Source organism: Ascaphus truei, chromosome 12, assembly GCF_040206685.1.
Source record: "Ascaphus truei isolate aAscTru1 chromosome 12, aAscTru1.hap1, whole genome shotgun sequence".
Taxonomy (NCBI): Eukaryota; Metazoa; Chordata; class Amphibia; order Anura; family Ascaphidae; genus Ascaphus; species Ascaphus truei.
Window position 1 is genome coordinate 38,131,881 of NC_134494.1, and position 72,089 is coordinate 38,203,969.

At 45.7% G+C, this 72,089-nt stretch overlaps 2 protein-coding genes across 2 annotated transcripts; one reads left to right on the plus strand and one right to left on the minus strand.

Annotated features, from left to right (window-relative positions):
- Positions 1 to 350: 350 nt before the first annotated feature.
- LOC142464140 (solute carrier family 13 member 1-like) lies at positions 351 to 31,522 on the minus strand. The gene is made up of 16 exons (XM_075567360.1): positions 30,978 to 31,522; positions 27,666 to 27,794; positions 23,546 to 23,682; positions 20,958 to 21,133; positions 19,637 to 19,673; positions 19,302 to 19,347; positions 18,039 to 18,077; positions 15,857 to 16,005; positions 13,833 to 13,952; positions 12,658 to 12,756; positions 11,394 to 11,495; positions 9,597 to 9,697; positions 8,036 to 8,163; positions 6,270 to 6,431; positions 3,212 to 3,349; positions 351 to 1,483 (listed from the first exon to the last, which is right to left on the minus strand). The coding sequence occupies exons 1-16, from the start codon at positions 31,074 to 31,076 to the stop codon at positions 1,340 to 1,342; spliced, it is 1,806 nt and encodes a 601-aa protein (XP_075423475.1). The 5' UTR covers positions 31,077 to 31,522; the 3' UTR covers positions 351 to 1,339.
- Positions 31,523 to 47,935: 16,413 nt separating this feature from the next.
- Positions 47,936 to 63,877, plus strand: PRRG4 (proline rich and Gla domain 4). The gene is made up of 6 exons (XM_075567361.1): positions 47,936 to 48,309; positions 50,997 to 51,115; positions 52,884 to 53,047; positions 55,701 to 55,749; positions 56,393 to 56,519; positions 62,345 to 63,877. The coding sequence occupies exons 1-6, from the start codon at positions 48,110 to 48,112 to the stop codon at positions 62,583 to 62,585; spliced, it is 900 nt and encodes a 299-aa protein (XP_075423476.1). The 5' UTR covers positions 47,936 to 48,109; the 3' UTR covers positions 62,586 to 63,877.
- The last annotated feature ends 8,212 nt before the right edge of the window (positions 63,878 to 72,089 follow it).

The window sequence follows — 72,089 nt, forward strand, 5'->3', positions numbered from 1 at the left end:
TATCATCTATTTATTTTTTGATTATATATATATATATATATATATATATATATATATATATATATATATATATATATATATATATATATATTAAACTTTGGATTTTCCCCTCCCCTTTTTTCTGGGGTTCCCCTAATTTGACGAAAGGTTGGTTAAGAATTACTACAAGGCCAAATATAATGTATTAGGAGAGTAGTTTGCAGTCTCTCTATTTGATACCTTCTGATGAGACATCCATGGTCTTCAAAGCTCACATATAATATCCATATATAAAATTCATGTTTGTTCAACGGCATAAAAAAAATAAAAAAATAACCCGTTATGAATAATGTTAGAAGAATAGGACAATGTTAGGATTATAATAAAAATACAATCATTGCATTTCTTTTATTCAAAATGAATACTAAATGCTAGGAGCTGCTCTCTCTCTCTCCATGGTAATAAGATACATATTTTACAGTACCTCCCCCACCCCCCCAAAAAAACCATGAGCCTTGTGTGCAATTTACCTGTGATAATGCAATTATTATGTCCTCCTACAGTGCAAACAAAGCATTGCCCAGCACATGCCAAAAGAACATAAAATGGATATGGTTTCTGACTGCTTGTCACAGGTAACTATCAATTCCAGTTCTACAGAGAATAAAGCGCTTCTAATTAGGATAACAGCATCAAATGTATCATGCTGGTGCTCTCTGGGTAATTCCAGGTACTCTGAAGCATCCATTCAAGTTAAAGGGTTTTTTCACAATCGGCCACTTCCGAGTACATTGAAGTTACCCCCAAAGAGGAGTATTGTTACTCCCAGTAATTCAGTTGGTTGCCTGGTACAACACGGTGTTAACCTGTTCCCTGCCGAAGGGGACTGAAAAATACACAGCTGCCGGTGAGACCTGCACTGCACAACTGCGTGGGGCCAAGGAGCAGACAGCAGGTTAAAGAACAAAAGATATAGATTTCTTTTCTCGAACATGTTCTATAGCACTAAAGCTACGTCAGGAACTAAGGGTAACCCTTTCAGCGATCGATTGCTTCGCCTCTGCTACAAAAAGGAGTTAACCGCTTCACTGCCAGAGACCTGCAAACGCACTGCTTCACCAAGCATCACAGGCCGTTCCGGCACCAGAGGGGTTAACGGACTAGTCTCCGTTAATATTTCATAAATATACTGGCAATGCAAATGTGCGACATAAAAACCGATCCATGTGCTGCACGGTTTCCCCCCCCACACAGGTCCGGTGAGCTGAAATATTCCTTTGTGAAACTCATTCTGTCTGCAAGCAAACAGCTCGGAACGACCCGATCCTTCTCCGTAAGAGGCGCGGCCGGAAAGTGTCCCTTACGGTGCCGCTACGGATGATACGTTTTTATGCGACGCCCAGGCCGGGAAGCTGTCCAGATCAAACATGGGTATTCCCCACGTATAAAGTCCAAACCACAGAGCCATCATACTGATCAGGTTTGTCCCCAGGCCTGCTTTTATCTGCAATTATAGAGGGGGGGGGGGGGGGAAGCAACATAAATAACCAAAAGCAACATATAGAACAATTTTGTGTCTCAGGTCTACTCAGTGCTGGAAATGTAGCGATACTTTGTCTCACTCCAAAAAAAGCCAAACATTTACGTGTAGATTTTTGAGCGGTTTAATAAGGTTTCAACACTATGCTGTGAAAATAGTTCAACGTTCTAGTGGCTGTATTGGTCCCCTGCAGAAAAGCTTTTATCGGATCAACGTTTGAGTTCGTCCTAGATGAAATTATAGCGTACAGAGCTTTCAAACCGCTATAGTTTACGGACAGTATACTTGATGAACCCTGGAAGGTTTTCAAAGCTTTGTAAACTATAATTTAACTTCATATAAGTCTATGAAGAACGGTCTGCTAATAAGTATCCCAAGCTCCATCTAATCTGCAGTGAAAATAGTTAGGGGAACGTTTTATCTCAAAGCAAAACATGTTAACACCAATGTGAACAAACAATAGTGATGTATCGAGTATGTTCCATGTGCATGTAGCAAGTCTTGCCACACACCGACACGTTTTACGATCATTAATCTCTCAGAAGTCTGACAATCCTACAGGTAAATGGACAACCGCTTTTGCTTTTTGCTCGTAAAGTCATTATGATACCAACGTTACACAAACAGATACATGTTGAAAACATTAAGCCTTTCTATGGATGAGATTATACTGTGTGCTTGAGCGCGTGCGCGCGCCTGACGCTCACGCGATCTCTGCACATACTGTTTCAGGCGATGGGGGGGTGGAGGCGTGGCTTTGACGTTGCGAAGCTGGTTCGCCGTGATTGGCTGAACCGCTCACATGACACCGCCGTCGCTTGAAAAGACACATTGGGGGTTATGCACAAAGCAGTGATGTGTTTAAGTCAGATAAGTTCCTTTATTTCTCAATATTGCGTGCAGCGCGATTCACAAAGCAGTGATAACACTGCAGTATTGCGCTTAAAAGGCTTTTTATCATCAAAACACAGCTTTGCTAAAAAAAATTGCGCCATAAAGCATTTATCTCACTTAAAAACACTTATCACTGCTTTGTGTATAACCCCCATTGTCTTTTTAAAACGCTCTGTCATGAGTGTGCACTAGGTGCAGCCTCTAAGGCAGCGGTGCGCAAAGTGGGGGGCGCGAGATTACCGGCGGGGGGCGCGGGGTTTACAGAGGCCCCGCGCACTTCCCGAAGGCACTTAAATTAAGTGCCGGGGGAGCTGCAGGGCCTCGGTAAACCTACTTACCTTGATTCAGCCGGCATCTGGAGACGTGTCGCCATGGCAACGCGGCGTCAAATGATGTCCAGACGCCGCAAATCGAGGTGAGGAGGGAGAGGTTCGTGCGGAGAGGAGGACACCCGGCAGGGGGGCGCAGGGAAAAAAGTTTGCGCCCCCCTGCTCTAAGGGATCCTGCAATTTGTATTTGGCGTGTGCGTGCTCACAAGCGCCATCGCACACAGTATAAGCTCAGCCTTAAGGAGCCGGTAGTGATAAGAATATGTTTGTTTTTCACAGACCACACAAGTAAAACTTTCCCTTTAAAGCCTCTGGGAAACGGGGCTGTCCCTGTGAAGAAGTGACACGGCGGGTTTGTCAGAGTAAGTAGTGGTACCGAGTGTTGATAAATAAAGGTGGCATTGCCTAACGAAGCTTGTAACAGGCGAGATGTGGGTCGTTCAATGCGCGCGGGCCGCACGCTACCTACCATGTCTGGGACAGTGAGGTGTCCGTATGAAAACACGATGGCATTCGGAGGGTTTGCAACCGGCAGAAGAAAAGCACAGGAGGCACTTATTGTCGCTGGGATGATGACAAGAAGCGGGTTCACTCCTATTCCTTCAGCCTGTCATCAGAAGCAAAAGGTACCGAGTCACTTAAACTTCATTAACAAATGTCAACACCTTTACTCTAATGGTTGGAGAAACCATGATATCAATAGAAAGAAAATCCATGAATATAGGTAATACACATACACACAGATAGGAAGGAAGCAGGCCCACCCACCTTTCCTTGGCAAAGGCTCCATAGAGAGCTGAGAAGTTAATATGTTCAGTTAAATTATTTTTTTCTTTACTACAAGACCTGGTGAGCCTGCTTCTTCCCTATCTGTGCTTATTTTTGTTGCAGTATGCACCCAGGCAGTTATTCACACACACACACACACACACACACACACACACACACACACACACACACACACACACACACACACACAATTTAATATAGAATATATACTATACATACAAATTCTATAAATACAAGCAGATAACGCTGTAGCATATGATAGAACGGAAATAGCCATGGTATTGTTAAAGGTCCCATCAACAAACAACACCGAGCTGGTTACTGTCAGACTAGGAATGGTATGCTCTGTTGTGGAATGTTCAGGTGGCCGCCATAACATATGACAGTAAGATTAATCCAGGTTGGCCGAGTGCCAGAATGGCTGGTCATCTTCATTACATCATCAACTGCTCAGAACAGTGATGATACAATATAAAGGGTGGAGTGACAGGTGGGAATTGTATAATAAGTATGGGAGATTGTCACTGACGGTAGGGGGTAGCTTTGGATGTTTTGAACAAAGGTTAAGCCCGCCATTACCCCTACCTGTCAATAATACATTTGTGTATATATATATATATATATATATATATATATATATATATGTATATATATATATATATATATATATATATATATATATATATGTATATGTATATGTATGATATGATATATATAGATGACTACACACAGAGATTTCTCTCCCACGTATGGTTGCTTTTTTTAATCCTGTAAATGCATTTCCTTTGGGCTGCAGTTTTTTAATAAATGTACTCTTTTGTTTAAACAGTTACGTGCTATGGAGCTTGCGTATCTGTTTGTTTTTTGTTCTTAGATTCGTAGTGGTTGGCTATACCACTTTTATCTGAAGCTACAAAGATGCTCCCTGGATCATCAATTGGGACCTTTATCTCTCTGGATTTTTCAAGTGGAACATTTATTTTGGACTTTGTTTTTTCACTATCACTTTATGGTTTTATGGTTTGAAATTATATGTAATTAAAAGTGTGTTGACTTTTATTAGGATTTTTATTGATTCATATAATTTATTATCATTATTCTATATATATATTGTCACTATTATCCACCTGAGCGCTACTTAATTTTGTGTTGGGCTTTGATAGAGATATATATATATATATATATATATATATATATAAAAATAAATAAATAAATATATATATATATATATATATATATATATATATATATATATATATATATATATATATATATATATATATATATATATATATATATATATATATATAGCAACTGTAAATATTACTGTATGCTCATTTGCATGTCTTAGACAGGTCTGCAACCCTGTCTTTCCCCATTATCACCCAGCATACAGCGCTTCCACTGCAGCAAGGGATTCTGGGAAATGACATGCAAATGAGCACTCAGTGCCACCTTTTGTCTCAAGCTCGTATTACACAAGCAAATCCTCAAGCCAATGCATGCTGTTTTAAACACAGCTTTTAGACAGAGGCTGGGATGAGATGCAAAGCCATTAAACCCACTCACAGACATGTTTCAACCTTGATGGGTATCATCAATGTGAGGTTGGTTGTAATGGCTAAAATGGTTTTGAGACTATAGACTAGGTAATCTGGGAAATGACATGCAAATGAGCACTCAGTGCCACCTTTTGTCTCAAACTCGTATTACACAAGCAAATCCTCAATCCATGTCATTTCCCAGAATCCCTTGCTGCAGTGGAAGCGCTGTATGCTGGGCGATAATGGGGAAAGACAGGGTTGCAGACCTGTCTAAGACATGCAAATGAGCATACAGTAATATTTTCAGTTGCTTTATGCTTTACTGTGGAGAGATTTTGTCACTTTTTTTACCCACCATAACCTTAATAAATAAATATATATATATATATATATATATATATATATATATATATATATATATATATATATATATATATATATATATATATATATATATATATATATATATATATTTCCAGCACATCAGGGAACAGGGGTTAAGTTTGTGTTCAGGATGAAATGTTCCAAGTTTCATGCAACTTTTTTCATGTAACAGAACCTATGTTGCATTTAACCCACCAATCAGGGGGCCACGTAACATTGGAGGCGCCTGCCTGCCATTGACCTTCCGTATGTGTATCCATGATGTCACCATGGGGTATAAAAGGGGGGGGGGGTTGGGGAGTGGTCCCTGTTAGTTCCAGATTCAGGCATGAGTTCCTTAGGTTACTGAGTTCCTGAGTTCCTGTTAAAGGTTCTGATAGCAGTTCCCGTTAGACACTGCACGGGAGCAGAATGGGGAACACTTCCTAATGGTGGTCCCCGCACCTAGGTGTGTAGGGTGTTCCCAGTTACCCCCGTTGGGGGTGTGTGTGTGTTTTATGTGTTGGACAAGTTGTGGATACCATTTTCCAATAAATGAATTTTTATTAACTCTGTAGTTCTGTCTGGTGATTTGATCCCTGCTGTGTTCGTCCTGGTCTCCCGTGACCGTCACCACATTAAGTAATATCCTCCACCTCCAGGCGAGCCAGACCTCAAACACTCCCAGGTGCTTGGTTACTAGTGGGTGCGCTTTGTTATGATCTAGGAAAGTTTGGACTACAATATAAACAACTGCAGCACTCCTCAGAGGGCATTTGAGTACAGATAACCAACCTGTTACCAAATGTGATGGCGACAGTATACACTTACCAGCGAAGAGAGAATGGGTTGGAATATTGTGATGGTAGCTGGGTTGCTCGCTACTTCTGTTACAGTTGTTACCATTAAACAGACAATTAGTACAATGATCCACACTGGCAGGCTGCTTAGCGGTTCCATTTTATGTCCCACCCATGTAGAAAGTCCAGATACCTGCAACAGTAACAGTTTGTATTACATAGTAGTCTGACCAGATACATTGTTACAGACCCATATTAATGTCATTACTGCTGTATGCTAGCAAAACTACCATTTTTGGGCCCCTCTGCAAACAGTTTTTTAAGGCTCTCCACTGGCACTCTCTTCCCCCGTCTAATTCTCCCCCACCCCCTCCTTTCTAACCCTCTCCCCACGCCTCCTCTCTAACTCTCTCAATTGCTCCCCTCCTCTCTAACTCTCCCCCCTCCTCTCACACTCAATTCCCCCTCCTCACACTCGATCCTCCCGTTTCATTAAATTCCTCCCCCTATACCTTGCCTTGTGGGCTATGTGGGATGGGGGCAAGGCCGTGGGTCCCACGTCAATGGGAAGCTGGGTTCTCGTGGCCCAACTTCTGGTGCCGACCGGGACACTGGTACACCAGAAGGCCCGGAAGGGGGGGCGGGGGAGGGGAGATGTGGCATGAGAGCCTCACTGCAGAGGCCCTGGCAGCCCGACACAGAGGTTGAGTTCGACCTCTGGCCGCTCTCAACTTCCAGTGCCAGCCAGCAGGGCTACCCTTTGCTCTCGGGCCCCCGGCATGGCAGGGTTTTGCAGTAATGTAGTAACGCCTCTGGGGTACATTTATTAACCCCATTGAGCTTAAGTGACATTATGATGTGGAAATGTCATATATCAAACTTCAAAGGCTCACCGTTCTGCTAGACACCACATAGGTGCGTTTCCAACATCTGCAGAATAAACCCATGCGACCCTTTGCCAAAAGCTCACGTACAAGAATGTGAATAATTTTTATGTTGGTCCAAAATAAAGTAATACCATCTGCCAATAATCCAATTTCTTCATTGCTAATGTGATTACCACATGACTGACTTTGTAATCTGGACATCCCAATAAATGTGGTAAATCTATAAAGACATATAGGGCCTTAGCAAGCTCAAACCCCAAATCCACTACACTGTATATTATATTTTGTGTTATTTGGAGTGCTCCTGGGTTTGTGACAAAATGTATACAAGTGACAAAAAGGCCCCACTGCTGCAGCCAATAACAACTTATTTAGTACATTAATATGCATTTTATCTATATTCATTCTTCATAAATATGGGTCTCCTACTAAATAAATAAAAATGCCCTCCTACTGTTTCTGTACGTTCCTCCTACATACCAATTAGATTGTAAGCTCCTCGGAGCAGGGACTCCTCTTCCTAAATGTTACTTTTATGTCTGAAGCACTTATTCCCATGGCCTGTTATTTATATTATATTATTTGTTATTTATATGATTAGCACGTGTATTACTGCTGTGAAGCGCTATGTACATTAATGGCGCTATACAAATAAAGACATACAATACAATAGGTCATTTAGTTCAATACAACAAATATTTGAAGCCTGGTTAAATCTATAAAGACCGCTATCCAGGGCAAAGTTTCATTGACCCAGTATGATGATACAGGAAGTCAGTATGATCATACAGGAAGTCAGTATGATCATACAGGAAGTCAGTATGATCATACAGGAAGTCAGTATGATCATACAGGAAGTCAATCACAGGAAAAAGGGGATAAAAAACTGTGTAGATAAAAGATAACTTACTTGACATCCCTTGGCAAGAGCAAAGCCTCCTCCAACCAAGATGACAATATGCCACGGTATACATTCTTCAAATTCTTTCCATGTGATCATTGGTGTATATTCTGTAACTGGGTAAGCTCTGGACTTTTCTAAAAGTTTTAAAATCATATAAAAAAAAAAAAAAAAAAAGCACGTGAAACATGTTACCCGCACGTCACAAAACGTTAAGGGGCTCATTCACAAAGCAGTGATAAGTGGTTTTAAGTGCAATAAACGCCCTTACAGCGCGATACTGCATAATCTGCTAGTCACAAAGCAGTGATAACGGCGCAGTAGCGCGCTATAATGGCTTTTTATCAGCCATAAACAGTCAGTGAAAAAAAAGTCGTACGATAGGCCCAAAAATGGCAAAGCCGCAGTTTTTTTGCCAGTAACTGCTATTCACAAAGCAGTGATAACTTTATCGTACTATAAAAGATCGCCATCTCTTTTCACCAGCAAAAGTCTGGCGAAAAAAAGATGGAGACATTCATAAAAGCATTATTTTTTTCTGCACAGCATTAATAAAAGAGACCGGCAGGGGTCTCCGGGTGGGCCACGCGGGTGTCCACGGGTGGTTACTGCGGATGTCCGGGGGTCCTCGGGTGGTCCCCGCGGTGGTCTTTTAAATCTCCTGCGTCACGTGACCGGGGGATTTAAATCCTGTACTGGGATACCGACACCCCATAACGGGGCCTGTATCTCGGGAAGTAGGGGGTCCCCGAGGCTGAAACCAATGCGGTTCAGCTCAGGAGACCCCCTGCTCAAGTACACTATTATTAAAATCAATATTTTTAGTGCACGATCGCCTGTAAGAGCCGTGCATGGAGACGCAGCGTCTACATGCACAGCTCTTACAGGCTGCATTTTTTTCTATCAGCTATCGTGCTACAGAATTTATAGCGCGATAGCACTGATACAAAAAACAGGTCGCGCGATAGTGCATTTTTTAAATCAGATTTTAAAAAATGGCCATCACTTCCTGGTGAATCCCGCTTTCGACTTCATGTCTTATAGCATGATAAAAAAATGCAGTGTCGGACGCAAAAGCACTGATTTTATCACTGCTTTGTGACTAGGCCCCTGAGAATGACTTGTTTACTTCCCCATAATACATTCAATGAAAAAAGCTTGCTGCTATTAATAGTACTGTTACTTCCGTGTAAAACATATTTTTGAAGATACGGTATGGGTTTTTGTTTACTGTTTAATCCAAGAAGATTAGCTTTATTGTAATTCGTACAGCAACGCCAATATAAAAGGCATGTGTTGCTATTCTAGTCTTAAAAATACATTCAAGTAGATGAGAAATTACAGAATACTGTGCATTGCAATCTCGTCAGTGGGAAACCATGGTCTACTCTTATCCCGGATTTCAAATGTACCACATGATTTGGATTTACAAAAAATTCATTGCAAGTTCAGTCTTCAGAGGATTCTCATGCTGAGAAAGCATGCGATTGTTGGCTGTCAAATACTGGTCCAACCCCACCTTAGAACGCGCTCTATCCATGAGCTCAGAATACACTGCCCTGTAACGTACCCTTCCATCTACAGCAAAACCAGCGCGGCTTCCGTCCAGGAATAATAAATAATAAAAATCCAAAGAGGATGGCAGAGGTAGCATCAGATTTGTAACCTTTCCTGTTGATATATACAAAAAAAATTAAAAAAAATTAGATGAGTAGAAAGCGAAGTTAATGCTGTATGCTCACAAAAATGTATCTGGACTCTTCGTTGTGGAAAAGTAGAATTACTACAACAACGACTGACTCCAATGCTTTGTTTATTCTCGGTGTTAATAGTGTCATTATTTTATGATGGATAATTTTTGTATATTAGCTGCCGTAATATATCAAAATGATCTAAGTACAACCCATGAGTTTCACATTAAGTCATTCATTGCTTTGCCAACATCTGGCCAGACCTGAAATTCTAGTTCTTTAGGCTGAGCTTCAGATTGCAAATCCTGCCTCCCTAGAAGCCATTAGGTTTAAAGCCGGCATCAGGCATGCACAGAATAATTGCCAGGGATTTCTAAATAACATAATGGCCAGTTACTCAATTCCATCCCCCTTCTCTGCGGCAGTGGCCAAGAATTCATTGTTTCCTAGCACAATGGGTAATAATTGCGGCTTAGTGCTAGTGTGCTGGGTGTGCCGTCCCTAAGCAGGTTAAAAGTGAAGTATATTAATAATCAGGTATAATAACCACATGTGCAGAATATCTGGTTTGAACAGTTGGACACGCAGGTTTTATGCATACCTCTGTAGTAAGATAATTAGCCTTCCAGCATAGGAAAACGCAAGTTAACCAAATGGTGTGTGGGAATCGGACTACGGTATATTGTTTCCTTGTTAGAAATGCTTTTGGGCCACCGTCCATCAATGGGTGTGTGTGTGTGTGTGTGTGTGTGTGTGTGTGTGTGTGTGTGTGTGTGTGTGTGTGTGTGTGTGTGTGTGTGTATACTCTCCATGGTGGAGAAGGAAGCTAAAGCACATTGTTGTAAAATGCACAACGTTGTCACACAGTAATCATCTCAAAAAGATTATTTGACAGCAAACATTTGGTTACACAGCCTGAGAAATCAAAATGTAAAATTATAATATCAAAATTGTCCGTTACAATGTTTAAAAAAAAGAAAAAAAAAAGGCAGCTGTTTGTGCGAACGTTTGCGGCTGTTAAAGAAGCTTTTTTCAGATGAATAAAGTGCGACTTATGAGCATTTGCAATGGTGTTCTCTGTCGCTTCCTTCTCTATTGAAAAAGGTGACACTGTGTGCTCATTTGCATGTCATTACCCAGAATCCCTGGCTGCAGTGGAAGCATTGTATGCCAAGAGATAATGGTGAAAGGCAGGGTGGCAGACTTGTCATAGACGTGATTGTGCTCACACCGGGGGATTTTCTATTTGCGGCCCTCTATTGATGCTATACATGGAGAGACGGGGGCCGTGCATCTGCATGCTAAATAGCACAGAAAACGGTAAAGCTATTTGGTCAGACTGGAAAAGCACTTTTTAAAGCCGCGCAGTGAACATGTAGAGTGCAGCTCTTTTCCTGGAGTCCGTACACTGCACGGTGAAACAGTTAAACTGCTAATGTAACGGCTAATCTGAGACAGACCAAGGACCGAGGAGAAACAGCAATGGAAATGATGGGGTGCCAAGCAGGCGACATTCATCTAAAAGGAGCGGGGGGAAAAAAAATCAAAGAACAGACGCAGAAAACGGTCAATGTAAAAATGAAGGAAGGTGCATTCGTGTGGAACGTGAGCAGACGCGGCTTGTAAACTAAAGCAAAAAGGCCAACTTAAAATGTACCGAGCACATGTTAACTCACTGTCCAAACAGGGAATCCCAACCTGGGATAAATCCCGGGTCCCGGGTAAACCACGACAAGGCCATTAGAAAGAAGATTCCCAGTGTCACCGCCTCCTGGTAGCTGTCGTTGAAAAGAAAATGACACGTATTAGAACATATACAATTTCCGTTCCAGTTTGTGTCTTTTCTATTCCAGTTCCCCCCCCGAGTTTAATAAAGTGTTTTTTTAAATATGGGAGAGAGAGACTGTCGGAACCTTCCTGCTTTTGGACGCTTCTTGTGCAGTCTCTTGAACCCTCAACCTGTGAATTAGTTTGACCTGTGTATAATGTGTTACATGGCCATGTTTCTACTCTAATTCAAACCCAATACATGTGAAGTGGGACTAGTGATTAGTACAGGCAGAGCATTGCTATGCCTAAAACGCTATTTTTGTATAGAGTAACAGTAATGCCCCAAATGAAAATACCCTTCGTTTCACCATTGCCCCTTATTCACTCTAGATTGTAATATCTCAGGAGCAAGGCCCTCGTTCCCTTCTGTATCTGTCTGTGCTTGTTGGTCCTTCTGTTTACGTCATTTACATAACTGCGTACCGCACTGCGGAATATGCTGGCGCTTTACGAATAAACGATAATAATACGCTGTTGGTTGCAGTTTGTGGCAGTAGGGCTCTAGTCTAGAGTCAGCAGATGTAATTACTAGGGGCGCCAGGATGAGGCGCTCTGGGTAGAAACTTTAGAAGGTATTTAATCTGTGATAGTGTGGATGTTTTAATTAGATTGTAAGCTCTCTAGGCCGGGATTCCTTTTCATATTGTAGGCTTTTATGTTTGATGCAACAAATGTGTCATAACTCTCCATAGTATCCACACCGTGAAACGCTACAGTACAGGAATACAAATCTATACATGTGAAATACATTCTGACATTCTGTACGCGTTTCTAGTTCTGTTTGCTAGTTTTGATCAGAGAGCAGAATTTTACCAAATGTCGTAACAGCTGTCCGTGAATAGGGTTACTGGCTCTGCACTTCATTAACCCAGGCTGTGCTGAAAAGCTGTGTAATGCGGCAGGCTGTGTTAAAATGGACATGAAGCTAAAGGTGACACTGGGTGTTCATTTGCATGTCATTACCCAGAATCCCTGGCTGCAGTAGCAGCACTGTATGCTGAGATAATTGGGAAAGGCCGGGTTGCAGACCTGTCCGAGACGTGAATTTGCTCACAAGTGCTATTTTTATTTGCTGTACACCACATGTTTATGAGGTTATTGCAGACACACCTCAGAGGTCCCAGTTTGTCATATTCTTGTTTCAAAATCTTCCTGGAATCGTCATCATTTGGACACTTCGATTTCCTGCAGCACTGCATTTCCTTCCAACTGCAAATAGAAAATAGATTCATTTCAAACTGTTCAGTTAACTCCGTTGCTTCCGAGTGTTTATTTAACCGATCTGCGTTTTAATCGGGGCGGCAACGGGTCCTGAGAAATAAACGTTGAACTGAATCGGGGCGTCGGACAGAGCTGGTCGTGTTCCCCAAACATCCCGGATCCCGATTCATTTGTAGGGTTGATCACCAGGCAAAACCCTTGCACCCTGCAAACAAGAACGCCTGCGCGGCCCGAGCTCGCTTGGCAACCAGTACAAAGTTGTAACGTTACCGTGGCGGCCATGCTTGGAGTTTTGTTGGGTCACACCGGCACAAAAAAAACCGTCATACAAATATCTTGGGAACTGGGAGCTCTCCAGAAGGCGAGGGACCCCAGATTAGCTCCGAGGGACCCCAAAAGGTGAGGGACCCCAGAAGGCGAGAGACCCCAGATTAGCTCCGCGGGACCCCAGAAGGCGAGTGACCCCAGATTAGCTCCAAGGGACCCCAGAAGGTGAGGGACCCCAGAAGGCGAGGGACCCCAGAAGACGAGGGACCCCAGATTAGCTCCGAGGGACCCCAGAAGGCGAGGGACCCCAGATTAGCTCCGAGGGACCCCAGAAGGCGAGGGACCCCAGATTAGCTCAGAGGGACCCCAGAAAGTGAGGGACCCCAGATTAGCTCTGAGGGACCCTTGGTTCAAGTTAAATAAAAAAAAATAAAAAAACTTTTTTGGGGGAGGGATTGTAACTTAAAATTATTGAGCCCGTTCAAAAAAGTTTAGTAACCACCCTAACAGCAAATAAGTTAAAGAAAAATACTGTGCTATTTATGATGGTAATATATATTTCAGACACCTGTGGATAATTTGCATAGTTTAATGTACATATAAAATGTTGCTGGAAACTTTAAAAAAAAAAAAAAAAAAAAACCCTGTGCTTAGGAGGTATTTTACACTTTGATTTAATATTCCCCCCAAAATATGTATTCAGCATAAATAGTGAGCAGCTGCACTCGACAAATCCCCTTATTTATGAGAGGAGACCCCTTCGTAACCAGTTGAAACTGTTTAGATATCAGACGTACCTAAATCCCAGGAAAAGCCAGTTAATCCACATCCAGGAAAAGATTAAGATGATAAAGGCAATGGGGAACGAGAAGGCAATCCAAGATCCAAAATTCACAAACTGACAGCCAGGATAGCGACTTGAAGAAAATGTAAAGAGAAAAAAACACAGGGAGAAAAAAAATCAGGATATTTATAAATCAACATATGTTTGAAATATCCAGAGAGGTCAATGCAATGTGCAGAGAAAGATATGGCTTCTAGAACTCTGAAGCACTAAATACTTCACCAAAACGCGAATCCGCTGAAAGAGACGCAGCACTGCAGAACTGATGTTCAAAAGAATATATTGTAGTCCAAATATATTGTAGTCCAAATATATTGTAGTCCAAATGAAAAACAATGTTTCGGTCCACCGTGTGACTTCATCAGGGTATGGGTGTGTGGGAACGTACCACATTGCAGGGGTGCACACACTTTTTTTTGTTTGCGCCTCCCCCCCCCTTACCTTTCCTCCAGCATCGGTGGCGCCATTTGACTCTGCGTTGTCATGGTGACGCGTCGCCAGAGAGAAGTTCACGCATCCCTGCCATGGTGGTCCGAAATAATGCTTTTTTTTTCCGTTTCGGACTACAATATATTCTTTCGAACATCAGTTCTGCGTCTCTTTCATCAGGCTCGTGTTTGGCGAAGTATTCACCATGTTTTAATATAGATGAGTGCCCTTGCCTAGTTCTTTATTTATCAATAGACTGCCTATTAACTTCTTTTTTTTTAATATTTAGATATTGAATAAGATGGATATTAGACCATCTTTAAAAAATGAATCCTGATGAGATTTTATTTAACATTGCACAGCCTCTAGTTTCACCGCTCAGCTGACCTGAAGTGGTCTGACCTCCAGGACCCCCCCGCCCCCCAGGTTAGTCTCGATCCAGCAGCCAACAGAAATCATCAGGACAAGAGGTCGCGACTTTCTGTGACCCGGTCACAAAAAAAAAAAAAACCCTCAAATATCTTGGGGAACAGAGGTTCCTGGAGGTCGCGAGGCTACGGACCAATTCCAGTGCAACCCCTGGTTCAGCTACAGGAGACAACACTGTAGTTACTGCATCAGGGGGTCCGGCACGCCACCGGCCTAATGACACAGTAGCGATCACGAGCTCCAGAGGGGCCGGGGTACACTGCTGCCGCGGCCAGTCCAGTACTCCAAAGGGTTAACTATCCGCAATGACTGGTGTCCATATTTATTGTCATTTTTTTGGGGTGTTTATCTTAACCTCATGTTTAATTGTGACCTCCTCAAACCATGTATATGGTCCCTGTGAAAAAAAGGGAAACATTATAGGGTTTCCTAACGCCTCGGCAACGCAACACCGATCTGCAAAGCCCGCGATGGGCCCCCACCCATCTCGCTCCCCTCCTAGGTTGCGGGTGGGCGGGGTTGACAGGTACACCTTGTATTCCCTTCCCAACTATTCTCTGGCGTCTTGATCTGGGGGTCCGTCTCCCGCCTCCCTTTGGGTTGGGTTGTCGGTGCTGCGCCCCAATCGTGGACGATAAAGACACAGGAATAAGAGCCAGGTATCACCCCCCCCCCCTTTCCTACACACAGTGAGGAAATCATTGCCCCCTTTTTGCTATGGAATGAGCCCCCCAGCTGTCCCTTACGAAAACAGCGTGTATGGTACATCCTGCGGCATTTCTTGGGGGAGCGTTCCAAAGCTCGGCTTCGACCAGGGGAGGCCAACTCCAGTCTTCAAGGGTCATTGTAGGTTTTGAGGATATCCCTGCTTCAGCACAGGTGGCTCAATCAGAGGCTCAGTCGAAGACTGCAGCACCTGTGCTGAAGCAGGGATATCCAGAAAGCCTGACCTGGCTTCGACCATTTAACAGATCTTAAGTAATGTACGAATGCTAAACAGAATACGTAACATGACTAAGTGCTTTCAGCAAACCGCAACTCAACAAGGGACGTTTACGGGCCCCAGAGATCACAAATATACCGGCTCAAGCCACCCTCCGTCAAACGCCATACACTTACGTCTCAAACTGTTCGATAAATATGAGATTAGTAGACGTGCCAGTCAGCGTAGCCATGCCGCCGATGGTTGAGGAATAAGCGATGCCCAGTGAAAACGCTTTGCACATCATGTGATCACGTGTCGTCGTGTAGAACCGCCCAGACTTGGCCTGCGAAAGCGACAAAGCACAACCCTCGGAGCACTGAATTCTGTGGTACAGCAGCAATGCAGCAATGCAGCAATGCAGCAATGCAGCCGTACAACCCCGTGCATGCTGAATGCCGAGCATCTATCCCAGCCTTGTCGTACCGGCACAAACCCAGATGTTTACAGATAACCCAGTGCAGTGCCGTCTTAACACATGGGCACGCTGGGCAGGTACCCGGGGGCCCCACGAGCATAGGGGCCCCACGCTAATCTATGCACAGACCAGAATTTAACACTAATTTTCCGATCAACCGCCTCAACATTCAAATCTCCCGCTAACTCGGTAGAAGGAGAAAAATGACGACTTGCAGCGGAGAGTTGGCGGGGCCCAGTGCACTGCTTTGCCCGGGGGCCTATAATGCTGTTAAGACGGCCCTGACCCGGTGAGATAAAACATCTGTTCCTGGACCCTCACAAATCCCAAACTCAGCAAAGTGTTCTCCGCATCTCATCTTCCTCAGAACAAATAAGAATGCGGATTATGGAGAGTGATGGCAGAGCTGTGGGACATTTGTGTTTACAACAGACAGACCGTAGGGTCCACATTGTTTTATTAACCCCGTCACTGCCGCCTGGGGAAGCAAAGTGGGGGTTTGCACTCTGTTAGTTATTAGATTTGTTAGTTATTAGATATGATTAATGGCTTTTCCATACTCCAAAAAGCACATTGCCAAATTTAATGGAATATACTAACGCAGGGGTGCGCAAACTGGGGGGCGCGAGATTCTCGGCAGGGGGGCGGAGGGGGAGGGCAAGGCGGTTACAGAGGCCCCACGCGGTTCCCGAAGGCATTTAAATTAAATGCCGAGGGAGCGGCGCAGGCCTCTGTAACTTCACTTACCTTGGCTCAGGCGGCTTCTGGTGATGCGACGTCAAATGGCGCCGCAGGGGTCATCTGACGCCGCTTTGACATGGCAAAGTGACATCAGAACGCTGGAGCCAAGGTAAGGCGGTGGGCGGCGCGAGGGGGAGAGCCAGCAGAGGGGCGCAGGGGGGAAATATTGCACCCCTGTACTAACATACTACAATCATAGAGTATGTAAAGCAGGAGTCCATGCTGGTTGGCATTTAAAAAATTTTTTTATTGTACTTGATTCGGACATAACTGCCCGTCGGTCATAATATGGTGGCCGGGTCAGGGCTCGACAGCCAATAGAAAAGCTGCAACTTCATCAGGAGTTGATGTCAGAGCTTTCAATTGGTTACCCTGTTTTTTATCCAGGGGCCATAATTGTAAAAAAAATAAAAAAATGTGGGTGTCAAAACTGGCACAAAAAAAACAAACTAAGGAATATCTAGGGAACTGATGCGTTGAGAGAGCTCGTCTTGCCATTTCCAACGCCGTTTTGATTTAAAAAATCGGATGCTCCATTCAGGAAATATAAGGGTTTGAAATATTGTCCGGGAGGTTAAAATGGAGGGTTCGCAGAGCCGACTGCAGTCTCAAGGTTACCATGGTAACTTCAGAACCTAGAGCAGGGGAGGCTCAACTCTAGTCGTCGAGGGCCACCAACAGGTCAGGTTTTCAGGATATCCCGGCTACAGCACAGGTGGCTCAATCAGTCTTCGACTGAGCCACTGATTGAGCCTACTATGCTGAAGCAGGGATATCCTAAAACCTGACCTGTTGGTGGCCCTCGATGCCTAGAGTTGACCACTACTGACCTAGAGATTAAGAAAAGCACAATATTTTTATTTTTTTTAAACTAACATGAGTGCAACTCGTACAGGCTTCCGCTGGGATTGTTGCTTTAATTATATAAGAAAGTTGCAAAGGTTCAGCGGCAGCTTCCTAGAGAATTGCTAACGCTAGCTACATTGAAAAGATCCGCCCAACGTATTTCTTTACAATCAGTATTTCTCAGTAAATGAAAACTGTCGGATGATTGAACACGGAAGTGTTATGTGGGGCGGTCTGTGGCGGTGAAGTTGCGGTGATATTCTGATACAATGCCACCCCATTATTTGTCAGGAAAATAAATGTATCACCGTCACCTGTTTCGAATGTCTCCGGCTTTCAAACGTGGGCTCCTCCTGAAAATAAAGACGTTCGGTTTTGTTAAAATTCACTATTTTCATGTGACGCAGCCTCCAACTAAAGAAATCCGCTTGTAGCTCATGACGTGCAATAATGAAAACATGGGGGGTTTTTTTGCCTTTAAAAAAGAAACATTTCCACTGTTGGGCTGCGGCCAGGCTGGAGCGAACCGCTCACGCTCGGCGCGATTAGAGTGCTAACTGAAGGCCCTCGTCCATGGTGAGGGTGCGTGCGCGTGCGCTTGCTCCTTGGCGAGACAGCCAAATTTGATTTGGCTGCTCACCGTTGAGGCAGCTCTGTGAAGTCATGGTCACGCCCCCGACACGCCCAACTAGCTGGCCAGAAATCGCCCAGCCGCGCAGAGCGCATGACGTCGCAGCGCTCGAGCGATAGTGCGCCCGCTCCCAGCCTGGCCGCAGCCTAATTCTCTCGTTACTTTTGGTGCGCTTGTGCATGAAACAAATTTGCTGTCACTTACTTGAATGTATAATATTATTTTTTTTAATTCTCCTTAAAAAATTTGAAGTGATGACAATTTTAGGAGTGTTTGGATTTTGTGTGTATTTTTGGACGGTTGCACTTATAGCAGTCACAAAAATGTTACAGGAGCTATCCATGCAATATCCTACGTGTGTTTTATTAAATCAGTTCTCTAGTATTAGATAATAATTACTACCTTTTTTTAGTTTCTAATTCAACTCTGACTACCATTTGACTCCCCAGCAGTGCAAGATATTTGCAACACTTTTCTGTTTGTGATTATTTGTTGCCAATATTCCCAGCAGTTTGAGCTGCAAACTGTAACAATAGATAATGTTACCTTAGTCATATAAGAATACACTGTAGCTGCTGAGTTACACTGACTGAAGGATTAATTTGAAACGGAAAAGCAGCCATTTAGTGAACCCTGGGAAGCAGAATCTTTGCAGATCGATCACAGGAGAACGAAATCGACCGGCAGCTTAGGTAATTTGTTTTCAATAAAGGTAATCAAAGGCTGCATCTATTAAAATTGTTTAATTATTTGGATTGCCTCTTTAATAGCCGTTGTTAATCACTATTTAAGTGTCTTGGGGTATATCACTTTCACACCAAGTCTCTTTCTGTTATTCTTGAAATCAGTCCTCACTGAGGACAGGGAAGCCGGGATACTTCGAAATAAACTGAATCGCCACCCAAACACAGCCCAATATTATTGTTATTTTTTGTTCCATACAAACCTCATTTTCTTCTGTGCTCACGATACCATTATCCAAGATGTTAATGCTGAAAAAGAAATACAATTCAGATTCCAATATTTGAACCTGCCCAATATAGTTTATCTTCCCTCTCCAATAATCTCTCTTCTTTTGCAAGGTAATCCCTGCAGACTACAAAGGATAAAAAAAAACAGCATTTGGATAAGGTTTCGATTTTCCCGTGTTTTAGGAGCATTGAGCCTCCAAACTTGGGCGTCTTACACCGATAGGAAAAAAAATGGAAGTACAATGGTCCAATATCTGAGAAAATAAAATGATGTTGATGTCCCTAGCAATATACGAATATTAGCTTTTACCTTTCTGGGAAAGATGTTAAATTGATCTTTGTAGTGTCTGTAAAACAAAAACAACAACAACAAAAAATCACATTCATTGAGAAGATGAAATCAATTCACCATAAGTTACATTGCACGAGAGCATATAATGCAAGGATTTGAATGTACTTTCATGAAATATGTGGTTACTCATTAATCGCCGATGTCTTCCATGCTAGCACAATATTCTTGCTGCTTTCGACATTTAATCCGCACTCTCATTGAATAACTCAGTGTGTCGTTTAGAACGCGTTGTGTTTGGTGAAGGACGGTCCAGCTGATCAGTCAGACATTGTATCAGAGTACATGAAAGGAGAGATTTATTTAATGATACAGTGAGGTCTCATGGATAAGCAGCATCCATCTCCAGAAATACAGCCAATTCATCATGCAGTATTATCTTAATCCTTTGCGGTTTACAGATTTAACGGGGGAAATAAACAGGTTTATGCTTCCAAGGCAGCGGCGGGCATCTCCAGTGCTCAAGGGCCAGGTTTTCAGGATATCCCTGCTTCAGCACAGGTGGCTCAATCAGTGGCTCAGTCAAAGACTGCACCACCTGTTCTGAAGCAGGGATATCCTTACAACCTGACCTGCTGGTGGCCCTTGTGGACTGGAGTTGGCCGCCCCTGTTCTAATGGATATTGTGTTGGTTTCAAACAAGCGACTTTTTTGTGGAAGAGAACAGCTCTGTACAGTTTGGGCAAGACACAATCTCATCTACATCCATCAACAGCGTTAACCTCTCTGCTGCCAGATCGGCTTACGCTGGGATAAATGAAAGAGGGTCCCTCTGCTTTGCCGAATATTCCTTTCTGTAAATGGCTGTGCATTGATGTTCTGTGCGCGTTTGCCTCTTTGATTCACTTGGCTATCACAGCGGCCTTGATGCCAGCACCGCAGATCGACTGCAATATCAATGTTGGCAGCCAGAATACGACTGTGGTGACCGCCAATCATTGCAGGACTTGTACCCCAAAGCAGTTGATGATGGGAGTTCCCTGCCATTTTAAATCATTCCTCTTGTTCTTTCAACACATGAAGTATTGTCCAGTCTGCTCCCTCCCCCCCCCCCCCCCAAAAAAAATATTATATCATGTTGTGCTTGTTCCCATTTACAGGGATTGGAGGTGGAAAGAATAAGAAATGAACAAGCTGGAGGAGGGGGGTTTAAAGAACATTTAGAAATGCATCCGTCACCATTTTTCAAGCTTACCAAGTCAGAAACCACGAACAGAAGCGATATCTCGCTACAGCAGAAACAGATGAACTCTTATGAGCAAAGGTTCTTGTGGTTACTTACCTTCCTTTTTGGGTGGCGTGTTTGCTTTAGTGTTGGTTAAGGCTCTTTCTTCAGGTGTAGCGCTGTTAAGCTGACGCAGCACTGCATCCACAATAGGCATCACCATGGCTGCGGTAGACGTGTTACTTAACCACATGGACAGCAGGGAAGTGCAGCTCATAAACCCCAACAAAAGCCTGAAAAGCCACAGTAGCAGAGTTTATTAGTGTCTGTCTGCTAGAGATCACGGTAATGTAAGGGTTCTATCGGTATACCAAGATGGCCGATGGACCAGGTCACTATCATGCCCCAACTAAAATGGCTGCTGGCAGGAAGTCAGCCGCTCTCTGGTCCTCAATTACCAGCAGATGCTCCCAGGCTTTAAATAGCATGCATGAAAGATTGCAGATCAGAATTAAAATTGAATACAGAGACCTACAAGCTGTTATATGCAGAATACTAGTATCACAATCATCATTTATCAACAACATGTTCCTTTGGGTTTCCAATTTAGGGTTTGGATACCAACATGGACATTTTATACTTCCATCACTATGGTCTTGTTTCTGTTCCGGTGTAGCACCTGTTCCCCCTGCCACTGAAGATCGGGCCACTATATGGGTTTTTCCCCGGTGCTGTTGTTCACCTGTTTGGTACAGGAGGTCTGAGTTGCTCCGTGGTTGTTGTGTGGGAGCAGCAACAGGGCAGGCTTTCTCTTTCTCATAGGGCAGCACCTCCATCCCATGTGGATCCTGCTAAAAGCAGGAGGATCCCCACAAGCAACTCTACTTCCCAATAACCACACATCATAGTTTGTTGTGCAGACAGCATGGCAGCATCTCCATTCCCTAGAGCAGACCCCCAGGGGCTTGAGGCCCCAAGAGTCCCTCCTAATCTCCTTTACCCTTTTGCAGGGAAAAGGGGTATCACACCATACCATACAGCTTACTCATAGCACACCTCAATTTGGTGGAGTGTCAGCTTTTATACCCGGGGGAAGGGCTTGTAACCCCGCCTCATAACAGGGCAGAGCTAGGTACTGGCAGGCATCACACCATAAACATGTGACCCAGTCAGTACCCTCCCCAGGCATGACACTCCAACTGCTGGTTCAGGCCTGCCCCTTGATAAGGCAACATAGTACCCATCGAGGCTGCAACTGCAGGCTAGGCCCTTCACAGGAGTTTAACCCCAACACTACCTGTTCCTATCAGGACTTAGTGTTGAGGCCAGTGAAAGGCTATAGCCAGGGGCACTTGGCATCACCGGTTTAAAAGCTCAGGCTGCAAATCCATATTGCTCATCATGCACGAAATAACATTTAACAGAAGCCAGACACCGGGGGTTGGACCAGATTGTACATGATACAGCTAGTGTAAGAACCACACAGTAAAACACTGGAACGCTGGCCTGTCCTGTTTGTTACGCACTTTACAGTAGGATTTCGCCTGTTTTATGTAACAAAAATAAAACAGCCAGATAAATTCATCACAGGGCAGAACGGTTCACATCTGGTTCATTATATCACTTTATAAACTAACTATAATCAGTCTGAAACCTGATCCCTGCAGCGCTGCATAGCTGGCTGTTTGAGATTTAAACGTATTTGCCATTCAAAGTATTACCACCCCCAACAATTACAGGATAAAAGTATTCAGCACTTTATTCACTATTTATTCTTATTTTTCTTCTATGATGCCAATAATCACTCATTTAAAGGGGGCCGTTCAACATAGCTGGTAAAAAAATGAATTCACTAACCCAGGGGCTCTCAACTCCAGTCCTCGGGACCCACCAACAGGTCCGGCTTTCATGATATCCCTGCTTCAGCAGAGGTTGCTGAATCAGTGGCTCATTCGAAAAGCCTAGCTTCAGCACAGGTGGCTCATCGACTGAGCCACCTGTGCTGGGACACCCTGTAAACCTGACCTCTTAGGAGGGGTGGGTGAGGGTGGGGGGGTTGTTCTTGATGACAGGTGTTGAGAATTCATGCACCAACCAATACGTATTATCGCAACATGCTCCCATATTAACTGACATGGAATTGAATAGTGGTCTCCGTGGGACTGTGGCGTGGTAACCCTACATCAGATGTGAGAGTCTCCCCTATTTATCAAGGCAAATTTTTTTGTTGTTGCCCCCCCACCCACAAATGTATCCCCCCCACCCACAAATGTATCCCCCCCCACCCACAAATGTATCCCCCCCACCCTCAAATGTATCCCCCCCTTCACCCACAAAAATATCAATGGGATCAATGGGATTTTATTCTGCGAAACATCTGATAGAATTGTCGCGCCCCAAACCGCGCCACTTTTGTCTCGATACGCAGACACCCCTTTCCATTCTTGCACCTTTAGGAAGAGCTTGGTGTTGATGTTTCAAACGCTACATACTTGCGGTTGTCGAAGACTTGGGAAGAGTTTGTATTGGGTTTCCAGCGCGCGATTGGGGACCCCGTCTATTTATATCAATGTAATACACCCCGGGCATGTTAGAGGAGGCCAGGGCAGTCCTCAGTGATCATATTAAAAAAAGCCCAGTCCCAGGGTGCAGAGGCTTACAGACAGGACAAGGCAACTAGGGAAGGACAGCAAGAAGGTTTTTACCAGCTGGGTTGACTTCCTACGGAGAGGACCATCCAGAGGGCTATCCGCTTGTGAAGGTTCCACTTCTGGATGGATGACGCCAGACAGACCACTCCGAACAGCAGCAGGTGAATGTCCTTGAAGTATTCTGATGCCACCTGCAGGGAAACCAGAAGCAGAGGGGTTTGTTTAACCCTTTTGTGGTCAGCAGAGCCCCCAACACATCCCTGTCCCACCCGACAGAGAAAGGAATTTAAAGAGCAAAACTAAAATGCAAGTGACACTTTGTCGGCTTCTCTGAGGTGCGTTGGGAAGTCTTCTTTGTCCCGGGAACCCTCAGCCTCTGATTTCCAGCGTCCCGTGGAATGTTACTGCGTTTCTGCTGTCCCGTGGTCCAGTGTTTTTAACGTCACACCCAAGTCCATGTCAATAACTCATCTTGTATTACCAGTCACCAGCTCGTTCTTACCTCATGTTAGGTACAATGGGGCAGACGAGCCGTGGTGCAAATTAATTACGCATGAAATAAAATGACCCAGAGTTGGCCAAAAATAGGCGCAAAACACTCATTGCGTGGGGCAAGCTAATCTAACGACTGGACAGGTGCGGCGGTGTTTATGCCTAATTTATTCAAATGAGTGTAACATGGGCGTTCACATGGTACGTAGCACCGGTCTTACATTAGTGGGCAATGGATACATTGTGTGCCTGAGAGGAGCGCGGCACTATATCAGGCTACACTGCAAGAAAACACCAACAAGTGATTGTCTATGTGCCCAATATACGTACAGGCAGTCCTCGGTTATCCGACACAATGTGTTACTCAAAATGGCGTTGGATAGCGAAACGTTGTAAAGCGAAACACGTTTTCCCATAGGAACACTGTTTAAATGAAAGGTTCCGTTCCTGAAGGCATTTTTAACACTATAATATTTTATGCAGGCAATAAGATATGCAGTACACACATACATTATATAGTGTATATACTGTATTATAAATATAATATAACATAATAAATAATATATTATATAGTATAATATAATATAGTATAATATAATATTATATAGTATAATATAATATTATATAGTATAATATAATATTATATAATTATATATATATATATATATATATATATATCTAACACACAAAAAAGACAAAGACAATCCCCTTAATAGCACTCTAAATTACACCAACAAAAAAATAAAAAGGAAAAATATAGCTCAAAAGAATCAAATGCTTTGCCGAGATTGAAAATGAACAGATTTTTAATTTGTAAATACAGCAAGACACACTAACTTAAAAACATAGACATACTGAAGACAGCCAAAATAATATCTGTGAAAAGTGACTATATATCAAGGAATACTGTGTACCAAACAAAAAACTAAAGTGTATCTGAATAATAATAAATATGTATCTGTATATATACTAATTAATGATACTAAAGAAGTTTAATAAGACAAAGATTAAAGAAAATACATATATATATATATATATTACCCACTGGTATAGATGCCTGATTCTATGATGTAAAATACAAATCACAGCATTGGGATAAATATATAATGAAAAAACAACCAAGGGAAAAGAAAAAAAAAGGGGGAGGGAGGCATACAGGGGAGATCAAAAAATAAGTCTCACACCCTGAACAGTATTACCCAAAAAAAGGGGGATTGAAACACTGACTACTGATGCAGCAAAGAATTAACACATAATAGCTATGATAAACATATGAGCAAACAGAAGCAGAACATATAAAGCACACAATAGTGTGAATCACTGCAAGGACATATATATATATATATATATATATATACGCTCTTACGACGCTTTGCAATGTTGTTTATGTGTATGTGTATATACACACACACAAACAACGTTGCAAAGCGTCGTAAGAGCGTTGGATAAGCCGTTTTGGCGTTGTAAAGATGACCATAGGTACGCATTGCATAGCGTTGGATAAGCCATTCGTTGTAAAACGAGGACTGCCTGTACATTTAAAAAAAAATAATAATAAAGAAATACCCCAATTCAAGTCAATATTTTATATTAGGGGCGGTGCAAGAGGTCATAAGTATAAAAGAAACATACGAAAGAAGAAAAAGCTCCCCAATTTTGCACTCTTCATTACTATGTTCAAGGAGGTACACAAACACATGTACAAAAAATGGCAAAATTCAAACACACAGTTACAAATGGAGGAGCGGAGAAAAAGAACAAGTGAAAATTTGCATATTAAAAGCCAAAATTGCATGTATCACAATAACTTACACTCTTGCTCATGCTGTGTGGGGAATAAGATACAATGTCAGGGTCTCCTAATAGCTTTCTGTGCAGGTTTGCAAACCCCCAGGGTACCAATTGGACCCATGTAAATGAAGAGATAAATCTCACAGTACAACTGAATTGATGAAAGATGAACACCTATTAACACAGCGTGCACAGTGGGCGGTAACAATAAGGGTACTTAATCTCATCCCACATGTAGCAAGAAAGAAGCAGCGAAACAACTGCAAGCACAATGGTATAGGGCAAATACTCAATGGATCCATAAAACAGCAGAGAGAGACTCAGTGTAATCTGCTCGGCACTGCACGGTCGACACGCGCGTCTCTCCTCTGCATGGGACCGTTTCTTTGCGTGTGTGTGTGGCAGACGGACTCCTCTCTCCTCTGTGTGCGGTGTTCTAGGACTCCGCCCTCTACGCCGACCCAACACGCGTTTCGCACGGCCTGTGCCTCTTCCGAGTGCAATTCTGGCTTTTAATACGCAAATCTTCACCTCCACTTTTAACCGTGTATCGGTTTGAACCGGGCAATTATTTTTTTTCATATTAAATTGGAACGAAGTGTGTGCAACACTATGCGTGCAAAACTTTTTCTTCTTTCATGGGTTTCTTTTACACGGCCAGAATCCAGTATTTGCCACATACATTGTCTGGAGCCAAGGCTGCGATTCATGTTCTATTAATGCGCAGACGCTAACCTGGCCATGCTTGATGTACTCAAGAATAGACCAAGACCCCCGTAGAAGGGAAAGAATGTATAGGGTCAGAGTTGATGTATTTGGCATGCCTGATGATGAGGTGCTCCAGCGGTACCGCCCAACACACCACATCATCACGGACATTTTGGAGGTTATTTAGGCCGATCTAGGGCCTAAAATACACATGAGAACAGCTGTCCCTCCAATGGCCAAACTACTGGCTGCTGCTCAGCTGTTGCAGAGAGAGGTCAGTCTACCCAAAAGTCAACTTTGTATGGGCGTGTGCCGATTAAGCGCAAACATTACGCAGATGCACGGCCAGCTTGCTTGCGGAGCCATCAATGCAACTGCTCCAAGCTCTGCGGTTACAGAAGCCCCGCACTCTTCCCCAACACAACGAAACTGTTTGCAGGAAGAGAGCGCGGGGCCTCTGTGTCTGTTACCTTCCCCTGGGCGGCATCTCCTCCTGTGTCGCGTTGTCATGACCTCATGATGCCGCTGCAGAGAAGGTAAGAATCCCCGCCAAAACCCCTCTGCGCCGAGCCCCACAAAACTCCCAGCCGGTCTTGCACAGACGTAGTTATTACGCATAGATGTACGATTGCACAAGACGTTAAAACTAAGCATAGCTATTGGAGCTAATCGGATACCTCATCGTTTAAGACCAGTTCTTTGCGACACTGTCGCACCAAACTCTAAAACAAGGCGTTATTTCAGCAATGGCGCGGCGCTAACCTCTTTACGCCAATGATACTTTTGCAACTACATCTAAGCTTTATAAATCAGGCCCAATGCCCCTTAATCAAAAAAATGAAACCCAGTAAGGTGGCCAATTGTCATAGTGTCATTTGTTTTTTGTTATTAAAATGGAAAAAGCAATTCAACAAATCAGTGGAATTGACCTTGTTCCTTTATAAACCCCCAGGAAATAAAACCACGTGGTACTTTTGGAGCATGCTACCTGGAGCATGAATGACCCTAACAGAGGCCCTGAATAAATATAGGGTTCAGGGGGAACGTGGAGCGCGTGTGATGTACGTAGCTTCCTATATAATGACATGCGGAGAGCTGAAGAAACCAGTTTTCGTGGAGAATTTATAACATTGGCGGTGTAATAGATCTATACCAGCAGGACGCCAGGAGAGAGCTCACCAACCTCGCTGGATTTCATGATGCCAAACAATGGAAACAGGAAGGCGGGAACCAAAGCAGCCGCGCCAAGAGGTATGGCCTCGGAAATCCAGTAAGTGGCAGTGACCAGTAAGATGTAGGCACATGCTGCCTCCTGAAATACACACAGGGGTTAAAAAGTTACATTGGGATGAATACATACAACCAGCTTTCACAGGACAAAGCAGAGGCATTGCTGGCCTCCCAAGAGGTTAAGAAGACAGACTGCTCTTTTAGACCAGGGTATAGCTAGGTATCAGTGAAAAGCAGAAAATGAAGCTCTTGGTCAAACACTGTATCATCCTGCAGTACTGCAGCCTGGCTGTGAACATCATGGCTTAGCTGCTAACTCAGCAAGTGAGCCGGTCAGTATTACCTTTAGTACTCTGCCAGTCTAATGCCCCAAGATCTGCATCACACCCACCGTTCTGGCTATATGTTGTATCCCAAGAATGTTGTAGACGGATCATTGTATTTTATTTATCTATCTTACACGGCTCTCAAAATAAATGTAAAACATTGACCTATTCGTTTTTGTGATCCTTCATTTCACACACATCAGTTTTATTTGCTTTACCTTTACATGATCAGAAAACCAATATTCACAAGAGGTCTTTGTTGAAATGTCATCGATGTATTGATAGTTAAATCAATAAATTAAACTTCCTAAAGCACTACCCTGAAATGGAAGTTATATACGCAAGCTAAAATGTATATTATATTGCTGTATTATGCTTACTTTGTTTGTAAATGTAATTGCAAAGTTCTATTTTTTTCTACAGTAATGTAGGCAAATAGGAATCGGAACAAGTAAAGTTACTAAAATAATCACAAAAGAAATAAATGATTGCAAAAATAGGAAATTGCACGGAGATATATATCACATAGGCCTACATAAACTCCACAACAGTGGTATGAATAATAAAAATATGCAGCGATTGAAACAAAAAAAACGAGAATTATTTCTTTGGTGATTTATTTCAGTGGCTTTGAACTGAAAAGTTTCCTATTGTGGGTATGAGCTACCCAAGGATGACATAGTACCCTGGGTAAGCTTGACTGATCGAATTAATCTATTGGATGACCGCGTGAGATTCTGCAAATGACTAATGTACAGTATTATTCAGCATAAAACTTCCTGCGTGTCAAACCACCGATCTCTCTGGTTTTCCGTTTGCCATTAGTGATCTAGTGAGTCTATTCAGAGTTGTGTCAACGTGGGCAAGTCTGTGGTGGCTTGTGAAGACTCCTGCACACAGATACAAATCAGATTTTCCATTGTACTCAAGAAAAGACACAATGAATACAGTATTCCTACAGCAGTTGGGTTTATCCTTACATTAATGATTTCTCGATGTGAAACTCAGGACACCATTACCATATAGTGCATCAGATTACTGGGATCAGTCCCTAAGTAGCAATAGCTACAGCAGAGTTACCAATATCTTTGCTCTAGGAGGGAGACATGGATTTTGCAGATTATATTGCAAACATTCTCACACTTGGGCAATACTTCCTAAGCCTCAAGGCATCTCATGGCCCGTTCCATTTCTGCAAAGGGCCTTACTGCTTAGCACCGTTTAGTAAAATCGAGGCCAGAATATCACAAAATCTAGTCTCTCCACAATTTGTAACAAATTAACTTATTAAAGCATGTAGTTGCTACAAAATATCAGTTCCATGCACTCAACAACTCTTCGGTTGCTAATGAGCCTTTTTTGGAGTGCGGAGGGTCATCCTGAGGTCCTGACCCCAACTATAATGTCTTAACCTCACACCCTTATTAGAAATTCCAGGGTAGGCTGGTCTGACAATAAGGTTACAAGAAGCAATCCCATTTCTTCTACAATTCTGTTAAAGTGGAAAATTTAACATACACTTTTCAATGAATGAGGTGATTACACCTGGACATATTTCTCCTGTCTATACTGCAATAATCAGACGGCAAAGAGAATAACGCACAGGAGAAAAGAAATGCAAAGTATTTCTGTGTCAGAAGTGGATCTGTTGCAAACTTTGAATCTGTAGCTCTGTAGACCCTACTCTTACTTCCCTAGTACTGGAAGGTATTACTGAGGAGAAAGGATTTTAATGAATGTCTACTAAAACAGTTTTGGGGGAATCTTTTGTTTAGGTTAAATTGGGAATCTAAAAAAAAAAAAAAATCCTTTCACTTTGTATATTTAATTTAGAACATTTCTGGGGGGAAACCCCAAAAGAAAGATCTCAGTGAAGCAATTTCAGGAAAAAAAAAAATATATATATTTTTAAAGAACTAATTGAAATAATCAGGGTCACACAATGCTCTTCTCAACTTCTGTCAGCTTTGTCAACAAGGATCTTAGCCCCCTGTGATTTATTGATCACAACAGACACACCACATCTCCTTGAAGACTGATTACTGAGGACAGAAAAAGATTTTAGTATCTTTACAAGATAAGCAAAATACAAGGAACTTTATTGTGTTCAGGTTTTTAGAAAAATCGACTTAGGGAAAAGTTTATCTTTCTACATAAATTATTCATTTCATTGTGGTGACTCTTAAGAGTTATAGTATGAATTGCTCATTTAAACTCCATGGGAATAATCCTGTTAATGTCAGGATGATAGTACAGTACAGTACACACAACATGTGCCCTTAAACTGTTAAAGGGAATAATGTCTCTAAAAGTCAGATTCACCCTCAAATCTTCAAAGGGGTGAGGTCACCCTCTAACACACCTCAAGTGTCCCCCAAATCTTCAAAGAGGTGAGGTCACCCTATAACACACCTCAAGTGTCCCCCAAATCTTCAAAGAGGTGAGGTCACCCTATAACACACCTCAAGTGTCCCCCAAATCTTCAAGGGGGTGAGGTCACCCCCTAACACACCTCAAGTGTCCCCCAAATCTTCAAAGGGGTGAGGGGACACTCTCTAACACACCTCAAGTGACCCCCAAATCTTCAAAGGGGTGAGGGGACACTCTCTAACACGTATGGAAAATAGTTGAAGCGCTCAAATGCAGGTATATCTCAAAATAATAATAAGCCAGACACTCTCTAACACACCTCAAGTGCCCCCCCCCCCCCCCAACCCCCAAATCTACAAAGGGGGTCAAGTCACCCTCTTACACGCCTGCCATGCATTACAAACTTCAGTGGGATCACAGTTACCAAGCGAATGGTTGCATTGCAATGGGTACAGAGATAACGCGGTATGTATATAACACACTGTAATCGAAACATTAACCCATTGGATGCCTAGGGGACGTTGCAGTCCGGCCTGGCAGCGAATGGGTTAAAAGTCTGGCAGCTTTACCTGGCTCTGTGCTATCAGTGGCAGGGGGAGGAAGAGCAGGGGCAAGACAAATGTAATGAGGACATCTTTGTGCTGCCACAGCTGCCGGAACATTGCCATGTCCCCCAGTCCCGGGGTGCAGGGGTGCAGCAGGGGTGCAGGGTGCTCCAGATCTGGGTGCCCATCCAGGGCCAGAATGCAGGCGGCGCCTCCTCCTATCTCCAGCTCACCTCAGCATGTCTGAGCTCTGCATCCCATGCCCAACCTGATCACAGGGAGGAGTGGGGGGGAGAGAATGAGCCTGGGGGGGTTTGCCGACCCTCCCCCAATCCTCTAACGTAAGGAGCAGGCATTCAAGCAACTGCAGGGGTGGGGGGAGAGGGGAGGTACACACAAATATACACACACAGACAGACACACACACACACACACACAGACATACACACATACACACACACAGCTCTCACTCAACAAAGGAGCCGTGCGTAGCACTGCACAGAACCTCCTCACACAGACAGCTCCACCATACACTCAGCATCTTGTCATGTGCAGGCTGAGAGGGGGAGCCTGTATCTGTCTCACTCTACTTCTTTCTCCTCCCTCCTCCCCCCATCCTTGTCTCCTGTCTCCCCCTCCCTGTCTCCTGTCTCCCCTCTCCCTGTCTCCCGTGTCCCATCCCCCCTCCCTGTCTCCCGTCCACCCTACCCCCTCCCGTCCACCCTACCCCCTCCCTGTCTCCCATCCCCCCTCCCTGTCTCCCATCCCCCTCCCTATCTCCCGTCCCCCTCCCTATCTCCATCCCCCCCTTCTCTCCATCACCCTTCCTCCCTCCCTGTCTCCCATCCCCCCTCCCTGTCTCCCGTCCCCCTCCCTATCTCCCGTCCCCCCTCCCTGTCTCCATCCCCCCGTCTCTCCATCACCCTTCCCCCTCCCTGTCTCCCGTCCCCCCTCCCTGTCTCCATCTCCCATCCCCCCTCCCTCCATCCCCACCCCCCTCCATCCCCACCCCCCTCCCTGTCTTCATCTCCCACCCTCCTTCCTGCCTTTGTCTCCCACCCCCTCCCTGTCTTCGTCTCCCACCCCCCTCCCTGTCTTCGTCTGCCACCCCCCTCCCTGTCTTCGTCTCCCACCCCCCTCCCAGTCTTCGTCTCCCATCCCCCCTCCCTGTCTCCGTCTTCCATCCCCGTCCCTGTCTCCATCTTCCATCCCCTGTTTCCCAACCCCCCTGTCTCCATCTCCCATCCCCGTCTCCCATCCCCCCTCCCTGTCTCCCATCCCCCTCCCTATCTCCCGTCCCCCCCTCCCTGTCTCCATCTCCCATCCCCCTCCCTCTCTCCATCTCCCTTCCCCCCTCCCTGTCTCTGTCTCCCATCCTCTGTCTCCCGTTCCCCTCCCTGTCTCCCGTCCCCCCTCCCTGTCTCCTATCCCCGTCTCCCGATCCCCCTCCCTGTCTCCATCTTCCATCCCCCCTCCCTGTCTCCGTCTTCCATCCCTCCTCCCTGTCTCTGTCTCCCACCCTCTCTTCCGATCTCCGTCTCCCATCCCCCCTCCCTGTCTCCCATCCCCCTCCCTGTCTCCGTCTCCCCCTCCCTGTCTCCCATCCCCCCTCCCTGTCTCCGTCTCCCATCCCCCCTCCCTGTCTCCGTCTTCCATCCCCCCTCCCTATCTCCGTCTCCCCCTCCATGTTTCCCATCCCCTCTCCCTCCATGTCTCTGTCTCCCACCCCCCTCCCTGTCTCCGTCTCCCATCCCCCCTCCCTGTCTCCGTCTCCCCCTCCCTGTCTCCCATCCCCCCTCCCTGTCTCTGTCTCCCCCTCCCTGTCTCCGCCTCCCCCTCCCTGTCTCCCATCCCCTCTCCCTCCATGTCTCTGTCTCCCACCCTCCTCCCTGTCTCCGTCTCCCACCCCCCTCCCTGTCTCCATCTCCCATCTCCATGTTTCCGTCTCCCCCCGTCACCCATCCCCCCTCCCTGTCCATCTCCCGTTCCCCCTCCCTGTCTCCCATCCCCCCTCTCTCCATGTCTCCATCTCTCATCCCCCTCACTGTCTCTCCCTCATGTCCCCCTCTCTCCCCTTTCCCCCACGTCCCCCTCCCATATCTTCCTCACGTCCCACCCCTCCCCCCCACATCCCCCTCCCATCTCTCCCTCCCTCTTCCACCTACTTTCCCCTCCCATCTCTCCCATACCCACGTCCCCCTCCCGTCTTTTACCCACCCCCGCTGATTGAGCCACCGTGCCTAAGTTGGGATATCCTGAAAACCTGACCTTTCTGAGAACTGGAGTCTGGAGTTGAGAACCCCTGATCGAATTCATGATTAGAATGTTGCACCTGACACAATAAAGAAATACAGTGAAATATCAAAGCCACCCAAAGTCAAAACAGCTACTGTTATACAATAAAACAAGAAGCAAAGAAATATCAAACTGCAGCTAGAGTGAAGGTGATAAACGACAGGAAACAGAACAACTTTCACTGCCAATAAAAACCCTGCATGTTACTCCTGGAGTGTAAACACAAAGGATTGAGCACGCAAGCCTCACATGTGAAATGTCCCAGTTTGCTGCCAAAATTCCCAGTAGCCAATAGTACAACAGCTATAACAGCAACTTCTACAACCGGGCTAAGTAAAAAAAGATCAGAAATAAGTACTGTACATGAAGAATTATATTGTAATCAAGGCTATACATTCTTCTGCCCCTTCTTACATCTCAGCCCCAATTTCTCGCTATACACCGACCAGACTCTTGCGTTCTGCTGAAGGATGTCTTCTCTCTACCCCCTTTGTATCTAAAGCCCTCTCCCGCCTTAAACCTCTCACTGACTGCCCCACACCTCTGGAATGCCCTTCCCCTCAATACCCGACTAGCACCCTCTCTACTCACCTTTAATGCCTATCTTAAAACCCACCTCTTTAATGAAGCATTTGGGTAGCTCCGTGGCTGATATTATACATCTCATACATTGACTTTGGCCCCCTGCAGACGCACTTACTAGAACACCCTCCTACTGTCTCTGTACGTTCTTCCTACCAACCAATTAGATTGTAAGCTCTTCGGGGCAGGGACACAAGCCAAATGGAGCAGGAAGGACCCAAAGTCAAAAATGAGTAAAAGGGCACTTCCTTCTCTTCAACAAAATAATAAGAAAAAAAGCAACAAAGCAAAAATGACACTATTTTGTTGAAGAGAAAGAAGCTTATTGGTTCTTATCTTTGTTACTGTGGTTTTGTGATTCTTTTTGTCCTATTGTAGTTGCCGTATGCATTTGCCCTTACTTGTTTGGCCTCCTCCTGCCTGTATTGACAATTTTGCCCTTAGACGGCACCGTGTCGCTCTACGCATGCGCAATGACGCAGTCTTTTGGAGTCAGATCTCAGATGATAAGTGCTGCATGTGGTAGGGGTGAGGAGCTTGTTCAGGTAGCTGGGTAGCTTGCCCAGAAAGTATTTGAAGGCAAGACAGGAAAGGTGAACTTTGCGCCTAGACTCAAGTGATGATCAATCTAGTTCTTTGAGCATTTCGCAGTGATGTGTGTTGTAGTTGCATTGGAGAACAAAACCACAAATTGAATTGTAGAGGGTGTCAAGTGGGTTTGGGGTGCCGAGCCGTATACTATGTCCCCATAGTCAATAATTGACATTAGCATCTGCTGTGCAATACGCTTTCTGACCAGCAGACTTAGGCCTCGGTCCCGCTGCGCTCGTTGGCGCGGGCGGCAATGTAGCGAGTTCCCCACCAGCAGGGGAATCCTCGCGAGCCGGTCCCGGTCCCCCCTGGCTGCACAGCTGACTACACGCTGTCGCGCGTCAGCCGCTGGAGACACCAGAGAATGGTGTTTTCTAGCTTTGACGCGTGACGTGTGTGGCTGTGAGCCAATGGGGAGGGGAGGCTGCGGGAGGAGGAGAGGCTTCGGGGAGCGGGGAGGAGTGTGGAGTGAAAGCAGGTGAGTGCCTTTCTCTGTGTGTGTGTCTGTGTGTGCGTGCCTGTCTGTGTGTGTATGTGTGTGCCCGAGTGCGTGAGTGCCTGCCTCTGTCTGTGTGTGTGTGTGTGTGTGTGTGTATGAGTGCGTGAGTGCCTGCCTGTGTGTGCGCGCGTGTGTGTGTATGAGTGCGTGAGTGCCTGCCTGTGTGTGTGTGTGTGTATGTATGTATGAGTGCCTTCGTGTGTGTGTGTGTTTAATACTTACCGAAGCTCCAGCTCCAGCCCGAGTCCGTGAAGGGAGGGGGGGGGAGAGTAGCGGGTCCCTCCGCTCAAGCCACGCCCCCCCTCCCTGTCAAACCGCCCACCTCCCGCTCCGGCTCCCGCTCCCTACAGACCGCATATCGCGGTCTGTGTATCTCAGCGCACCGCCTATCAGCAGTGCGGGTGCGCTGACTCTGGGAGCGGGGCCTTAGCATTAGGGAGGATTTGTTCCTGTAAAGTACACCTAGTTTGGCATAGGTCTTGGTTGTCAGGGTATCAATGTGCATCCCGAATGTTAAGTGGGAGTCAAACCATATGCCCAGGTATTTAAAACTAGTAACAGTAGTTAGGGTAGTATTAGCATTGGTTTTGATCTGGAGCTCACTCACTGGAAGCTTTAAAAATTGAGCCTTAGTCCCAAATACCGTTGTTACAGTCTTGTCAGTGTTTAAAAACAGTTTGTTTTGGGAAATCCAGTTTTCGAGTCTCAAAAAGTCAGATTGAAGTATGTGTTCAAGGTCGGAGAGGCTATGGCTGTGTGCATATAAGATTGTGTCATCTGCATACATGTGTATTGAGGCTTCCTTACAAGCTGTGGGAAGATCATTAATGAACACTGAGAAGTGTAGGGGCCCCAGAAAAGGGCCCTGCGGGACACCACAGGTGATATCCAAGGGGTTGGAGTTAGAGCCTGAGATGGACACATGTTGGGATCTACCTGATAGGTAGGACAGAAACCAGTTTAAAGCATGCTTCCCTATTCCATAACTCTGGAGTTTGTAAACATATGTATGTATGTATGTATTCATATCTTTATTTATATAGCGCCATTAATGTACATAGCACTTCACAGCAGTTATACAAGTGACAATCATATAAATAATGCAAATAACACATAATCAGAAGAAGCGCTTTCAGACATAAAAGTAACATTTAGGAAAAGGAGTCTCTGCCCCGAAGAGCTTAATATCTAATTATTATATATGGGTCAACTAAGTTGTTGAAAGGGCTAGCATCACATTGATATGCAGCAACTTCCTTGGCTCCTTGGAACTGAAGCTGTACAGTCGCAATAGACAAGTCATGATAAGTGAAAACCACATCAAATTCAGGGGGTTTTGAACGCAAGATCCTGGTACTGGGAACCAGACTTCAACACGGTGTGTACAATGAAATAAAGGTCACCTTCTGTCCTGCCATGATGATTGGTAACTAGAGAGAATTTTAAATCCTTGACTGAATGTAAGGGAGAAATGCTTATCCGTACAGTGTACACCCTCCCACCTGAAGACTGACTTTACTAACCTCTTGTTACCGCTTATTCCCACAGAACGACTTACTAACCACTTGTTACCTCTTATTCCCACAGAAAGACGTACTAACCACTTTTTATCTCTTATTCACACAGGAAGACTTACTAAGCACTTGTTACCTCTTATTCCCAAAGGAAGACTTACTAACCTCTTGTTACCTCTTATTCCCAAAGGAAGTCTTACTAACCACTTGTTACCTCTTATTCCCACAGGAAGACTTAATAACCACTTGTTACCTCTTATTCCCACAAGAAGTCTTAATAACCACAAGTTATCCTCTTATCCCCACAGGAAGACTTACTAACCACTTGTTACCTCTTATTCCCACAGGAAGACTTACTAACCTCTTGTTACCTCTTATTCCCATAGGAAGACTTACTAACCACTTGTTACCTCATTCCCACAGAAAGACTTACTAACCACTTGTTACCTCTTATTCCCACAGAAAGACTTACTAACCACTTTTTATCTCTTATTCCCACAGGAAGACTTACTAAGCACTTGTTACCTCTTATTCCCAAAGGAAGACTTACTAACCTCTTGTTACCTCTTATTCCCAAAGGAAGTCTTACTAACCACTTGTTACCTCTTATTCCCACAGGACGACTTAATAACCACTTGTTACCTCTTATTCCCACAAGAAGTCTTAATAACCACAAGTTATCCTCTTATCCCCACAGGAAGACTTACTAACCACTTGTTACCTCTTATTCCCACAGGAAGACTTACTAACCTCTTGTTACCTCTTATTCCCATAGGAAGACTTACTAACCACTTGTTACCTCATTCCCACAGGAAGACTTACTAACCACTTGTTACATCTTCTTCATTAATCAGAAGTGGTTTTGTTTTTTTTAACTTGAAGGGGGAGGGGGATCTTTTCTGGAAGGTTCCAGTTCTTCTGATATTGGACACCTACTGTCCTAGCATCAATGGGATTAAAATAACGTCTGACAATGTCATGACATGTCTGGAACATGCGGCTGAGCCCCAGGATGAGATGAGATGAAAGAAGTTAAGAGCTGCAAAAGAAACAATAAACGTGGATTGCTACTTCAAAGTTGTACAGTATGTATATTTCAATTCATTTATATAATGCCAACAAAGTATGCAGTACTGTACCAAAAACCGCCAATAGAATACAAGAAATTATAATACAAGAACCACTAAAGCAATTTATAAGCAGGGAAACCCTGCCCTGGAAAGCCCACTATCTAAGTTATTAAGCTTTCGAGAATTGAATACAAAGAAATACACCCGTTGTTTATCAGCATTTTACACCCAACATCACAACACACAAACTAGTTTTGTTGGGGGGTCGGGGGGGGGGGGTGGAGGGAATGAACTTGGGGCAGCTGCACAGACTAATAAAAGCCAGGATCCTTGGACGCAAAAAACGGCCTTCAACCCGAGCAGACGAGCCCCGACACGCCCCCCTGTTGCCTCGACTTGCAGGACAGGAAATATCTCCTGCTGCAGGCGAGCGTGCGCAGCGCCGAGGAGCGCGGAAGGTTGCGCGTTCCTCTATGGACACGGCCTAAGATTAAGGGTCCCAAAATGTGAAGGGGGTCCCCACGATGGGAAGACCACACCTCCAGCCTCGCGCGTTATGGTAGGAAGGCATTAAATGTGGGCATGGGCTTCAGAAGGTCCTCTTTCAGGGGGTCCTCTTCCCTTACCAGGGCGCTGAAGTGAATCTGCCAGAGGAGGGGAGCCCCGGACCCAGTGTAGCTTTGCATTGTTGGGTGGATATTGTATTGTTGAGGTTGTGAGGTTGATGTCACCGCTTTGCAGGGCGGCCTTGCTGGTGCAGTCAGTTGTAACTGTTGGTTAGGAGGAAAAGTAGAATGAGAATGTGGGGATCCCAGTGTTCTTACAGCCAAGGGGACTCTGTGCACTTGCTTGGGCTGGTAAGGATTAAAACCCGCTGGGGGGATGGGGCACAGCGGACCCTGCGGACTGAAGCTATTAGTCTGGGGGTGGAATTGCCAGGCTGAGTTTTCCTAGGTGCAATAAAAGGTTGTTTGAACGTTGTGGCCTGTTTGGCACATCTGTGTTGTTGGGGTTAATGGACGGGTGTGGAGTGGTCATGGAATGATCTGTATTTGCCCGAGCTGCTTTATTGACACAGATTGCCAATTCCTGTATTGACAATGCTCATTAGGCATGCTGCTGGTTTAGGTTTTATAAGGGCAGGCAGTTCAGATAGCATCTCTTTTATGTTAGGCCGCATTGTTGGTGCTTCACAGACCTCTGGCCTGTCCCTTGACATGTGAAGACCATAAAATTGACCCTTGGATACTTTTCATCCCTAATAGAGTTAGTGATTATTGATTGGTTAGGAGCTGGCCCCTGCAGAAAACCCTCACCCTGTTTGATGCTTGGCTTTCTTAGGCCGCCTCCATACTCCGCACAACGGCGATGAGGTGCAATGGCGCGCCCTTTTCCAGCCGACAACAAGAAAAATGTAGATTTTCTCACGCGATGGCCGGGTCACGTGAGCGGTTCAGCCAATGAAGGGCGAACCGCTCACGTGACGTCACGGGCACGTCCTCACCACGCCTCCCCATCGCTGTGGATCACAAGCCACAGATCGCTCGGTGGACAGGCGCGCGTGACGCCATGCGCGCCCACCACATCCGAGGCCTTACATTTCTTGTCTATCCTAAGCATGGTTGAATTCCCTTACTGTATTACCCCTTACCACCTCTACTGGGAGGCTATTCCACGAATCCACCACCCTTTCTATGTAGAAGTGCTCCCTCACATTTCCCCTGAGCCTCCCACCCTGCTGCTTCAGCGAATGATCTCTTCTTCCAGCTATTCTCTTTTTGTGAAATATGCTTCCCTCCTCTACTTTGCTAAACCCTTCATGCATTTTGACAGTTTCAATCACATCCCCCCTTTCCCTTCTCTCCTCCGAGCGTCACACGTTGAGCTCCGTTAGTCTCTCGGGATGCGTTTTCTGACGCAGCCCATGTATCACTTCAGCAGCTTGCATTTCGTGGCTTTAGACTGGCAGCAAAGGCCCCGTGTTAAATGTGAGACTTTACGAATGACTGCTTTTCTATCATTGTGTTGTTGGCCTTTCTGGCATGTGAGTGAGCTCATCATATTGCAAATTGTTATATTAATTAATCCTGTCACTGTCAGTGACGTCTACAATACATTACTGGCCACTCCAGCTGCAAAGGGGTTAAAAATCACAGAAAAGATACCTACATAGCCCAGTGCTTTGAAGCAGCAAGACCACATTCCCCATTTTTTCTTTCTTATCGTCAGTGTTAGATTTGCCGTTAAGTCCATTAGGCCCTGTCAGGCCCCTTAGGGCCCTCTTTAGGCCCGTTAGGCCCTGTTAAGCTCATTGGGCCCCGTTAGGCCCTCGTTAGGCCCTGTTAAGCTCGTCAGGCCCCGTAGGGCCCTCGTTAGGCCCTGTTAGGCTCATTAGGCCCCGTCAGGCCCCGTAGGGCCCTCGTTAGGCCCTGTTAGGCTCATTAGGCCCCGTCAGGCCCCGTAGGGCCCTTGTTAGGCCCTGTTAGGCCCGTTAGGCCCCGTAGGGCCCTCGTTAGGCCCTGTTAAGCTCGTCAGGCTCCGTAGGGCCCTCGTTAGGCCCTGTTAGGCTCATTAGGCCCCGTAGGGCCCTCGTTAGGCCCTGTTAGGCTCATTAGGCCCCGTCAGGCCCCGTAGGGCCCTTGTTAGGCCTTGTTAGGCCCCGTAGGGCCCTCGTTAGGCCCTGTTAGGCCCGTTAGGCCGGGCCTAAGGCGGCAGAATCTGGGAGCGATAGATTTCCCCCTGCATCTTCCTGACGTCACAGTGCTCAGGCCCCACCTCCCCCGAGCCTGGATTGGAGGAGACGTCGGAATGGGCGGGGCCTGCAAGCAACTGCACCATGCGGGAACAATGTTGCAATTCTCCCTGAGCCGCACTTTGCAGCTGCTTGTGTCAGGAGCGGCAGCATCAGAGCAGCACTAAGGGGAGGGGGAGAGGGAGAGAGATTCTGTTTGGTGGGGGGGGGGGGATCTGTTGTGGGGGAGGGGGAGCGAGAGATTCCGTTTTGGGGGGGATTCTGTTGGGAGGGGGGGGGATTCTGTTGGGAGGGGGAATTCTGTTGTTGTGGGAGGGGGGGGGGGAGGAGACAGATTCCGTGTGTGTGTGTGTGTGTGTGTGTGTGTGTGTGTGTGTGTGTGTGTGTGTGTCTGTGAATATGTGAGAGTGTGTATGTATGTGTGTGTCTGTGTGTGTGTTTGTCTGTGAATGTGTGTTTGTGTGTCTGTGAATGTGTATCTGTGAGTGTGTGTGTTTGTGAGAGTGTGTTTGTCTGTGAAAGTGTGTGTGTGTCTGTGAGAGTGTGTGCTTGTCTGTGAGAGGGTGTGCGTGTCTGTGAGAGGGTGTGCGTGTCTGTGAGAGAGATGGGGCATGTTTGTGTGTGTGTGTACGCTGCAGGGGGGGTGCATGTTGTGTGTTTGTGCTGAGCGGGAGGGGAGTCATGATTGTGTGTGCGCTGCGCAGGGGGGTGCCGTTTGTATATGCGCTGCGTGGGGGGTGCCATTTTGTGGGTGTGCTGCGCAGGGTGCATTTTGTGTGTTTGCTGCATGGGGGTGCCATTTTATTTGTGTGTGCTGCGCGGGGGGTACCATTTTGTGCGTGTGTGTGTAGTGTGGGAGGCGGTGCCACTTTATGTGTGTGGTGTGTGGGGGGGTGCCATATTGTGTGTGTTGCGCGGGGGGTGGGAAATTCCATTTTGTGTGTGCCGCAGGTGGTGCTATCTTTTGTGTGCTGCAGGAGGGGGGTGATTAAATTTAGTGTATTGAGGAGAGGGCAAGACGAAAAATGTAGGTGCAGCAAAAAGGTATGGGCCTAAGGATGGCAAAATTAGAGTAGAGTAGAGTAGAGTACAGGCATACCCCGGTTTAAGGACACTCACTTTAAGTACACTCGCGAGTAAGTACATATCGCTCAATAGGCAAATGGCAGCTCACGCATGCGCCTGTCAGCACATCCTGAACAGCAATACCGGCTCCCTACCTGCACCGAAGCTATGCGCAAGCGGGGAGACTATAGAGCCTGTAATACATGGGTTATTTACATTAGTTATGCACGTATATGACGATTGCAGTACAGTACATGCATCGATAAGTGGGGAAAAGGTAGTGCTTCACTGTAAGTACATTTTCGCTTTACATACATGCTCCGGTCCCATTGCGTACGTTAATGCGGGGTATGCCTGTATGTGACTATGTATCATTCTACATTCTTACCTAAACTGGAAATCATTTGGTGCTCCTGTTATAAATCTGTCAAAATCCTAATGTTTATCTGACTAAATGGCTGCCTTTCAGTTCCAATAAATCCTTCAGTCGGTGTAACTCAGCAACTACAATGTATCCAGGTATTACTGAGGTAACATTGACTATTGCTACAGTTTGCAGCTCAAACTGCAACAAATGATCACAAACAGGAAAGTGTTACAAAGATCTTGCACTGCTGGAGAGGTGTGCTACAACCTGCTATAAAAATCAAAGGATGCGCAGTATAATAAAACTCATTAAAAATGGCATTAAGAGTTGAATTAAAATAAAAAAACAGTCACTATTATCTAATACCACATAACTAATTTATTTAAAAAAAAAAAAAAAAACCCATATAAGATTTCACATGTTTTGCTGCTTTAACTGTATGGCAAATACTAAGTAGGGCTGAACAATTCATCTTATCTCTTCTGGTAACTTCAAATAGCTCACAATTCTCTCCCTTGTTGTGGATATATTAAGAAAATGCATGTTACCATAAATAAGATTATGATCTTTATTCTACATCTGCCAAAGAGGCAGTTCGGGACGCTTTCTCCAATGAAAATCCCCACTCAAGCCCATAGGGATTTTGGGACACAAACGGCTGCTTGAGTATATGTAGTATGAAATTACTCCTTGGGGCCTATGCTATAAGCCTCGATAAGTCCCTTATCGAGCACTTATTGGCCAAAATGCCTACTGCTATTCAGTAAGCCTCGATAAGTGGGCGATAAAGGCATGAATCACCCAATTTTTCAGTCGTCACATCCTTAATAAAAAAAGAGGCGGGCACATGTTACAGCGTCCAATCGGATTGGAGCTGTACCATCTGACCCTAAAATGTGACGGCACTGGCCCTATATAAGGCCTCTTCTGTCTCATTTTACCTCAACAAGCTGACGAGACAACATCCGTTGGGGATTTAACATGGGGCACTTTGGATTGACAGCTGAAGAAAGAACATTAAAGAAAAGAAGAAAAAAATTACAGATGAAGATAGAAGCCGGTGATAGAAGATAAAAGAAAGAAGATTTATTTTACCTGATGCTGGTCTTCAAGGTGGATGGCGTTTGATTGCAGGTGATGACGTCGCGGTACGAGAGCTCGCAGATACACCGGGATTCGGAGGGTGAAGACTTCTAAGGCCTCGGCCATGTTCCTTGCTTGCTGGCGGAAGCGCGCTAACGCGCGCTCCCGCTCAGCACTGAGCCCCTACAGCCGCAATTAGAGCGGCTTTAGTAGGGGCTCACCTGCGCTTCCGCACGCTTGCGGAAGCGCAGGTCTTAGGGGAATTTAAAATTCCCCCGCTTGCCGGCGAGACAGGCCGGTCACGTGAGCGGTTCGCCCAATGAGGGCGAACCAGCTCCATGACGTCACTGGCCCGCCCCCGGCCAGTGACGCGCCCGCCCCCGGACCGCCCCCTGGCGGCCTGCTGAGAGCGCTTGCGGTAAGCAACCGCAAGGCCACGGAAAGCACCCGCTTTCCCTGAGCCTCAGCGCGCCTCAGCACGCCAGCGGTAAGCGTGTCCGAGGCCTTAAGGTAAGTAAAATATTGAATGTATGAAATTGTTTTTTTTTTCAGGTTTTTTTTATTGTATTTATTTATATATTTGTATGTATTTGCTTGCCCATTGACTGATAATGTATTATTCTGTGCCCCTTGGGTACACATAAATACAGTGACAGGCAATGCATTTTTTGGCAAATGCTTGTTTTCTATTGATTTTTATTTTTTTGATTTCTGTTTATTGTTTGGATTAAATTGTTTTGATTTTGGATGGCTTGTTTTTAGTACTTTTTAGGATTGGTTAGCGTTTTTAATTAATTATTTGTTTTATTGGCTACTGGTTTATTTTTTTTAATTAATTGGTTGGTTGGATAGATGTTTGTTTATTTATATGTATTCTTATGTTTTGGAATAACATAATTGTAATTCTTTTGCTGTTTTAGTGATAGATTAAAGTAATTGATGTGCAATTGAGGCTTTTTTGTTATTTTATTGTTGGGGTGTTTAGTTGCTTGTGTATTTCTTTGATTATTGTGTACTTTTGGCCTTAATTATTGTTATTAGGTTGACCATTGACTGCTATAGTGGCTTATCATGCCCATATTATATGGGTATGCTATACCACTGTGCCAATCAATGGGTACAAGGTGGGTATAGTGGGGCCCGGTTGGGTGGTTGTGCCTCCCGGGTGGGTAGCGGGGGACGGGAGTTAACCCCTTAATTACTATAGTGGTTATTAACCGCTAAGGTGATTAAGGGGTTAGGGGCCATTAGATTTTATTTTTTCTTGTATTCTTGCTGGCATTGGAGGACATGGACCTGGAGAATGCTGACGAGGATGCCCTTCCTGATGGCAGGGGTAAGTTGAACATTTAATTTAATTTATTAATGCTGGCTGGCTTATGTTTGATTTTATAATGGGCAAATGCACTATTATCCATATGTGGATAATAGTAATTTTGCCCATTACTGTACTGTATGTGTTTGGGGGGGTTATTGGTGGTAGAGGAGGTGGGTAGTAAGGTTGTTGTGTTTATTTTTGTTTCTTGGGGGTAGAGGGATTGGTTGAAGGGGTTAGTAGCCCCAAGGATGGATGTTTAGGCCTTCTGGAGGCAGGGGGGGAGGGGTTAGCGGGACTGGTTAACCCCTTCATTACCATAGCAGTTCCCACCGCTATGGTAGTGAAGGGGTTAACTCCTCCAGCAACCTTCCAGGCAGGCCTAAGCACCAACCCTGGGACTACTACCCCCTTCATCCACCCCCTCCGCCCCAAGAAACAGACTATTGAGGTTTATCCCCTTCATTGCCTTAGCGGCTGGGCGCTAAGGTAATTAAGCTGTTTTAATATAAATTTGAATACTAGTGTAGATGAGCAGGGGGTCTCCGGAGCCGAACCGCATTGATTTGAGATCCGGGGACCCCCTGCTCCCTGAGTTACAGGCCCCGTTATGGGGTGCTGGTATCTCCTATGCATTTAAATGTCCCATGTCACGTGACCGTGGGAATAAAATGCATAGGAGATACCGGCACCCCATAACCGGCCCTGTATCTCGGGAAGCAAGGGGTCCCCGATGCTGAAATCAACACGGTTCTGCTCCAGAGACCCGCTGCTCATCTACACAAGTATTAAAATGTTTATTGAAAACTTTTGATCGCTGGTAAGATTTGCGCAGGGGGAGGCGGCTCTCTCTGTGCAGCTCTCTCTGCAGCTGAAAGAAATCGCCGGGTGAGCCCTTTACAGAGAAGCGATCCTCACACCGCCGGCTACTCGCCCGTGTTGGGAATTTTGCTATCACAGGTAATCGAGGCTTTCTGATACCGTGATAGCAACGCTCAAAAAACAGGCGGCGAAAACGGACCGGCAATTTTTTTTAATGAATGTATATACTGTATGTATGTCTTTATTTATATAGCGCCATTAGTGTACATAGCGCTTTACATTAGTAATACACATGACAATCATATAAATAATAAATAACTATAAATAACAAATCATGGGAATAAGTGCATCAGACATAAAAGAAACATTGTAGAAGAGGAGTCCCTGCCCCGAAGAGCTTACAATCTAATTGGCGGGGAGAACATACAAAGACAGTGGGAGGGCATTCAGGTAAGTGCATCTGCAGGGGGCCAAGTATAGTATTAGCCACAGTGCTACCCATATGCTTCTTTAAGCAAGTGTGTCTTAGGCCCCGCTCACACAGCGCACTACATGACGTGCGCGCTTACGTGCGCGCGGTCGTCACAGATGCCTGGCGGCCAATGGTAGTGTTCAGTATTGAAACTACCATTGGCTGCAACGTACGGCATCGACGCTGCTGCAGTCGCGGGAGTCTTTTCAATGTGTGATCTCCGGCAGCAGCAGCGTAACGTCAATTTCAGCAGCCAATCAATGTCCAGACGTTTACATTGATTGGCTGCTGAAATTGAGAGTCGGGGACTGGGGGACGGGGGAGGGGTCCAGCACAGCCTCGGGTGGAATCATGTATACACGACTTGTCTGTACGCCGCATTGCTGCTTTATTATATCCTCCCGTGCTAAATTGAGCTCCAGCACAGTGCTGAGGAAAAGAAAAAAAACACCATCCATTTGCTCTGTGGCCGAGATACTGCGCCGCCGCCCCCCTACCCCGCCCGCTCTGTCGGATCATTCCGTTGGCTGGGGATTATCACACATCATACAGCAGACAGAGGTGTGCACACGCGGACGCGTGAATGGAGCATTACTAAGCTCTCTGTGTGAACGCGGCCTTAAGGTGAGTCTTAAAGGTGGATGATAGAGAGGGTGCTAGTTGGGTATCGAGGGGAAGGGCATTCCAGAGGTGCGAACAGTCAGTGAGAAAGGTTTAAGGCGGGAGAGGGCTTTAGATACAAAGGGGGTAGAGAGAAGACATCCTTGAGCAGAACGCAAGAGTCGGGATGGGGCATAGCGAGAAATTAGGCTGCAAGGCGGGGAGAAGAGTGTAAAGCTTTAAACGTGAGGAGGAGAATTGAGTGTGAGATGCGGGATTTGATAGAAAGCCAGCAGAGGGATTTCAGCAGGGGAGACGCTGAGACAGATTTAGCAAAGTGTGGAGTGATTCTGGCAGCAGCGTTTAGGATAGATTGTAGGGGAGACAGGTGAGAGGCAGGAAGGCCGGACAGCAGGAGGTTAGAGTAATCAAGACGGGAGAGAATGAGGGCCTGAGTCAGAGTTTTAGCAGTCGAGCAACAGAGGAAAGGGCGTATATTTGTTATATTGCGGAGGAAAAAGCATCAGGTTTTAGATACGTTTTGAATGTGAGGCGTGAATGTGAGAGAGGAGTCATGTGAGACCCCTAGGCAGCGTGCTTGGGCTACTGCGTGAATGATCGTACTACCAACAGTTATGTGGAAGGCTTATAGCATAGGCCCCCGTGTTTCAACATGTTCAATTACACAATTAGCAACTGCACCCTGTAGAATTATTTTTATTATTCAACATGTATCTGATAAACTTCTCCTCAAACCCTTATCTGATTAACCACTTTGAAATATGTTGCTGTTCCCTCTATAAGCAAAATGGTTAAATCTGCAGTCGCACATCAGACCAAAGTTTACTAACAGCAGATATAGTTGTAATAAATCAAACTTGGTTATTGATGCCTAATAATATATATATATATAACAAGTATAAGTAGTTGGAGATCATTGTTGAAAACGGCTTTGGAATTTCTTCCACTGAGTAATTGCGATTACTGACTATGACTAACTCAGTCCATCCCTGGATCATTACAGCTTGATATGCTTCATACTTTCTACATGTGGTACATGCACAGTTCTACATTAGTAAGGCAGGCATACCTGTACTATTCAATAGCAACTCAAGGGATTCAGGTAAGAGTCACTTTTGGGTATTATAGGTTGAAAAAAGACATGCCTATTGAGCTTAACCTTGGTTAAATTTTATGGTGACTTCTTAAACATACCTAGTTTATCTGTCATCACACGGGCAGTAAAACCCACATTTTCACTGCCATTATTGAAGGGTTTTTTTCCCCCCTTCATTCTGTTAATTTTGCAGGGTGTTTTGTTTTCTATGCTCCATCACACAAAGCCCAGCTCGAGGTACTGGCATCACCCTAAGGTATTATTTCATGATCACGAGGGGTAAAACTGTACAGCACTATATGATAATACTGGTAATAATCATATGCGCCAATGAAGTATGTATGTATATCTGTGTTTATATATATCGCCTGCCATGTACATAGCGCGTCACAGCAGTAATACAAATGACGTCATAATACAACACATAATGGGAATAAGCGCTTCAGACATAAAATTAACATTAGGAACAGGAGTCCCTGCCCCGAAGAGCTTACAATCTAAGTGGGAAGAACTTACAGAGACAGTCAGTGAATGTGGGTTCAATGACATCGACTTGTGACTCTGGATAAAGTCCCATTATTACCATGCACATTAGGCACTATAATTAATCATTATTATTCATTAATTTGTATCTTGTTATTATTATAACATGCTATTATCACTCGGAGTGGCGTGCCTTGTTTTTATTAGGGTCCTGCTCACTATGCGATGACACAGGAAGCAGTATGAATTTGCAGATGTGTCTACGCAGCCCGTGCTGTCGTAATTAAATCAACCAGGTTCTTCAGCTTCAAGACCAGACAAGTGGCTTCTTTACGTCACTAGCACAGCCCACACCCCTTTAAGGAGGAGTTACTGTACCTGTTGACTGAAGCAGTGATTTTGTCGTTCTTGTTTCCGTGTGTGTGAAATGGGAGTATGACAAGCTTTTCTGCACAGTGTGCCCTGACCACATCACTGTGTGACTATCTACGGTAGACTTCTATAGGCTGGGACTAAACCACAGCAGCGAATGTCTGTCCCCTTCCTGGAGAAGTATATACATAGAGCCCATACCTGTGCTCACCTTGTATATTGGTTTGGACTTTACACTGCTCTGTTATGGCTTTCTGATCAAACGCTGGGGGATCAACAACCAGGTTTTAGTACGACCACTGGCCTTCTGGGACTGATGTATCTATTCAAAGATGTCTGCCTGGCTCCTGCTTTGAGGTAAAACATGTTTTATATTATTATTATTATTATTATTATTATTATTGTTGTTGTTGTCAATATCATATGGGCCAGAAACAACAATTGAAGTCTCCTCCAAGTAAACTCCAGCTAACCCGGACACTCACACTGATGGGCGTTCTCCCATTGATTCCGTGTGGAACCCATTCACCCGTCTGATCTAAAACCAATGGGAAAGAACAACAAGATATAGTTTGAGCAAAAGGAAGAAAATTGGTTGTGTGGAAGAGGTAAACCTCGCTGGTGTGGCCACGGTAGAAACAGTCCAGCAAAAATGGAAAGAAATGCAGAACTGAATACAGAACTCGCTGTTCTGCCGATTTCCCTGTCGCGTCCATGTGTTGGAGCCATTCTTTGTCTTTTGTCGTAGAGCATGCAAAATAACATGACTTTTCAAGCCCAACGAGGCTTGTCTTCGCGTGAGTGAGGCCGAACAGTGAGCTCTATATCGGGAGTGGTATCTTGTGTTTTCCAATAGGAGAGTTGTCCCTAATGGGGATCTCTCTGTAGGTGTTTGGGAGGAATTAAGAGAGGGCTGCAGGACTGGGCAGTGGGATGTACAGCTGTAATTATGAGATGCATTTGGCAGTTAAGGATTTCAACCAGATACAATAGCCCTAGGGCAGGGGGTGGCCAGCTCCAGTCCTTAAGGGCCACCAACAGGTCAGGTTTTCAGGATATCCCTGCTTCAGCACAGTTGATGCAGTCATTATAACTGAGCCACTGATTGAGTGACCTGTGCTGAAGCAGGGATATCCTTAAAACTTGACCTGTTAGTGGCCCTTAAGGACTGGAGCTGGCCATCCCTCCCCTAGGTTAATCCTTTTGAAGGCCATACTTTTCCATCACTGCTTTAGACAGTTGAGGGATAGTAATACTCAATACAGCTCCACATTGCAGCATGTTCATTTAAATTGCAGGGCACCTGAACATGAAATGCTACTACAGTATAAATAGCTTTTCTAGCTTTATCATGTGTCTCTGTGTGTTTTTTCTACACTGTATTTTTCTTTCACTGAGTTACAGTAGGGATCTGAAAAATCCTCACCTTGCCACTTTGCTCACATCTCATTGGAGTTTACAAATGGGGACACTTTGTGTGTTTGTAGCCGAAGGAGACAAAATAACAACGCAAGGTCAGAAGGAGCAGGCACTGGGTTATCCCACACAGATGAAGCGTTTGCTGCTCCTCAGATAGAGGACGGTTGCTTTGGATTTAACAAGCTCTGCTAACCAATCTGCAGCATACAAATACATATACCTGTATTATACTTTTGCCAGAGAGAGGAGCCGAAGATTAGTCCCGAGGAACCGTGCATGGGTTGCTATTGACTGATGGTGGATTAGGTGTGGCGTACAGGTTAAGCTGTTTATGAATGCTCATGTTTATGAGTTCATTCCAACACTTGGGGAACTCACTTTAATCTCCCCCCGGCCTTCCCGGGATGGATTTGAACATGAGGTGTACACCTTAAGGTAGCTTAAAAAAATAAAAGAATATCCCAATAATAAGTGAAGGGAGGTGGGGAACCTGCGACATGCCATATCATGCATTGCAATCAGGGTATCTGATCCATTAGTAGGAGATGTTCCCAGACATGCCGGGTCACCAATAAAGCCATGAAAGTGAATCATCAACCCACAATGAAAAATAGGCTTTCCGTGTATTTTTGTACACCCTGCCTGCAAGCAATGTATCCTGTGTCATCACCTCTACGGAACCTTGAGGGACCCAAATAAGTTAGTGTCGTGCCCTAAACTGTTTGTGTGGTCAGTAAAACTTAGAGAGAGCTACACATTTATCTCTTGATTTATTATGGTCCTATTTCTAATATTGTATCACTTCAAACCACATTGTAGTGCGCTTAAGAATGTCGGGGCCATATAAATGATCAATAAGTAAGTAGAGTTGGGCCAATATTTATTAAGCAGCCTTCTGCCACAAGACCGCTTCCATCGCTGGAAGACAGTGACATGAATGGGGTGTGAGGTGTCTCCCAGAGCCTGAGAAGGTAGTGCAAAATCGTGGTTACAGAAACTTTGCCTTCAACCCCCACCCCCTGGGTGGGAAGCAGAGGGTCTGAACCGTGTTGATTTTAGCTCAGGGGACCCCCCTGCTCCCCGAGATACTTGCATCTGATGGTGACGCCGGTATCTCACTTCTGTTTAAAGGTCCCATGGCACATGGGCCAATAGGAAGACGTAAGGGACGATGGCGCAGCTTCCTATTGGCTGACGGAACCCTTAAACAGACATTGTTTGTGCCCAGCCTGAGCTGCTACGCGCACCCCTGTCAGATGTATGTCAGGAAGTAGGGGGTCCCCGTAGCTGAAATCAACGCGGCTCAACTTCGAAGACCCCCCTGCTTCAAACCTAGCGGGAGGAAAAAAACAAAATGTAAAGTCACTTCAAAGTATGGCAGGGGACACAGCAATGTTAGACACAAGCAGGCAGCAGAAACAAAAACCGCTTTGCCGTTATACCGTGCGTGATGTATTCAGCTGAAATATGAAATACGATGTCTAAAATGTACTTTATTCCACGATAAAATAACCCGAACAAAAATAAATAAAATCCACACACCATGCAGCTCTCATGCTTACTACACTGAGCATCTGTCCTAACTTCTAAGTATTGCTCTGAAGATTCGTGTGTGTTTTTCTTAGGTGCCGGACGTCCGTTATCAGAGTGGTGTTACTCTGCCAGCTGCCTTCCGTGGTGTTTGGGTTTCCTCACTGCACAAGAAAATTGGTGGAATCCGCTTCCTCTGATCGACATAAAGAAGGTATTGCAACACGTGTCTGCATGTACAAAGCTGGCGGTTTCCAACCTCGTCTCTGTCTCAGGGCAGAAAAAAAAAGTTTTGCAGCCATGTTTACTAAACAGTGCTATTCCTTGAAACACCTTCCATGCTGGAAGACCCCTCGTGCCCCTATTCAACTGAATGGGCCATAAAGAGTCCTATATAATAATAAAATAATAATAATACTTTTACTTCATATAGAGTCTTTCTCCCAATGGGACTCAAAGCGCGTCACAATTACAGTATAGCACGCGGTACGCAGCACACAGGGATCTTTAAGGACACAATCTCTGCCCAGATGAGCTTGCAATCTATGATTCTGGTGCCTATTTGGTTTGAAACCGAGCAAAAGTCTGTGACATCATCACAAGGGCTGATGATGATATATAAAGAAGTTTAACCCTTGGGTGCCCTTGATACGACTGGCACTCCACAGGCCCCACGATAAAGTAGCTATGTCATAAAGTCCCAGCTCATTTTTCTAGGGGAGGTCGCGCTCTGCGCTCCCGTGGATCCCAGAACGCCATATATAATGAAGTGGGATGGAAAGAAGAGGCCTCTTCTGGCACTCAAAGGGTTAAAGCAACAATAGTGGCTTGCCATGGGGTTTTTTTTTTATGTTTAAAAAAAAAAATTACTATGAATTTTTTTTTTTACATAATTGGAACTGGGGGTGCTCATGAGCTGAACCTCGCTATTTTTAGCTCCGGGGCTTGCCGCAGTACTTACCGTTTTAGTTGCTGGTGTTTTTTTCCCCCCGCATTTAGAGAAAATCGGGGGGTGAGGGGTCGGCATTGCGGCTTCTTATTGGACGGTCGTTTAAAAGTCCACGAGGGAACATAACTCAGTTGAGCTCCAATGCTACAAAAAACCTAGTGATGTTTAGAGAGGTTTGGGGGTTCCTTACAATGCATCTGATCTCAGACGCGCTATTAGAGAGGGTTGGGGTTCCTTACAATGCATCTGATCTCAGACACGCTATTAGAGAGGGTTGGGGTTCCTTACAATGCATCTGATCTCAGACGCGCTATTATAGAGGGTTGGGGTTCCTTACAATGCATCTGATCTCAGACGCGCTATTAGAGAGGGTTGGGGTTCCTTACAATGCATCTGATCTTAGACGCGCTATTAGAGAGGGTTGGGGTTCCTTACAATGCATTTGATCTCAGACGCGCTATTAGAGAGGGTTGGGGTTCCTTACAATGCATCTGATCTCAAACGCGCTATTAGAGAGGGTTGGGGATCCTTACAATGCATCTGATCTCAGACACGCTATTAGAGAGGGTTGGGGTTCCTTACAATGCATCTGATCTCAGACGCGCTATTAGAGAGGGTTGGGGTTCCTTACAATGCATCTGATCTCAGACGCGCTATTAGAGAGGGTTGGGGTTCCTTACAATGCATCTGATCTCAGACGCGCTATTAGAGAGGGTTGGGGTTCCTTACAATGCATCTGATCTAGCGTTAGTAGAGAGAGTTTGGGTTCTGCAGTATTGCATGGCATAATTATACGGTTCCTTAACCGAAATAAGGTTGAGAACCCATGCCCTACATGAACGTCTTACTAATGTACATGTATCTTCCCTGCTGACATATTGTTTAACAAAAATACAAATGAAACCTCATGTAACACCTGGAAATCAGTTTCCCTTATACCTTCATTTCGTTGCCACCTATTCCCCCGTTCCCAACCGGTTCCTTGCAAGCAGTTCCCACGTTCAAATTCTGCGTGATCTCATCATCTACATAGTGTTTACAAATGGGGAAGACGCCAGCATGTTCCTCGGACGGCGTTTGCTGTACAACCAGTTTGATTTCGAGATGTTTGTGCCTGGGAACCTGGAAAGAGAATGCTATGAAGAACTCTGCAATTACGAGGAGGCCAGGGAAATCTTTGAGGACCACGACACAACGGTAATTTATGCTAAGAGATAATGGGGAAAGGCATCTCTGCGGACCTGCCTGAGACGTGTGAATGTGCTCACAAGGGGGGTTTTATTTGCCGTATGAAATTATTCTAAATAATATAAATAATAATAAATATATATAATCAGTGGTCGACAAATCACCAAAAAATCTACTCGCCACACAAAAAAATCTACTCGCCACCTAGTACCAAACGTGTGCTGCTTGGGCCAATATTTACTCGCCCGGGGGTTAAATCCACTCGCCCGGGGCGAGCAAATGTATAGGTTTGTCGAACACTGTATATAATAATAAAATATGTAGTTATTATAAAGAATGTTATTTATTAGGGAGATGTTGATTGTAATAATAAATGTACCATTGATGATTCAGTTCATTCACTTAGACAGTAGGCGAGGTGATATATATTCATATATTTCTGAAAATAAAATAGTTGCGAGCTACTGAATCTTTACATTTAAAACATACAGTACGAAGTTGTATCAACTACATCAGGGGTGGGCAAACTGGGGGGAATGGGGGGTGCGTAATTTTCTCGGGGGGGGGGGGGGGGACGGTTACAGAGGCCCCGCTCTTCCCCAAAGGTATTTAAATTAAATGCCGGGGATCCTGCGAGGCCTCTGTAACTCTACTTAACTTAACTTTCTAGCGACGCGTTGCCATGGCAACATGACGTCATTTGACGCCTGAGCCGAGCAGAGGGGGTGGGGGGCGCGAGAGGGGTGTGAGAGCAGGCAGGGGGCGCAGGGAAAAGAATCTGCGCACCCCTGATCTACATTATTACCGGGGAAGTGTTGATTCATTGTAGAATATGACACCAACCAATGGACCAATAAAATAATTCTTTATAGATGAAAACAGTGCGCACAGAAATGTTGAAACTTTCACAATAAACATGAAAACACCTGTGAGGTACAGAAAGGTCTGTATACACTGGTACATCTGCAATGAAGTCTCTTGTTATTCCATTGAAAGATATCACAGCGTGCAATGAATTTATACATACAGGAACTAGGCAACAGACAACAGAAATGCCATGCTGCATAAATCATGGGCCATAGTACATCCAGATTCATCTTCACTTGTCACTACTGACCTCTGGTAAAACATTCAAGCCTCTGCTATGCTTTGCCATTTGTGATTTATCTGAGGTCATTGGAGACTATCCAAGAAGACAAATAGTTTGTGCAATGACTCGCCATCTTGTGTACCTCATCTGAACAGATAATGAGCAAACATGGTCATTTTACATTGTACAGATATGCTTGAGGTTTGGTATGCTGTGGGTCATTGATAAAAGACATTGGGTGTATTATACTTTGGAAGTCGTGGATGTTACAGAAACACAATAGAAAAGAGCTTGTCTATACACCTTAAAATATCCGCTGTCAAAAATATTTATAAGGTGCAATACAGTGGTGTTTTGTATGGGGAAAAGTGTCCAGAACTCTAAGCACTGAAGAATTCAGTTATGTATAAATAATCCAGCTTCAAATAAGGAAATGTATGGGGCCCTCCTGGGCAGAAGTCCAGCACCGTCCCTAATAATGTCACAATCACTCTATGGAGTTTATTGTTACTCTCTCGAGTAAAGATGCAGGGACTCCGGTCCTGTGAGTTCTCCTTTAAAGTACTTATTTATAAAAAATGTTTTACAGGAAGTAATACAGCGAGTTACCTCTCATTTTCAAGTATGTCCCGGGCACAGAGTTATGGTGACAATACATGGTTACATTAAATGAACAGAGGTTATACATTATATTTACAGACATTGATGTACAGCTAGAGATAATATATGTTATAGGCGTATGTAACAGTTACAGACCAGATTAAAATGTGAGACTGCTTTAGTTTTGAAATAATTTAAGACTGGTGGCGGTTTGAGAGTCTCCGGTAGACTGTTCCAGTTGTGAGGTGCACGGGTAAAGTCGCCCCCTGCTGTTGTGTCACTGGCCAAAACACAAGAGTATTTCCTAAAGAAAACACGGACGCACTATTCTCAGTTATAAATGTGCATAGCTCGTTGCATCTATCGCCAAAGTTTCAATCCTTAATATCTATCTCAATGTCTTGTATAGCGCGTACACAGAACCCAGCTCCTACGCGCTTTTTAAAAACTTCAAAAGTGGAGCGAAGAAGCAATCTGGGTTCAGAAAGGCGATTTCAAAGAGCCAAGCCTTGAGCCGTTTTCTGCATGGGGGGGAGGGTCTTTGATGTTTCTGATGGATATGGGGAGGGCATTCTATTCCCTGGCGCCCGGTACCGATGGGGCACGACCAGCTTGTCCAGTGCGTTTGAGTCTGGCGACTTTAATAAGTTGACGGTTTTGGGATTGTAGATTCGAGGTGTGTCTGTGGAACTTACATTTTGTTGGAAGGTAGAAGGTTCCTGAACCTTTAATAGAACCTTCTCAAGATAGGATGAAAGTGTTGTCGCTGGTGTTTAAACTTAAAGTAGTGTGTCTGTGTTTTGGAGCTCGGTTACCAGACAGTACATCCATACTTTAGGTCCAGATACACTTGAAGTGTTTTCTGACGGTAATTATACTGCTGTGTATCAATCACATTCACATTGCCGAGTTGGCTGAGAGGAATTGTCATCATGTCCTGGTAACTGAAAGCCTTCCTCTTCTTTTCCTTAGATGGGATTTTGGAAGGAATATTCAACCAAGGATTCCAACGCAAGCCAAGGTAAGAGAAGGAAGAGGCTGGCCTGAGAAACCATGATCTTTTTACTTAACTTGAATTCAAAGCCAAACCATGGGAGTTAGGACCAGGTTGACTAAATGTGGCTAAACTGTAAAGCCCTTTACAGCCTATCCAAATCATCGGAAGCCTTAAGGCTTAGCATTACTTAATAATTATGGCCTAGTGTCCCTTCACTGGAGACTTTCTAGCAATGCATTGCAATCCAATATAGCAGTGAAGAATTTGAGGTTTCAACTCCTGCCACTGCTTGGTCGGCTTCTTATTAAATAATCTCAAAACAATAGGGTTGGCTTACTGTTATTTTACCTGTTTATGTGGCATAGTTAGTGCCATCTAACCACCAAATGCTTGTGGTTTGCATGTCTGCACTAATTGATAGTCTCCTAGAAGTATGTTATAAGACATTATTCAATCCCATTAGAAAATGTAGAATGGTAAAAAAAATAATAGCATTGAAAAAACAACTGATATATATATATATATATATATATATATATATATATATATATATATATATATATAAAATCTATATCAGGGTGTGCAACATGGGCCCTCAGCCCGTGTGCCTATAGGTGCCCTATTTATTCAGGACTTAATGGGCTTCCTACTTCTCCTCTCACGGCAGCTGTAAAGGTTGATGTGGTTGGACTACTCACTGGGGTCATTTCTGCCGGAATCTTCTTGGTCATATTCGGACTTCTCGGTTACTATTTGTACACAAGCAAATGCGACCCGAAAAGACACTGTCCTGTGTAAGTATGAAAGAATTGTGCATGTCAGTATTTTACTTTGTCTAAGATGAAGGCTCCATCAGTATGAATAATATTAACGTCTTCACTCTTTGATATCCCACTGGTCATTCAGTCCCACTGGTCATTCAGTGTACAGCAGCAGTTGACAAACATATTTTGTCTGCCGTACCAGCTATTTATAGGAGTATTAGTATTAAATGTAGATCTTCCCCATGTGTACTTATTCTGATTAATAGTAATTGAATATACTAGTGTAACCTTGTTTTCCATTTTGGGGTTATTCGTTAAACTGTGATCGTGCCGATGGGGGCACAATCGCAAGGAAACGTCCATGGACTTCATTTTATCGAATAACAACTTTTTGTCTCTATCCTTTCTCCTGAACATACTTGAGGCGTAGAGGTCACACACATATGAAGTATTTCTCTATGGGATCTCATGTTCCTCCAGTGCTTGTCCAATCTCCGTTTGGGAATTACTGGTCTCCAGTGTTACCTGCTCCGCTATTTATCCCAACATGGCAGAGCCTGACCGGTTTATCATTTAAGGAAAACGCTTTGCGATGTAAGAAGGTTTAGGACAGGAGCTCTTTGCTACCGGAACGTCCAACCCACCTCTTACATTTTGGTTCTATGGCTGAGTCCATGGTGACTCCAGCCGTGCGGAGGCGCGCTGAGGCTGAGGGAAAGCGGGTGCTTTCCCTGGCCTTAGTTCGCGTGCCGTCCGGGGGCGTGTCAGGGGGGAGGGCCAGTGATGTCACGGAGCTGGTTCGCCCTCATTGGGCGAACCGCTCACGTGACTGGCCCTGCGCTCCCGTGAGCACCGAAACGGAAAAAAAAATTAAGAGCTACGCCTCCGCACGCTTGCGGAAGCGTACGCGAGCCCCTGCTAAAGCCACTCTCATTGCGGCTGCAGGGGCTCACTGACAAGCGTCAGCGCGCCTCAGCACGGGTCAGCGGATAAGCGCTGACCATGGACTCAGCCTATGAAAGAAGCAGTATATTGAGTTTCAATCTGCTCTTACGATAACACTCCATTCTTTCCAGTATTTTTTATGTGTAATAAGACACTGCAGGACTAATTAAAGCAGAATAATAGTGTAGTGCTTCTAAGGTGGAGCTTTGCCTGCCTAACAACACGCTTAGCGAGCAATTATTCTCTCGTAATTATATGCCCAGGCATGTCTTAATGCACATCTAATATTTTCGTCCGGATACACTTCCGTTCCATGGTTTTAGTCTACATTGTTTTAGACATGTCTATTGCAAAACAACAGCTACATGTGACTACACTCGACATTTTTCCGACATGCCAGCTGTACCCTGATTTTAGTGAAAGAATAACCCTGGCAGAACTAAAGGGTTAAATTCAAAAATTCGAAGTGACATTGTCAAAGAATATTTGATTCAAATACTTGGGGGTATATTCACTAAAATGTTATCGACATTACTGCTCGTTAATAGCATGTGGCTGTTATGGAGAGATTATTGCTATTGCACTTTAGTGAATGTACTCCTTGGAATTTAACTCTTTTTAAGACTTTGGAGAGTAAAAGATGTTTTCTACCGTTTTAATGAAACATTTTTGCTTATACAAGATACTATCCAATTTGATTTCGCATGACATTCAGCACTATTGCTAAGCCTGCTGTCTACAAGCACTCCTAAATCATTCTAAATCATTCTCATTGTCCCAATTAGTTTGTACGTAGCCTGTTTATTCTTGTTTCCCAAATGCATAAACTTACATTTATCTGTATTAAACCTCATCTGCCATTTACCTGCCCACGTTTCCAGTCTCTCCAAGTCAGAGAGACATTACACCCTGCTCTGATTTTACCACCTTACACAATTTAGTGTCATCAGCAAAGATGGAGACTTTCGCACTTCAAGGTCATTAATAAACATGTAAAAAAGCAGTGAACCTTGAGGTACTTCCCTTACAACTGTAGCCCAATCTGAAGACTTTCAATTTATGATACTCCCTGTTGTCTATCTTTCACCCAGATTTCAATCCAACTGCAGATATTTTCACCCAGACCAATTTCCTTCATCTTGTACACTTACCTCTTGTGTGGCAATCTAAGTAGACCATATAAACTACATTGCCTTGGCCTAAATTCCTACTTAAAACCTCAAAGAAACTAATAAGGTAATTTTGTCATGACCTGGCCCTTCTAAATCCATGCTGACTATTACCCATAATTGTGTTATCCGTTAGGTATTCCTGGTTATTATCCCTTACTAAACATTCAAGTAGCTTCCTCACTATTGACGTAAGACTTACAGGTCTGTAATTCCTGGGTTGTGAGCTAGCTCCCTTCTTAAATAAATTCACCACCACTGTTTTACACAAATCTTATGGCACTGAGTCTGTGGAAATGGAGTTCTTGAATATTACATACTGTATAATGTTTTGACTATGACTCAACGTAGCTCCTTAAGTACCCCAGGGTTCCTGCCATTGGGGCCAGGTGCTTTAGTTACATTCATTTTATCACGCCACCGTTGCACGTCGTCCTGTGTTAGATACATGTTAGTTAATATTGAGGTTGTGGCTTTCCCTTGTAATATGTTTGCAATTGGCTGCTCCTTGCTAAATACAGAGGCAAATAAATGATTTTATACCTCCGCCTTCTCTGTATCCCCAATAATGTGCCTGCACCTCTTACACTCAAATGGTCCGTTATTGTTTTTTCCAATCTTTTTGCTATTAATGTACTTGAATTATTTTTTTAGGATTGATCTTACTTCCAATGCAATACTTTTTCATTGTAACTTGGTTAATGTAATTGCCCTCTTGCAACTTTTGTTACATTCCGTATAATTCTGAAATGATGTCTCTGTCCCTCTTGACTCCAACAATGCCTGCCTCTTCCTTTCATTCTGGTTTACACTTGGTTCTTTTACACTTAGTACCCAGGTTATACACTGATATGTGTATTTGTCTAACAATGCTTTAAAGACTGACCACTTTTTTCTTTATTTTTCCCTGCAAGAACTTCAACTTATCACTTGTAGAACCTCCCTTATTTGACTAAAATCTACCTTTCTAAAATTAAAAAGTCTTATTACTGTTTTTGATCAACTATTTCAAGTGTGTCTGTGTTAGGCCGTGCCTATAGTGCCGTCGTTGGCGACGGCGACACGGCGGGTGATGTCACCCGTCGCCGTCGCCACCGGCGAAAGTTACGTTTCGCCGGGCGGCGGCGGCGGCGCGGGATTCCGGCAATTTGATTTGTTCAAGGGCCGTCACGTGCCGCGACAGCCCTTGAAAAATCACATTTTGCCGGCTTCTGGTTTCCGCGACGGCGCTCGTCGCTTTGTCGCCGTCGCACGCACTATAAGCGCACGCGGCGGCGGCAATGTATTTGTTTTCGGGCGACGTCGCGTCGCCAGCACTATAAGCGCGGCCTTAGAATCATTCTTTCCCAAATGTTCTCTCACTAGAATATTTATTATTTATTTATACATTTCTTCCTATTACTAGGCCCAGTATTTCCAATGTCCTAATTGGTTTCTCAATACTTCGGGTCATGTCATTGCTTTTTAGCCCACCTAAAATTCTGTTTCCTTTAGCTGTACTGCTAATCCCATAATTAAAACATGGCCTAATTTTGCTGCCTTTACTATTTGTAGAAGTACCTTGGCTTCCTCTATCTCTCACATATTTGGCAGTAAAGAGCGGATCCCTTCCCATTTGTGTTGGTACTTTTATTTCCATTGTAAATTTCAGTCCATAGTATCTCCATTTTCACAAATCCCTTCATAAACATCTTCCCTTAATATAAATCTTTATCGGGGTTCAGAATGATGATGAAATTAACTGAAAATCTGTATACACTAATACAGAGGCGGCCAACTCCAGTCCTCAAAGGGCACCAACTGGTCAGGTCTTCAGGATACCCCCTGCTTCAGCACAGGTGAAGCAGACATTAGGACTGAGCCACTGATTGAGCCACCTGTGCTGAAGCAGGGATATCCGGAAAACCTGACCGGTTGGTGACCCTTGAGGACAGACGTGGCCACTCCTGCAATAACCTCTTCAGTGCTGGCGTTTACTGCACGAAGTTACAACAGCATTCCTCAGCCCGAGAGGCGCAGTGGACTTAGGGAGGATTTCCTGAACTCTGTTAAATTGGGTAACGGGATGTTACCTGAAACCGGAGGGGACATTATGTTCCCCGAATTACCTTCATAGTCACTAAGCTTATTGGATGCAACAATAACAGCCATAATAGAGCTCATTAGCATAAGTTTAATATCACGTTATAAACGTGTTACCTTGTATAACGTACCATACCTTGTATAACGTACCGTAGCTAACTCCGGTGTTACTCCCGTTCAGAGCCTGCAAGTGCCATATTTCAGGTCTGGATGGGAGTAGCTTCAGGTTTAGCTCCGACTAAAGTAACCTTACTTTCCCTCGTTAAAAACAGCTTTCCCCCCCTAACTAGCCTAATTTCCTTTAAAGAGGTTGGAGCTGAGGGGGTGGGCGGGGGGATCTTCCAATCTTCAGCTCCGGAGGTTCTGAAAAAGGATTTAAAAGGCCGACCAGTATTAGGGGTGCGGCTAGTGGCCCAAGATTTGGCAGCTGTTTTGTATCCGCTGGTGGGAGATTTAAACCCTGGTAACTTCACCAGGAAATATCTCGGGAGCTGGGGAGTCCTCATAGTGCGGTTCAAATCCAGGGGACCCTCCGGGTCCCATCCTGGGGGTTACAAGAAACAAGAAGGGGCGATTGCTGCTGTAACGTTCTGTTATTGTCCTTTGTGAATACAGCGTTACTGTTAGCATGTCTCAGGGTGACAAGAGGGGCACACGCACTGGAAGATATAGAGAAGGAGGACTTAGAATGGCAAAAAGACAGGTGAAAATTCACTAATATCCGTCGTGGGGTTAAAGGTATGAAGCAGAGGGGAGCCCTGCGTACCTGTGTAGGTGCTGCCGGTACTTAATCAGGGGACCCCTGTATACCTGTGTAGGTGCTGCCGGTACTTAATCAGGGGACCCCTACGTACCTGTGTAGGTGCTGCCGGTACTTCATGATCTCCCGGGCCCATAAAAAGCAGTGACAGATGATGTTGCTGTTTCCTTTTGACCCACTTGCTGCGGGTGATTTAAAACTCCATTTAGTTCCCCGAGCTGGGGATGCAACCAGGGGCACCTTCGGAGGTATGTGTTTCGGGGTAACAGGGGCGTTCCCGGAGCTGAAACGAAGGCGGTTCAGCTCCCGAGACCTGCTGCTTCATACCTACAGAAAACAAAAAAAGTAGTAAGGGGAGCTATACCTTTAACACAACGATCCAGCGTCAACCGCCATTTAAATCGATGGTAGTTAACGCCGGACTGCGTGCTTTACCCCGCAACGGACCTTAGTGAATGTCCCCACAGAAAGGAAGTCACAGATAGCGGGAAAGAGATAGCACACAATTTCACTGTATCAATATATTGTACACTATCTTTATTCTTTTAAATGGGATGTTTCGTGAGGAAGCCCAAGTTCTAAATCTTTGGAAAATGTATTTATTTATAAAATATTTGACCAGGAAGTGATACATTGAGAGTTACCTCTCGTTTTCAAGTATGTCCTGGGCACAGAGTTAAGACAAATAAAACATGTTTACAAATACAGTTACAATGGGGGGGTCCCCAAACACAAATTAACATGTTTTTGGGGGGCATACAGTATAAAATGTTTGTAATCCGCTGGGTTAAAACATGGATGTATTTTTATATATGTATAACCAAAAGCGAAAAATACAATGAACTGGCACAGAGTAATTAGGCTGTGGGATTAAACATACATTGTTTTTTTATTAATAGCTCAGCCGTAGACCATGAATGCAGAAACACTTCAATCATCTCAAGGAGAACAGAGGAGTTTCCTCTGTATCCCATCTCTACACCTCTAGTTCCAGAGGAAGGAGGGTTGCCATCCTACGAGCAAGCCCTGGCATTGGGTGACCCAAGCAATGTTCTGCCGCCACCGCCTTACCCCGGAACTGTGATGGACTCAAAGGTCTTCAAAAAGTCTTTGTCTATTCCGGCCTCGCACGAGTTTTGACGTCGGCGACAATGTATCATGTGCCATGTTTCATGAACATTAGGGAGACGTGTAATCCTTATTTTACAAGGACAAGAGAGGAATCTCGAGCACTGATGGAATGCGACAGAAGCACACGAATCTCTGGAGTTTCACACAAGATGGTAACCGGAGAATGAAGGTGACATTTTGCAGGGAAGGGGACCATGTGAAGACCGTGTCTTTGCAAAAATAACAACGAAGCTGCATGTCGTACGCATTGTAAGTTTGATCAATGGCCAATTTAATGAACTAACCCATGATACAAATGACTCAGATCACAGTCTGCTATGAAGCCAGAAGGAGGGAAAGTCTCAGAACTACAGGATATAGAAGTGAACTGTGAGCTGTATTGTAACAATACGGGCAGGTTTCGTTCATTAGGATTTACACCGGGGCCTCACTAGTTATTTAGAAAAATAACTTTTTACATTGTTTTATTTATTTTTTTTAACTAAAATCTTAAACACAAGAATTTAGCTGAACAATGAAAGAAAGGAAAGTATATGCAGGAAATAAAAAGGCAAGTTGTGATATGGGGACCTCACTTTGGAGAAGACAAAACTAAACCCAACATAGTGATATACTGAAAACGATGCACTGTATCCCCATCCACCACTGACGGGGTTAACCTCCTCACTGCCAATGCTGTGCTGTCTGGTAACGAAGGAGTTAAAGGACCGGTGAGGATGGTTATTGGGCCTGTAATATTATGCATTTATTCCTATCGCCGCCTCACGTGGACAGCATTGTAACTTAATGCTTTCCAGATACCAATGCTAACTCAGCATAATATAACCGTTATTGAAACGCTTAATTGTTTCCACATCCTGCTTTAAAAATGAAAGAAAATACGCCATGCAAGAGTTAAATGGTATACATTGTTTGATGAATGCCTTGTGATCTCAGCCAAACAGCTCAGTGTTTGTCAGCTTTCTATTGAGAAAGCAGAAACTCTTTAAGTATCTGGAATGTTTTCGTCCTTAACAAACGGCATGTATGGGCTTGCAGAGCAGCAGGCTCTCCGTGGCAGGAGCAGAAGCAGGGCCCTTTCCAGGATAAACTGCTGTTTCCAAAAACATTACTATTTCAATACGCATGTACTGTACGTTTCACGCACTTGCATGTGAATGAACCCCTTCAGTGCCAATGCGACCAGCTGCTGGTATATGTGGTTAAAAGGAATTTGTTTTTTGTTTTTTAATTTAATTTTGCTGTTACCACTATTTACTTGGAATTTTTTTATATTAAAATATATTGTATTGTTCTTTGAACCGTGTATTCTCTGTAATAACTCTACTAACATAAGATCAAATATACTGTTACTGTTACCCCCCCTTAAAGTAATCCCGCTTTTTTTGTGTTTAATGTTTGGATTTTTGTTACAGAATTTCACCTGGGGGGGGGGGGGGAGAGCGGGAGGGCCTCATATAGGGGCAGGGGAGTTTGAAATAAGTAACACTTTCCATTGCACAGAATGAGCAGACACAAAGCCTGTGTGCTAAGCGTCGCCGGCAGCTCTTATTTGGCGCAAAGTTGCCGAATGTCAAATTACATTTCGGTTGCGCTTGTGTGCGCGGATATAATTTCCACATCCGCACCAGCTGCGTCCCAAATGATTTATTGAATTTGTTTTGGCGCACATGAATGGACTACACATGGTGTACAGATGTAAAAGGCATGTCATTTATGTGCACCCCAAAATCACTTAAAAGTGCGTCAAAATTTTCAGCCAAATTGAACTTGGCGTAACCCCTAAAAAGACTGTTAATACTGTTAGCGCAGAAAGAAGTTGCGTTGTATCAACCAGCGGCCCAGATGTTTCCTTGTACAGGTTCACAAAATGTATTATTTTAACACCATGGCTATTATTAGTAATATTGCAAACACTTGATATTTATTAACACTAGTTATTAAAAAGAAAAAAATACACAATCGTGTTTACATTTAAATTGTAACAATCAGGTATTTAACATGAGGGATACTATTTATTTATTTATAAAAATGGTTTACCAGGAAGTAATACACTGAAGTTACCTCTCGTTTTCATGTATGTCCTGGGCACAGAGTAAGGCCTCGTCCAGGGTGAAGGGAAGAGCGGAGCGAGCGAGCGACCTGGCGCTCATGCACAGTGACGTCACGTGCATGTAAGCAGGAGACCAATCTTGTCCTGCTTGAAGAAATTTGCGTGCCCCCCCCGTTTTGTCCCCCCCGTGTTGTGTGTCCCCCCCGTTTCGTGTCCCCCCCCGTTTCGTGTCCCCCCCCCCGTTTCGTGTCCCCCCCCCGTTTCGTGTCCCCCCCCCCGTTTCGTGTCCCCCCCCCCCGTTTCGTGCCCCCCCCCCCGTTTCGTGCCCCCCCCCCCGTTTCGTGCCCCCCCCCCTGTTTCGTGCCCCCCCCCGTTTCGTGCCCCCCCCCCGTTTCGTGCCCCCCCCCCGTTTCGTGCCCCCCCCGTTTCGTGTCCCCCCCCGTTTCGTGTCCCCCCCCGTTTCGTGTCCCCCCCGTTTCGTGTCCCCCCCCGTTTCGTGTCCCCCCCCCGTTTCGTGTCCCCCCCCGTTTCGTGTCCCCTCCCCCCGTGTCAGAGGAGAGCAACCAATGCAAGCTCCCAATGCTTGTATTGCAATGGTTTTGTTTTGCTGTCCTCTGATTGGGTAAGTTTGGTCATGTGATCTGAAATCGGAGCTACAGATTCAAAATTTTGAAACTCTTGAATCTGAGCTCTGACTGTAGCTCACGGGCACGCGCAGGGGGGGCGGGCACGCACAGGGTGGCGGGCACGCGCAGGGGGGGCGGGCACGCACAGGGTGGCGGGCACGCGCAGGGGGGGCGGGCACGCGCAGGGGGGGCGGGCACGCGCAGGGGGGCGGGCACGCGCAGGGGGGGCGGGCACGCGCAGGAGGGGCGGGCACGCGCAGGGGGGGCGGGCACGCGCAGGGGGGCGGGCACGCGCAGGGGGGCGGGCACGCGCAGGGGGGGCGGGCACGCGCAGGGGGGCGGGCACGCGCAGGGGTGGCGGGCACGCGCAGGGGGGGCGGGCACGCGCAGGAGGGCGGGCACGCGCAAGGGGGGCGGGCACGCGCAGGGGGGGCGGGCACGCGCAGGAGGGCGGGCACGCGCAGGGGGGGCAGTTATGCGCAGGGGGGACAGTTACGCGCAGGGGGGCGGGCACGCGCAGGGGGGCGGGCACGCGCAGGAGGGCGGGCACGCGCAGGGGGGGCAGTTACGCGCAGGGGGGCGGGCACGCGCAGGGGGGCGGGCACACACAGGGGGGGCGGGCACTCGCAGGGGGGCAGGCATGCGCAGGGGGGGCGGGCACTCACAGGAGGGCGGGCACGCGCAGGGGGGCGGGCACGCGCAGGAGGGCGGGCACGCGCAGGAGGGCGGGCACGCGCAGGGGGGCGGGCACGCGCAGGGGGGCGATCACGCGCAGGGGGGCCGGGCACACGCAGGAGGGCGGGCACGCGCAGGGGGGCGGGCACGCGCAGGGGGGCGATCACGCGCAGGGGGGCCGGGCACACGCAGGAGGGCGGGCACGCGCAGGGGGGGCGGGCACACGCAGGAGGGCGGGCACGCGCAGGGGGGGCGGGCACACGCAGGAGGGCGGGCACGCGCAGGGGGGGCGGGCACACGCAGGAGGGCGGGCACGCGCAGGGGGGGCGGGCACACGCAGGAGGGCGGGCACGCGCAGGGGGGGCGGGCACATGCAGGAGGGCGATCACGCGCACGGGGGGCGGGCACACGCAGGAGGGCGGGCACGCGCAGGGGGGGCGGGCACGCGCAGGAGGGCGGGCACGCGCAGGGGGGGCAGTTACGCGCAGGGGGGCGGGCACGCGCAGGGGGGGCGGGCACACACAGGGGGGGCGGGCACTCGCAGGGAGGCAGGCATGCGCAGGGGGGGCGGGCACTCACAGGAGGGCGGGCACGCGCAGGAGGGCGGGCACGCGCAGGGGGGCAGGCACGCGCAGGGGGGCGATCACGCGCAGGGGGGCCGGGCACACGCAGGAGGGCGGGCACGCGCAGGGGGGCGATCACGCGCAGGGGGGCCGGGCACACGCAGGAGGGCGGGCACGCGCAGGGGGGGCGGGCACACGCAGGAGGGCGGGCACGCGCAGGGGGGGCGGGCACACGCAGGAGGGCGGGCACGCACAGGGGGGGCGGGCACGCGCAGGGGGGGCGGGCACATGCAGGAGGGCGATCACGCGCACGGGGGGCGGGCACACGCAGGAGGGCGGGCACGCGCAGGGGGGGCGGGCACGCGCAGGGGGGGCGGGCACACGCAGGAGGGCGGGCACGCACAGGGGGGGCGGGCACACGCAGGAGGGCGGGCACGCACAGGGGGGGCGGGCACACGCAGGAGGGCGGGCACACGCAGGAGGGCGGGCACGCGCAGGGGGGGCGGGCACACGCAGGAGGGCGGGCACTCGCAGGGGGGCGTGCACGTGCAGGGGGGCGGGCACACGCAGGAGGGCGGGCACTCGCAGGGGTGCGGGCACGCGCAGGGGGGCGGGCACGCACAGGGAGGGCGGGCACGCACAGGAGGGCGCTCACGCAGGCCACACACATTGTTGCAATGTGTCTCATCGCGGCCAGCGTGAGCGCCCGCACCAGCTCAGCGCCACCCTGGACGCAGCCTAATGATGACAATACACGGTTACATTAAGTGAGCAGAGTTATACGTTATATATATAAAGACATTGCATGAACAGTTTAATATATTTTATCTTTTAGGCGTATGACACAGTTACAGACCTGAACACGTAAAAAATCATTTCAAACAGCTAATCATGCGCCATATGAATGACGTGTACATGCCTAGATCACCTGTTTTTTTAAGGTGTGAATTACTTTGTAGCACAGACATGTTGACACAACACACATTTGAAAAAAACATGTTGGTACATTTGCCCAACATATCCATAAGGTATACAAGGTATACAAGGTATACATGGCTCTCACACGCTTTGTCTCTTCGTCCCATCATCTCCGGACACTGGATCCTTCTCGCGATGTGTCCGCGCGACTCCGAGTACAGTATAAGTGAAAAACATGCACAACAGGACATCCAGTACATAACAATGGATACAATGTATTCAGACATCATCTAAAAAGCCAGGTGACCGGTTTGGGTGTTCGACACGCCATCCTGTGTCGTAGGCAGTGTGTGCCCGTTATTTACACAAAGGGGATTTCAGCAACTTAAACATTCACAATTTAACCCTATTCAAAAATAAAGTGAAGAAAGGGTGTCAATAATTAAAAGAATAACCTCCAGTTACATTCACTATTAAACTCATATGCCCCCAAAGCTCTTACTGTCTCTATCCAATATATTTCTCTCTGTAATAAATGTTTAATACGATCACCACCTTGTATATTAAACATCATTCTTTCAATGACTAGTACAGGGGGGCTCCACTCCAGTCTTCAAAAACCCCTAACAGGTCAGGTTTTCAGGATATCCCAGCTTCAACACAGGTGGCTCAATCAGTCCCTGCTTCAGCACAGGTGGCTCAATCAGAGGCTCAGTCTTCTGCTGAAGCTGGGTTATCCTGAAAACCTGACCTGTTGTGGGTGCTTAAGGACTGGAGAGTTGAGCCCCCCCCCCTGGACAAGAAAATCTGATTGTGACACGAAACAGTATCCACTTCCTTTGAAATGTTGGCCACAGCAGTCTCTTTATCACAATGTTTATCTAAACAAATCGTATGGAATCTCGGAGCACAGAATGGGCTAACAACAGAGAATATATACACAAGAAAGTTGAACATGTCACCTCGTCAGCTCCAGACCCTGGGTGCTGTGTCATGCCCTACATTTCAAAGTATCTGGGCACTGTTCGGTGTCGCAATTACATGTTTTAGCTATTTAAAAATGTAAGGTAAATACACAAGGTGGTGATCATTTAAAGCTGCATTTAGTTTAAATAATATAGATTGTTTTAATTACTCGGATGAAGCAGGGAGTCTCCGGAGCTGAACTGTGTTCATTTCAGCTCCGGGACCCCCTGCTCTCAGAGATACTTCCCTCCGTAGGTGCTGCTGGTATTCATGTGAAGTTTAAACGTCCCGGTCACGCTGGCCAATAGGAAGCCACAACGGATAACGTCGTGGCTTCCTATTGGCCCACGTGATCTGGGACATTTAATGCCTCCATTATGTTGGGCACACAGTTTTTCTGACTGTAGAGATACCACAGCTACAGAGGCAGGTATCTCTGGGAGCAGGGGGTCCCGGAGCTGAAATGAACACAGTTCAGCTCCGCAGAGCACCTGCTTCAACCCTGTCATTAAAAAACATTTGTAAGCGCAATGCGGCTTGTTCTGCTGCTATACACTTTGACTGTGTAGATAAATATATTGGATACACACCATATGAGCTTTGGGGGCATACAGTATATGGTCTGAACAGAGAGAATAAGCGGGGCATTCTTATCATTATTGGCACCTTATTGGGCACTTTTTGCTTCTTATACCCTCTTTGGTGGTCATGCAATCCCCTGGCCCATGTTTGCCCTATAAGCAGTGTGAAACAGAAGACATAAAGGGGAAAATGGCAGAACTTGCACCCAGCAGGTCTCTGCGTTCCATGTGCAGGAAGTGGACTGATGAAACGCTGATTGCAAACCTGAGGATACTTACAGGCACTATATAAACCCCCTGGGATGGGGACTATGACTAAGCCTGACAAAGGGGTGAGGGGGGCTTGAAACGTTGCTGATTGTTCTTGGGTAATAGTATGTGCCAGCAGAATAATCCCGCTTGATTTTTGTATTTTGGTGTACATTAAAGCTGCAGACCAAGCAATATCCTCCGTGTGTTTTTTTTAAATAAATTAAATCTGTACTATGAGAAAAATACATTTTTAATGTATTATAATGTAACAAGCATTTTTTGTTTATATAGCAACCATTTACAAAGTCATATCTCCTTATTCTTCTGAAACAGACTCTGGCTCACCCCTTTTTGAGCCCTGCCCTCTCTTTAGCAGTGTACCAATTGTATCTAGTGACTGCCTGGTCACATGATCTTCCCCACAGAACTTTGCATCTTTGCTCCTCTTCTGCTGCACTGACAGCCATTTAGTGAACCCCCGAGCCAAATCTTCGCCGATCGATCACAGGAGAACAGATAATCAGCAACTTAGCTAAATACTTATCATTGTGTGGATTGTATTGATGCTCATATTAAAGCTGCAGTTCAACTAATATCCTACATGTGTTTTTTTTATTTTAATAAATCAGTTCTGTACTAGGAGAAAATACTTGTCGCATTTAAAAAACAAAACAATTTTAAAGACATTTTTAATGTATTCTTATGTAACATGAATTTTTGTTCCTATAGCAACCATATACAAAGTCACATCCCCTTCCTCTTCTGAAACAGCATCACCTTTTTGAGCCCCGACCTCTCTAGCAGTGAACCAGTTGAATCTAGTGCCTGCCTGGTCACATGATCTTCCTCACAGAACTTTGGCTGTCAGTGCAGCAGAAGATTACCAAAGATGCATTTGGTAAACCCCCCGCCGAATTTCAGCGATCGAACCAGGTAGGTTAATGAGCCTGAAGGAATCCACATTAATGTATTTCGGTCAAGTCTTCCAGCTGCAAAACTGGAGCAAAACAAGTGCATAAGAATTGCACCAGGTTTATCACAGAAACTCCCATTAGTTTATCTGGGCTTCTATTTGCTGTTGTTTGGACTGGTTCTGCCCCAGTCGGGAGACTTCAGTAAATGTACTCCAGTAATTAACGTCACAATTCAACTACACCACATAAACCTGTTGATCGACAGACCTCGCAGAGGGGGAGGGGGGTTATATATTACACTCTCCGGAGAGATGTACTTCACTTTGGGATGCTTTTGCAAGGCAGTACATATAAAGAGCGAGAGGGTGTGTGACGATGGGGAGGATTTGGCCCGGGATTAAAGGGGTTACACCCCAATTGGCCACCCGCTACCCTCACCTGGGAAGCAAGGGGTTAACTGGACTGAGGTCCAGTAATGTGTTTTGCCTTGCTTCAATATCCAAATGTGTATAAATGTATTGTTTCTGGGCCAGTGTCTGCATCACACACACACTAGGATCCACCCGGGAGTACAAGGGTTAATAGTTCTTTAATGATTATAGCCCTTTGTGTAATTTTCCCGCCTTTTCAGGCACCATTTTGCAGGGTCCCATAGGCCGCCATTAGGGCTCAATGCATTCTAATGACAAATCTTGCTGTTTTGGTCCTGTTTCCTGTGAAGACCAGCAGGTGGCGTCCGAGAGGAGGAGCGGCGGTTTCCCATTGTAAGTCAATGGGCCCATTGACTTCAATGGAGGTTCCTCGACGGCGCTTTCCAGGAATGAGTTGGCTGCCGTCAAAACCGCAAAGCGGATACTTTTTCTATAAGAGAGCTTTGATCACTTAGCAGTCAAGTTCAACGACAAGTGGCGTGGGAATAAACAGTTCTAGAGCACCTAGAAATAAAATTCTTTTTGCCCCTAGTTCCTAGGCCTCCCCCCACTCGACCACAACCGGGTCCCCGAATCCTGGACCCCCGATAAGGGTCGAACCGAGAAGAGCGGGTCGCGCCATAGGTTCCAATGGCGGCGGCAGAAACAGCTCAAGAAAACGGCTAAGTGTAAAAAGCTGAAATTTAGGAATCCATAGCTCCGGTTCCGGAGGGTCCAGAGGATCAGGGTTTGGGGTACCTGTAGTCACTGCTCCGGCAGCGCTGCAGAACCATCCTTGACCCTCTTGGACCAACCCGACGGAGTATGGACCCCCTTGAAAGTTCGGGACTTTTCCCATAGACTTCAATGGCGGCCAAGCTCCATTGACCGGCTATGGCGGAAAAACCCCATTGACTTCAACGGCGGCGTGGCCCTGTTGAAAGTCTATGGAGGCGGATTCCCATAGCCGCCAGCGGCGGCGGTTTGCCATTGAAAGTCTATGGCGGCGAAGCCCGTTGTTTTCAATGGGGATTTAGTGAAAAACTGTGATTTAATTTACAGCGGAATTTTTGTATTAAAATGAAAAACGGTTTAAAGTGTATTTGTGTAACTCCGGTTCCGAAGGTCGTAGCAAGTCCCAAATTGGATCATAGGGTGTCCCAGTTCCGGCATTGAGAACTGGGAATTTTGGACCCGCTGGACCCAACGGAACCGGATATTTTAATATGTTTGTGTTTTATCTTTACTACTGTGTCCCAAGGTATGGACAAGAACCAGAGGAAATTCCATTGGCCATAAGGCAGCAGATGGTCAGGGAAAGTTTCCCAATGTCTAGAATTTAAGTGCTGTTCAAAGGAGTTTATCACCTACACTGTTTACAGGAGGGCGGAGATGACTCAAACAAGAGCAGTCTATAAGTGTCCCATTTAACACCTCACAACAAAGGGTATCCTGCCAGAAATTCCATTTAGTAGACTGGTTGGCATTCCTGATGCAAACGTGGGGCTGCAGAAATGAGACCCCAGAGTCCAACTGGGCATGTCCCAACTAGCAG

What these genes read in the sequence shown, in the direction of transcription:
- LOC142464140 (XM_075567360.1), bottom strand. Translation starts at nt 31,076, where the DNA reads ATGGCAATGTTCCGGCAGCTGTGGCAGCACAAAGATGTCCTCATTACA. An exon ending in CACTGATAGCACAGAGCCAG is followed by an intron (nt 27,795 to 30,977) that starts GTAAAGCTGCCA and finishes TGTGTATTTCAG; the next exon opens with GAGGCAGCATGTGCCTACAT. An exon ending in TTTATCGAACAGTTTGAGAC is followed by an intron (nt 13,953 to 15,856) that starts GTAAGTGTATGG and finishes ATTTTCTTCAAG; the next exon opens with TCGCTATCCTGGCTGTCAGT.
- PRRG4 (XM_075567361.1), top strand. Translation starts at nt 48,110, where the DNA reads ATGTCTGTCCCCTTCCTGGAGAAGTATATACATAGAGCCCATACCTGT. An exon ending in GGATTCCAACGCAAGCCAAG is followed by an intron (nt 55,750 to 56,392) that starts GTAAGAGAAGGA and finishes CTCTCACGGCAG; the next exon opens with CTGTAAAGGTTGATGTGGTT. An exon ending in CCGAAAAGACACTGTCCTGT is followed by an intron (nt 56,520 to 62,344) that starts GTAAGTATGAAA and finishes TTTTATTAATAG; the next exon opens with CTCAGCCGTAGACCATGAAT.